We start from the raw sequence: 72,089 nt of genomic DNA, 5'->3' as shown, positions 1-72,089 counted from the left end.
AGTTTTGGTTTGATTCAATTTTTTTATAAAAACAATTTCTGATGAATCAGATGTTATTAATTTACGATGAGAAATATTATTATAAACAAATTTGGGTGAATTTATAAACTTTAAAATAGCACACAAGACACAATATTATGTAACGATATATAAAATACCCTAAAAATACCATAGAATGTACACTTATTGAATGCATTCTTCTTTTAATGTATTTTATCTAATCGGACGGACGTTAGCGTCTGCCGTCCATACTGTCGTTTAGCAAGAGAATAATATTATGTGCTGCCTGCTGAAATCCAAAACTTGTCTATCCCCACCAGTACACCGGGATATTATTATGTTAGACCACACTAGTCTATAATAGTTGAACGCACTTTTATACAGCTACACGTTTGTCAAAAATGCATTCAAAAATGTTATTTTATTTGAACGACGCAATTTAATATATGGCCAGAACGACTTTTGTCATCATAAAAAATTAACTAGATCCCATTTTTTTTTCGAATAACAAAAAATGTTTTCATACATGACTTAAAGTTAAGACCTCTTGCGAACGAAAAAAAAAGAAAAGTAAACCAGTAATACAAGTTTATCAGCCAACGATTTAACACGTGTTTATTCTCAAACCGTCTCCTATCATGTGTTTTCGACATGGCTTTTCGATAACGGAGCATCAGTAAAATGTTTCGTTTTAATATATTATCAATCGACCCACGACCACAATAATATAATAATATATTGTATTATACCTAAAAGTTATCATTACATCAGTGTACGAGATAAACCATCCGGTAATAAAATGTAATAATGTAACAATAAAAACAAAACGAAATAAAATATAAACCAAACATCAAACTAGAATGATCGTTATTAATATTATTCACAAGCCACCGCCTCACCTGAATCCGCAAAAAAATATCAATAAATTGGAAATAATCCAAAATGTTTTAAATATTTTAAAAAATCCAAAAAGCAACGAGTAACATTGAATTAAATTAACTACAACTAGCATTTTCCAAGATGTAAAATGTAATATGTAAGTACCTAACCTGCAAACGATATCAGACTGATTCTACAATGTTCAACTATTTATAGGTACCGTTATAGGTTGAGGCAGTTAAACATTTACTTCGAACACTAACTAATTGCGTATTTTCCTATGTATATTGTATTCTATATACACTTATCAGTTATTTGTTTGTACTTTGTACTGTACTTTTAGGGCGTTCTATATTTTCAAAGTTACGCGTCAACCAAGTTCCGAGTACGTACGTATTATTGCAACACATTTAATAATCGATATCAATAAAAATATTAATAACTAATAATCAGTTATCCCATAACATAAACATTTAATTTTATTGAAATACCGATATGACATCACAATTCACAATGTCACTATCGTTATTTATGATAGTTATCAATTGCACATTTTATGAGTAATTAGCTTTTTTATGCAAGCGTACCATAAAACGGATTTTTATTAAAATTACAACTTTGTAGCGTGTTTATTTTATAGAAAATAAGAACTGTCTTTTTTACATAAGTATGAATAATCTATATATTCTTGTCCGTCTACTAATTAATATCTCGATTATAACAAATTTGATTTAAATAGGGACTTATTAATATCGCAATTCGCGGTGCATTTTTAAATATTCAGCTACAGAATTATAGTTAACTAACATTAATCAATTTGGAAAGTTAAGAACTCTTTTACATGATTAGAGGACTATTTATACGAACATTTTTAACCAGCGAATCCATAAAATTCCAAAAATAAATTCGAATAGTCTCAAAATCAAAACTTCTAATACATGACATCAATCTAATTATAAAACAATTCACAAATACTATAATAACTTCTATGACATTTATTATAGCAAAATAAGATCAGCCAAAAACTAAAAATATGTAATACACTAAAATATACTCTTACAATGATTAAAAAATATCTTATGTAAGTTCAATGCTGTTACAACCTAAATAAATGTATAGGTCGAAATTTGCTAAGCACAATAGTAGAATAGTGGTAAATATAGAAGTTAAACATGGTACCTACAAATAAAGTTAACATAAAAAACTCGAGGAACAAGTTTAAGATTTCGAAGTAATACATGAACAAAAAAAAAATAGCAAAAACCATAATAAGTTGATGCATTCCTTTTCACTCCAGACAACAATCAACCTCCAATATATTTGCAATCGCCAAACAATTTATACAGGCATGATAATAATGTATTTCGTTATTAAAAAAACAAATCAAACACAATAGGTACAGTGAATTCCTAGACAACCAAAAAAAGTCCTCAACTAATACAATCAAACATAAAATATTGCACGAAATGAACATAAAAAAAGAATTTTTTTGAAACTCTATATAAGCATTAGGCACACAAGATAGAATACGACAGGTACATTATTTATATTATAGAATACGTACAACAATGGACATGATGGCCAACGACCTACGATGGCAGACGCTTTTAATAGAAAAATACTAGGAAAAATATAATAATAAAAAGAAATAAAACCAGTTTTCACATATTACACCACACGTGCACATACTGTAAAAACTACAGCTAACGGGCGGCGATGACCAGCTATCGAACCTATATAACCTCTACTACGCGCGTGAATACGTGTCCAATTTTTTAATCATTGGCATAGAACAACGGTTGTTCAACAACCATCGAAACGAGTTTGGTGGCTATTCGTTTTAGTTCTAAGCTCGTGTATTTCGTGTTTCTTCATCTATAGACTGGCTAAAATGCTAGACGTGCATCGCCTTAATGGTAAACTATTCAGACATGCAACGTCTATAATACACTATAGGTAATGCAGCAACGCACATCACACAAAGTGATCCATTTAACGTGTTCGGCAAATTTTATTTTCAGTCAATGGTCAATCCCGAAAAGTTTGTTTACAATATGCGCATAGTTCGAGGCGACCTCTTAGGTACATGTACAAAATTAAAAATAATTATACAATTTCGTTAACTATTGACTAATAGTTATAATTGACTACTTGAATTTATAATATATAGAAACACATTAAGAGCGAAATAAAAAATATAACTAATTTTAAATTCGTGTCAATTAGTTTTATTTGAAAGAGAACTCAAAATTATACATATTATAAACCACTTTCTCTTATACTATCTACATTTTCAAGTATAGGCTTGAAAACTGATTTAGAAAACTATCTTGTATAATCGGCTTATGATTTGCATACCTTGCGCAATGTTATCATCTAAAAATTAATATTTAAATTTATTTTATTTAATATATTACACTTTAATTTGAAATATATGACAGTACATTTTAAAAATCTGTATCATACAAATTAATTATGCATTTAAATAGAACTATTTACATTTAAGCAGATCATAATGTTTCACGAATGTATTATTTTAATACATTCACAATATTTACTATGTATTTTAACTTAAAATGATAAATGTTTAAACCTAAGTCTAATTGCAACATTTTAAATACCTATTAAAATTAATAAATAAAAGAATATCTTTATATTATTTTTTTTATACTCACACAGTAACATAAAGTTGCCCTTGTTTATGGCGGGGAGGTGATTTTAAGTATATTATACGTGTATTTATTTTCTAACAATACTGTTCTATCGACTTTATAATACACCTATTTTTTTTATTGTAAGAAAAAAAGACCCTCGGCTACATGGGCCATTGGGTTTACAGAAGATATAGTTATTTAATTGTCTATTCTAATTATACATTTTTATATCTTATACCTAATATTATTATGATGGACATATGTGAAATTTCTCACTCCACAAAATAATTAGTTTCAGAATGGCATAAGGTACATGATCATGCCTAAATAAACAGCATATCGGCAAAAGTTCGTGTTTTTCTATATCACTGCGCATGGTCCCCAGACTTGGAACAAACGCTAATTAATTGGAATGAATAGTATTTATAATATATAGTATTACATCTATATTAGTTTGTGATTGAATGGGGGAGTTTATAAAGAATTCATGATAATAATATCTAAGATGGCAACCTACAAAAATATCTCACTTTACATTCATGATTCGCACACAGAAGATAGGTATTATGAAATATAAAACACGCATATCAAAAACGAGGTTGACAGACTTAACGTCCGATTTAAAACTATAGCGAAGTTAAAATAAAAATTGCACTTCGGATTTTAATACATATTATTTGGACTCAAATTACTTAGACCACATTTATTGGACCTTCGTATGGACCATAAAAACAAATTCATACAAAAATATTCAAATAGAAAAGAATAGGTAACATTATAGTTTAATATAATTATAACTATTTTAATAATTTATTAAAAATATAATGAAAATAATTCATTAAAATTAATTTCCAATACAAAAATATAAGATATTAGGTATATGATTATATGATAAAAAATATAACAAACAACCATAAAGTACTATTCTAATATATATATTAGAGCTTCGAAATTTTTGGGAAATTTTAAACAAAACATTATTGTATACTATGATTACTAATTACTAATTACTAATTAGTAATCATACTATGTGGAATTGGATGTAAAACTTATACTATATTGTTAACTTGCAATCTTGATTCTTGGGCAAGACGTATCGATGTATTGTTAATTATTTTAGATGACGTTAGTTTTCACTGTCCCATATGATAAAAATGTACGGACGCACATAGTTATAACCCTGTTATAACTATCGGGCATTGGCTATTCACTATTTGAATGAAGTCCAGAGATTAGTCTAAAAATACCGACCACGATGACAACGACAACGTAACATTCCTATGTCCTTGTCAGGTAAATGAAGGAAGACAGCAGGGACTGATTTAACAATATTCAATAAACAAAATAATAAATATATTAGCAACTAGCTGACCTCGTGCACTCGTTCTCCGTTAAAAATGCCAACTCTGTGATTCAAACTTTGTTCAATTCGTGATTTAATATTCAGTGTAATGGCGAAATTGGAAAAAAATTGTGTAATTTTGGAAAATGCTTTTTTTAGTGCATTCACATGGTTTTGGTTTCAGATTGTAATACGAACGGGATGTTATATTGCCAGAAACCTTCAAAGGAGTGTACTCAACAACTCCCCAAAGTTTAAACGCGATCGGACATACATGCATTCATTTTTATAAATTATCTAGATTATTATAATTTATAACACTCGTTAGTCGATGAACAAAGTAGGTATGTATTTTGTCACGCCATCGATGTTTAATATAATGGCATAACACTGTACAATAATATGTGTAATGCATTAGGTCTAGTCAAGTGTTAGGTTTAAAATTACATCAACGTACAATTTACATAATAAATAAATTCAAGTCAATAATTGTATCAACTATTCGAATTTGGCCAAAAATCACAGTTATACGATTTAATAATATATCAAAACATTGTATTAAAACATTAAAACGATTAAATACTCACATAACTAAGCAATTGTTAGTATAAGTAGTTGATTGCCATAATGCTGTTAAGATAATTGCAGAAACTATTCGAAAAATAAATGCAACTAGTTCAAAATTTAAGAGTCGTAGTCAAACTCATAAAAGACTCATGTTTTCAAATATATCATTTTGATTAAATATGTGAGAATATTGTATTCAACTAAAATAGTACAAACTTTAATTCACAAAAAAAAAAATATTAGAAAACATCGTTTGTACACTATAATGATTGAATATAAGCATAATTTGTTGCATTGGAGGACTTGACATTATTTTAATTAATTGATAAAAGTCATCACGGTCAGGTCACAACTATAAAGCATAAAAAAAGAAGCTTTACGACAGGGCTAAACATTTTGTCTCCACCTTATACACGTGTAATGTATTTAAAACCTCTGACCGTATTTCACTTGCAATATTGTAATATTATAACATTATAACTAGTATATTATAATATTTGACAATTATAAAGAAAATATTGTGTTTTGTAAATGAAGCTTAATTTAAAAAAAAATGTAATCAAGTAATTCATAACTACCTACTTACTTATATAAGTTTGTACAATAAATAAATACTAATATAACTCTAAAAATCAAAATACTGAAAAACGTTTCTGTCAAACCGCTGTTATATTATTATGATAGCTTAAGATACTTAAATAAATTGAGTCTAATATGGAAAGGTTTTACTAAATTTTAAGGGGAAAAACTGAGAAAACATTTTTGCGAATATGCTCTTTTAATAGATTATAATTTATAATGTATTATTGCAAAGACTAAGGCCCACACAAAAAAAAATACATGACCATGGCATTGTGCCAAAGTAGAATAACTTAACAACGAAACAATCAAAGAATTAAATCGATACAAAATTATTTAGCTTAAAAAAATATATAATGCATAGAATATACAATTTGTTTAAAACAATAAAAAATATATACTTGAACAAATTAATACTACAAATTCAGAAATTTATATAAGTATGGTACCTGTATAATATGAAGTATGAGCAATCAAATTACTTTATTGTTCAAACAAACATATTTTTTCCATAGTTACTCGGTAGATACAAATTATAAACAAACTACAATAACTACGAACTTCACTTAAGTGTAGTCAGCCTATACTACACAAATTCATAAGACTGTATAATATTAAATTAAAATATTTTTATGATGAATTTGCAACCATTAAATAATCTACTTTGAAACCCGCCTTAGACCTTGGATGTTAATAAAACTCATATACGCTCTAAGTGAATACATACAAATGTCACAAACTTAACGAAGTCATAATTTTTTACTTACCCAAATTATTTACATATTAAGACATATTTCATATTTCATAATTCAAATTCATACTCAACTAGAATAGTTATTTAATATACTTAAAAATTTTGATAAACTTAAGAGTACAAAAACTAAGCATACAAAAAAAAATTATTTTTAGTTCAATATACCATTGTATAAATTATATTTTTGGACGCAATGGTGTATGAAGAGGTCACTTCTGGATCTACCTCCGCCATAACTAAAATCATCACAAAAGAATAGGCCTCTCCAATATTGCCCACTCCTACTTAATCACTAAGGAACCTACACCAATGTGCGACTCGTGCAACACCCCCCTTACAATCGAACACATAATCATCAACTATCCCAAATTCGCATCAGCACGTCACCTCCTCAAAAATGCTACATCACTCAAAGAAGCCTTCAATCAAACCAACATCGCCAATATTTTCAATTTTTTTAAACTAATTGGTTTAGATGATAAATTATAATACCCCTGTGGCCTGTAGGTATATATAACATTATTGCATATGCTTTATTTTTTATTTTTTTCTCTTTTCTGATATTGTATAAATATTAAATACTTTAGTTTGTAAATAACACTAGGCTAATAATCTTTGTGATTGAAGCCTCTAATCAAATAATAATAAAAAATAATAATTATATTTTTAACGTATGGATTTAGGGAATAATATCAAAGTTGGGAAGGTCGACCTTGGGTAGACATGACGACAAATTCAAAACTATTTCTCGAATTCTTATCCCTTCATTATATCAATCGGTATGCTGGAAATATAATTCTATACACGTCTATAATCTTGTTAGTGTGTTAAACAAAGACAGAAAATCGCCGCTTCCAATAATTTGAAGAGCATATTTTTGCATATCATTAATTGATTAGCATTTACCACACATTTAACAGTTTTAAATGATTTTTTTCAGACCCACGGTCTAGGTAATTCATATTTTATAATATTTAATTCCAAATAAATGTCATGTGGATAAAATTTGTCAGATGCAAGGATTTTTATTTTTTTTTACAAAAGTTGGGATTTTTGTTTTTATTAATTTTATTGCGGTCGTTAATCAAATACTTTGCATATTATGTGAGTACTATTATTTTACGTTTACGATATTAGTCCGATTACAACGAACTAATAATATAAAACAGCTTGTTGAAAATACCAAGAATGAATGAATATCATGTTCTACGTAGATTATCAACGTGATCTGGTAGAAATATGAATTTTTATTTTTAATCGTCAAGTACAAAAAAATTAATACGAACATTAAAGATCTCAACAAAACATTAATAGGTAATTAATTACTTTTATTTTATTGAATGATTATTATATTTTATTAAATTAAGGTACTAATATATCTTTAATTGGGCAATTAAGCATATTATGTGTATATTTCTGGGTGGTGATCAACATCCATTACTATGTATAGCAACATAAAATACAGTCACAGTTTGTTCATATCTATTAAGACGATTCATAATTAACAAACAATCTAACATACTTACGAAATAAGTTAAATTTAAACTCGTAATAGGAATTTTAAAAGATCAGCTGTGTTCTAAGTGCTAATTCCCGACATTCAAGATATTGATCATTTATCATTTTTTAGGTTTCGAAGCCTTTGTGTCACCGTAAATTCTAAATGTCAACTACAATTAATTATCATTAAACTGTCTCACGTCAAGTAGATTATTTAATAAATAAAAATTGACTTGCCCCAGAATGGTGCAAACTGGATTGAATTAAAGAAAACTACAGGGGAAATTATATTTTTCAGTTTGAAGAAGGCATTGATTAGTTATTGACTCACAAAACTAATAAAATTACCTTTATAATCAATAAACAAAATACAAATGTTATCAAATATATTATATCATTCAATTATCATATATGGATCTCGGGATGTGTTGCTAACTAATTTAAAAATGTGTTATAAAGAAATCTGCATTGTTAAACCATACTAAACAGGCTGATCTAAGTAATATAATATACCTAATGTAAAACATATAGTATCATTTATTTGCGGGGTAGAAACTCTAGATAAGGTATAGCAGGGGGAATTCACAAACAATTCAGGTGGAACGTCAGCGCCCATTTTTCTTGACAGTTCTTGATTATTGACCCTAACACATGCCGTGTTCAGCTACTAAAAATATCCAAGAATATTTAATACTTTATTAAATTAATCCATTCACATGAAATTATATAAAAAAAATGTATTGTTTACATTAATGTTTAAGAGAAACTTTAATATTAAACCATATAATATGTAACATGTCTAACTTTCATATTAATGACACAGTTAAAATCGTAAGAATAAAGAAAAGCATACATAATAAAAATAATGCTACCAAGATTACGAAGTTATACGGATTTAATCTAATTCTTTTAGTTACTAATAATGTTTAGCCATTTGAGAAACTTTTGATAAACTACATTTTTTAAATTATTAGTATTAAAAAATCAAAATATTTTTTTTAATTTATGAATTTTGAATACATGTACCTACATACTAATATGTCATAACTTATAAGTTATAACGTTTTAGGTAGGTATACAATTAGTTAAAAGATTGGAACTAATTTTTATTAAATAAATATGTCGTTAAAAGTGAACACCAAATCGGGCATGATTGAGCGAATTAATATTATACATTTATACGTCTATGGTTTAAGAGTCACTAAGTAAATAAATGATACGTTATGTTTTAAGTTTGAGTCAAAAATGTCTACATAAACTACATTTATAAGACTAATAATATGTAACAAATGCAATTTTTATGATGTATAACTTTGTTGTATATAAAACAATGAACAGCTCATAAGCAATTATAATTAACAACCTAACATTGCACACATAGGTAAAAACTATCATATATTACAACCTATACGTACTATTGACTATTTACACATTTAGGTACTGTCGTGCTGATTACTTTTTAGTAGGCATTATAAATCACTGCACTACATAAAAGTAAACATGCTTAAATAAGAACAATCAGTATGAAGTGCTGAACACTTTGTAAATACTTTAGCAACAACAATTTACAATACATACACATACACTAACAGTTATTAAAATATAAATAACAACATAAAAATATTTCAAAAACATACATAAAAATATAATGAAGGATTTGCAATATAGAATTCTTACTGGGGTAAATTTTAATGATAGGCAATTTAAAAATAATTGTCCACACATTTAATTAAAATTGAATATAAATTCAAAAATTACAACTATCAAAACCGTATTTACGTACATGTAAATAAATAGTTATATTCGTAAATATGACATATTATTAATTCATTAATTAATTTTCTTATGTAATACCATTATAGGTGAATAAGCAAAATTAGTTATTCATTATTTTGTAATTTATTATGAATATAAGAAATTAATTAAATAAACCGTATACACTGATAAAGAAGAACTATTTATTTTATTTCTAGTAATAATTTGATCTCTAATTCGCACAACATGCATCATAAGCCCAAGTTTTGTTACAACATTATGTAAAAATAAAACGTATGATAATAAATAGATTGCAAAAACTCAAATTAATTAATAAATCTGAAAAAATGTAGATAGTTATTTTTAGATACTGAGCAGAACAAGGAAGCTATTGATTGAATGAGGTCATAATTGTACCCGAGATCAACAACATTTAACAAAATCAGTTATTCGGACAAAAGAAAATCTTTGAAATCCATGTTTTCGAAAATGCAATCATGGTAATGTTAAATATTAAAATGATTCCTTATTCATTAAACCGTCCAAATTTGAAAGCTGAAAACTATCTAAGGTATATTTACGTATATTCCAAAGGGCTACAATTTTATCATAATATATTTTACTCTAAGCAATTTAAATTGTTATTATAATTTTTCAAAAACTTCTGAGAAATTCAAAAAATGAGGATGAACTATAAGAATAATATTTTAAGAATATATTTTAGACCACTAATTAATTATTCTAGGATGCATCTATGTACAGTACATTATAGTAAAATCATTGATTATAAACACAGAATTTATAATCAATAGTAAAGCTAATACCTATTTACATTTCACTAGAAGTCTACATTTTAATATTTTTTTATTAAAATTATAAATACAAACATATTGCGTGTAAAAAGCCATATATAACAAATTCAAGAGTTTGTGTAGGGTAAAGGCTGAGTAAAGACCATTAATTATTTAGCTAGTTATACATTTTTTAAAACAAAACTTAAAAAGGTTCAATCGATTTTTCTTCTATGCTACTAAATAAAATATGGAGTCAATACAATAGAATTCATTGAAATATTAATTCAATGTTGTTCGGTCACCCATTATCAAAATAATATTATGAGGATAAAAAATTATAACTAAAATAAAATATACAATAATTCATTATTGCCATGAAATTCTCATAAATCAAAAAGTTGCATCTTCATAATATACCTAACGATGTTTAATTTTATTTTGTCATGTACAAAAACTAATAATGCACTATTGCAGCTTATACCTAACAATATGAATATGAAATTACCAAATTAATTTACATTCACCTTATATAGTTGTTTTATTATAATACATTATTTATCACCAAGCAAAGAGTATATTGAATCCCACCGAGTGTGATCTATCCAGGAGGTGGATCAATTCAACATACAATTTTGAAATTGCATTATTTTTATAAGTGTGACACGTTTTAATTTCAGCAAACAATACATTTATAATTAATTAAAAAATTAAGAACATGAGCTACTTAAATACATCTATTGCCACTAAATTCTTTCAATGATTAATAGGTTACTGTAACTTAACTGCTTTCAGAAGAGATAATTGTACTTATAGTTTAGCACCGACATTTTTCGTTATTTTAGTGGGAAAGAAAATAAATCGTTTATAATTTTGTATTAGTATGGAACACATTTTTTTATATTATACCTACATGACTACAGTTCCAAATTTGAAATCTAGTAATTTATTTTCTGACTAAAATTTGATATTTATCATATTTTTAATATAGATAAAATATTATATAATATTCAATATTTCTCAAATCCGCTAACATTTAGTCATTTTAAAAAGCCAAACATGAAGCAATAAATATTTTTATCATTTATTATAGACCTATAAGTATTGTGAGTATATTATGTTAAGCAACATTTAATTTCAGTTATAGGTTTTGAAAAAAAGTTGGTAGTTTATTATTAGTTTGAAATTTGTAATTTTCATTCCCACTAAAGCAATGGAAAATATGTCTTGTTCTCTACCGAAATTACACTCATGTGACATCTTCCGATTATTAATACTGTCAATATTATGTTTCATAAATCTGCCAAAAGTATTATACTCAAACAAAATATTGGTTTTTGCAAATTGGTACAATTGGCCATAACAAAAAGTACGCCGCTCGCGTTTACAATGCTAATATTATGATTCACCGGTTTAACCGTTAGAAACATTGAAATCCTGTGAGAAAATTTTTTTATTTAGTAATCCATCAATGACCGGTGCACTTCATACTGAACCGTTGCACAAGTTTATCGTATCTAAATGTCGATAATTCAATGGTTATTTCGGACCAAATAATATGCAAAGCGTGGTTATGAATTATTGATAATACGAGCAAATCATTTCCGATCGGTCGGCAAAACTACCAGTGGGTGAGAACCCTCGACTTGTCTACAAACACTTGTAACCAACACGTAGGTCGTCGAGTTTTGACGGAAATGTACATACAACAGAGCTGTCGCAATTGCACAGGGCACCACCTGATATCCCCATCCGGCCGTGTACCAGATCGACACGGTTTCGCGGTGCAAAGGCCGCGCGCGTTGCGTATCGAGTTACATTTCGCATTATGCCAATTAACACGTTTCCGTGTCCGACGCAGCGTTTGACCGACCTAAAATACCTAACCTAAAGGTCACCCGCACGCACACGTGTAACGTTGGCGGTTGGTGTGGGGTGTGCGTGCGCGCGCGATTATACAATGCACCATGATCGCGGCGGCGGTGGTGGTGACGGGGGGGGGGGGGGGGAGTGGGAAAAATGCGATAAAAATAATATTACAATAAAAATATTCTTAAAAAAAAAAAATGAATTCAACGTGTAAGACAAGAGCCGCGCGATAAACCGTTGCGTTTATCGACGTCTGCGCCGATGTTTCGATTATATAACAACAATATAATTTATAAATGTATAACATTATAACCTATCAGCGCATCGTGATCGTCGCGTGTTGAATTTCCGCGCACAACGGTCACGTCTCCGCGCCGCGGCGTTTGAGGGGAGGGGGAAAATACGTTACGGCTACCGAAAAACCCGTTCCGATCGATTTAAACGTATAATATTAACACGGCAGAGTGTAGTAGATAGTATGGCCGTATAACAATAGCGGTACGAGACACGACGATGGGCACAGAATACCGGCGCGCAGAGGTCACTGGCTCGGGAGAGTTGGCCGACGACGCGGTACAACGACGTCGGCGGCTGTGCCGGCTCGGCGGTAGGGCGACGGGTGGTGACGACGGGCCCAGGAAACAAAGATTCAGACGAGTGCGGGGGACGGGGAACGGGGGAAATGAAATAACCGTACGGACGAGCGGGTCATCCCGTGTATCGTTACGCTCATATTATAGTTATATTGTATTTCGAGCGAATAAAATCGCGCCGTACCGTAGACCGGCCACGAGACGAAACGCGTGGTTGGACCGTGGGCGTGTAAAAAGCCAGACAAAAAGCGTTGACCGTTCTTCGCGGAAAGACTTTGGCGCGCGCTATCGGATCCTATCGACGACCCTTCACGTCTCCACCGCCGCCGCCACACGAACCCACCAGGCCGTCGGCCGCGTTAATCATAAATTTGATTAATACGTCGTTTACATTCCATTACAACTACAACTGGCGGCGTTGTCTCGGTTGGATATCGTTCACGAATACCAGAACTCTTCCCCACGCGGTTGTCGGACGAGCGTGCGCGACGTGGCAGGGGAGGGAAGGGCCCGTCCGCCGGTACGCGCCGCTATCGATTTACGAAATGACATTTTCGCGTGCACGAGGGGCAAGCGGTTTTCTCGACGACGACGGGACCCGAGCGGCGAGCAGCGGTGCCGAACCCGACTTCCGGCCGAAATGTGCTTTTAACGCGACGGAAACGGTACGGAAAAATATAATAAAAATGAAACCCACCGGAAAGGGATATCGTTGTATTCAATAGCAATATAGTTATTAAGACGTTGTACTCAAACGGCGGTCCGGGCCAACAAAAAAAAAAAACCGGCGTTAATAATGCTACAATACACAAACAGATCAGATCGCACAGGTAAATCGTAATAGGTAGACAGTATGATGGCCATAAATTGTAAGCAGTGTTATAATATCATTACAATTTATAGTACTCACTTGAAATGGAATTCTTCGACGTTGCGACAGGAAAATATAACCTTATTTTTGTAAATAAACTAACTTATCCGAGTACAATATGACGTTTTTCATACGCAATTGTACAGTTGCCTACCATAAAATATAATGCGATATTCACACGGATTGTGTACTGTGTACGCTCAAGTGCGGCACATACACGGCGATGGTGCGCGTTCGGCTGACTGGGCCTGGTGCCTGCCGGTTTTCGCTATTTAAGGCGGCGGCGGCTCTGGCGGCGCACTGTACAGTCTTTGCGGCGCGCGCATACAGAGTGATGCGAGTGGCTGGTGTTGACGTGCCGGTCGCGCTTTTCCGACAAAATTATTGTACCGCGAGCGCCGGCCGCTGTAAAACGGATACTAATAATAATTATTGTGGGTAGATATTTAAAAATGTAAATGTTACAATTCAATTTTTTTTGTTCTTGCGTAGTTGTCGCATGTTATGCATAGCGTTTTTATAATTTTATTAGCATTATTATTATTCATATCACGTACGGGATAGAGGGGGGGGGCTACGTTTCCCGTGACGACGAAATAGATTTGGGCAACCAACGAAATCGACTCGGAATAATGTTGTTTTTGGATGTTATAACATTATCTCATGAGTCAAGTCGAAATTTAAACTGTTCTTTGACTATTTCGTCATTAGATTTGTTCAACGCTCAGATACGAGTGCCTACCCAATATCTGGTATGGTATGGACCTACGTATCATATACCGCCCGATTAACGCATTAAATATTATGTATCGTGTACCCGTGACTTCATGTAGATATATTATAATGAAATGTTAACACCTCTTAAAGTCTTAACGGCTCTTATAATTACATAGGCATCTAAATAGAAAACAATTTAACGATTTCGTAGTGTAAAACATTAATATTACGACAGTATTGGTGTCTGTGCGCAAGTCGTTTTAAAATCCTTTTAATTTGCGTGTAATTTATTCGCCGGGGTCGTCGTTTACTAATCGATGATTTATACGCCGCCGATGACCAGTGAAAACTGTGAGGTAGCGACAAATTCGCTGAGAAAATCCTATGACGTGGAAAGCGGAAAAAACAAAACGCTTTTCAGATCTGTGAGCTTTTTACTGATGGGTGGGCCGCCGCGTTTGAAAAACTTAACCGGCGTTTGTCGCATGCTCGAGAATCACGAGAATCACCCTGTATACGTCAATATATTATCCGTTAACGCCGTTTGTACTTCTCACGCACAGTCGTCCCTTTTCGCCATACGATACACCGGCTGTGCGACCGGCGGGCGGCGAATAGCGACGGCGGCGCAATAACGTTCCGGGCTACTACGACGAACAGTCTGACCTCCTTGGACTCGTTGAGTTGCCCACACTGTTCGCCGGATGTCCACGGTGTACCAGTCTTCTCCACATCATCACGGCCGGCATCGGTGGTCGGGTCGATCGTCAGCCGCGGCGATGGGCGATGAGTGATGACGTCACAACTTTTAAAGTTTCGCTGCGGGCGAAAAACAGCTGCTGCCGCTGGCGAGCCTGCTAGGTTACTTACCATCTGACAAAATATCGAGTTATTGCCTTAGGCAATCGATAGTACTTTCTCGCCTTCTCGGCTGTACTACAATTTGATAATTGTGCTTACGTATGATATACGATGAAAAAAAAATGTGCAGGAACATAATATTATATAGGTACATTTACAGTCATAGACCACAGCAGGGCACAATATATACCTACATTTTATTAATATATACTAAGTAGGTGTTTGGGGGCAAAGTCAAAGAAAATCCATAACGTAATTTAAAGGGATTTAAAATTTTTTAAACACCTTGATCAATGACTACAATAATCAGTCGTTTGTATTATTTAAATCATATAAAGCGAGAAAATATTATATCCGAATGGACACAACTGAACAATGTTCAATGTTGATATATCTACCCGGTTTTAGTACTGGGACCCTGAAAATTGTTATTTTATTTATGACTTAAATACGTAATCGTAAGTGTCAATTAAGTGTGACCACTGGTGATTTTTACTGAACACTAAATTTTATAAATTTGGATTGAAATTAGTATATTACAGAGTAAAATATAATTGGCAATTGTATTGCCGCAGTATGGAGTGTATCGTTCTGTTATTATTGTGTATGTGTTTGATACTTTGAACTTTTATTAAAATGTATTTATTAATAATATCAATATTTCATATCATAATATTTTGTACCAGTGCAGGTGTTATTAGAAATATATTTCTCCTGGGGGAGGGGATAGAATTTTTTTTACACACACAAATACACAATACTACATTTTCAAGTACAATGGTAAGTGGTAGCCTATATATATAAAGGCTCTGGGGAAATCCATCCCCCTCATACCCCTTTAATTACGCCCCTCTTATAAGCATCTTGCTAAACTCTATAAGTAATAAGTATTAAGTAATAAGTCAGTGCCATTACTTATTTTTTACGTACCTTAGTACCTACATAATCTATATCGTGTATTATGTACATGTGCAGTATGATTGTGCCTGAGTTATAAGTATTATAACTTATAAGTATACCTATTACTTGATATTAAAAATGTCTAGAGTATAATACCTACTCCTACATACCTACAGTTAAAATAACTAAAGATTAACTGTGAATTAAATGTTCAATGATAAAGAGAAACATACAAAATGAATTTATTTTATGGCCCCGGTGAAAAAAATGTTGGGCCACTATAATACTATACTATGATATGAAAATAAAAAATGTGTTGAAATAGGGCGCCATAAATGTTTTAATTTAGATGAAATAATTAATAATACCCTAAAAACGTTTAAAAATTCCTAGTGTTTGATTGTGCCCATCACTAAAAAGTACCTATAAAAGATACTTATTTTGGTGAAAACTACTAACTCTATTTTTTGGCTACCTGCAGTGGTGCAAATTACAAGTTCTCAAATAAATGTTAATGAGTAATGAGTTATTAATTTAAAAAAAAAACCACTTGGTAATATAATAAATTAGTTATAACTTATAAGTTTAGGTACCTACCGATGTCGTATGCTATTTACACAATAAATGATCATGCTATATCTAATAATTACCTATGCAATCTAAAAATACTATTTATCGTACACCATTCGTGTATGTAAAGGGTGTTTGTCATTACTCATTTGTAGTTTGACATATTATTCATACTGACGAAACTTAATGTGTAATTAATCGCTATTAATAGACGAAATATTATTTAAACCAAAAAGGCGTTCAAACAATAATTTTGTGAAAAAATGAATAAAATAGTCGCTAACGAAATTCCGATGGACCACTTATAAAATCAAAGTAGGTACAAACATGTAGTTGTCAAATATATCAGTAGAAAAATCTAAAATTTATAATCTTTAAAAAAAACCACTTAGTAATATAAGAATATAGCACTTAAAGGATTTTATTAGTTGTACTTTTATTACCTACTATATATTATTAAAATTTGAATATAAATAAATTATATGATACCAATATGTTAGGAATTGGGGGAAGTGCAAATTTTTAGTCACTATGCGAACTATGTGCTGTATAATTATAAAATGTATACATATAGATATTATTATTTATTTATTCATTGTACCTCACAAGTCACAAATTAATTACATTTTTAACTGGAACTGAGAGGGACGGTCAGTCCTAACCCCTAGGTGATATATTGATATGTTAAAGATATGGATACTATTATATTTATATAAATATATAATAATATAAGTCACACTTTTATAAGCCATAATATAGTATATACCTTTAAATAATCAATAAGACATCAAGTTATAAAAAAAATCATCAAATTTTACCAAAGTTCAAAACAATTAACAGGTATATTGGTAAACCATAAATCAAAACAAAACTAATACCATGACTAAAAAATAATATTAAAATAATTCACTCAGTTAGATGATAAGTTGGTAGGTATATTAATTTTATTTAGGTACTAAAACAAATTAAAAGTTAAGTTGTAACTATTTATAATAAATTATTCAGTGCTGTGTAGGAATAACAAAGATCGTGATTTTGACTATTCAGAGGTTAGATACGATTAGTTTATTAGTACGCTTGCGAGTAAAATTGTATGCGACGTTGTCAATTTTTATTTTTTTATAACAAGTTTTAGTTATTTCATAATTATTTTTAAAATTTAATACAAATACATCTGAATAGATATTCAGAAGGTATTTAAAATTTAAATGCGTTTACTCAAATACTTTACAAGAATGTTGTATTACCTATACCAAAAATGTTATTTACCGCTAAATGCTAATGGATACATATGTAGTCACTAGTCAGTCTACGTCATAAGAGACAATAATTATGATTATTAGGTATACATATATCATTAATACTGTATAGAAGTACACTGTTTTTCGTTCGGAATTTACAACAAAGATAATAACTCTGATCCAATATAAGTATGATCTAAAACATAACCAATTTGTTCTTAGTGATGGAAGTTTGTCAGGTATCGGCAATAATAAGTAATAAATAATCCATTATAATAACGTAGCCACGTAGGTACATATCACCACAATCTGTATGGATATTTACCGTAATACCGTGGATATGTATCTAAAGGTAAGGTATATTTTGGCAATGTTGCTTAAAAATAAAAATATTATAACATGCGCAATCGTACGCCTAAAAAGATACCGCCGGTATCGCCACAATAATAAGAACCGTAATCGTATTGCGCCAATCTATAAGGAATATGTGCGACGACAGTGTCACAGGTGTTGATTTAATGGGTGGAGAGGGTATCCCACGTGGGCTGTACTTAACTTGGGAAAAATTCCAGTATAATTCAAAAAAACATGTCGAGTTTACAGACATACAGTGTAGTCTACGTAATATTATATGCATGCATGTGTGTAATAAATTATTACTAATATTCATAATAATAATATAGACTTATTCAAAATAATTTTTTTTTTGTTTGCCTCCCATCCACCATAATTGTTGTTCTTGATCAAATTTAATGTTTCCCCTAAGGAATTTTTTTTTCAAGTGTCATCAATAATTATAGATTTTCTACGAAATTGGAGCTCATTTCAAAAAGCTCACGGAAAGAGCTTAAAAAGAATCCTACACAGACTCTTGTTGTTTTCGCTTTACATGCACATAATATACCAAATTGACACTCAACAGATCATGTTTAGCTTCATTAGTTTAAAAGTTAGAATGAATTGATGACCTAGTGACATATTTGATATTATGAAACTTGATGGTTAATACGTTGTCTGTGTTTGTATGTGGGTTTTTTACGATGGTTCAATTTTTAGCAAATTGTTCGTATATACCTAATATAGTGTAAATTAAAAATGCTCATAACTTACTTAAAAACTGAATTATCGTCAAAAATCCACTTAGGCACAAACACAGATATTGTTCCTAGTCCGAAGTTCCTACCATCAAGACATCAAGTTTTATAATAGGTCGATTCACTCTAATGTTTAAATTAACGAAGATAAACATGATCTGCTGAGCGTAAATTTGGCGTACCTACCCATGTTATGCACTTGTAAGACGAAGACAACAAATGTCCGAACTAATTATTTATATTAACCTTTTAGGCCTTTGCTTCCGGCTCACATTCAAATATTTACTCAACTATTATAGTAGGTACATATTTTTTTAAAATCTATTTTCAATAATTTGGTAGGTACTTTGTAATCACTAATCACTAGCCACTAATCAATGAACGATTTACTGACAAACGCAGACAACAGAAATATTCAAATTGTTTAATAATTAATAACTAATTACTAATTAGTAATTTGTTATTTTTATACCATTTTTGAGATCTATCAGTAGGTATATAAATTACCTACCACACAAATCGCAAACAACAACCTGCATTCTATGAAAAGAAATCGAAATTATAATAATTATTTCTCGTCCAAATGTGCAAATTTGCATATTAATACCAAATTGCCAACCTATAACAAAAAAAACATTTTAATAATTGGATTTTATTATGTATAGAATAATAGAATAAATTAGGTAGGTATATAATATTTATTAAAACACTACCTATATAATATCAATATGCGTGTAATATTTCAAAAAAATCTGTTGTACATACCATACGTTATTATGTTTTATAAAATATAAAATAATTTATTACCTTCTTAGCTTCCATATTATTTACTCCCTAATTGATCGGCTTATAATTTAATTTGAATACCTTTAATTTATTATAATTTATGAAATTGTTATTATACATTTAAATTTATCATATTTTAAAAAAGGTATCTTCAAAATATTAGAATGTTGTATGTATAATATTTAAACCTACCTTATCTGTCTCTTTCGGCTCTGAGCCATTACCTGTTGTTCTGCTTAGTAATAAATTCAATTGCGAAAGATATACACGGTTAGACATTATAGTGCATTATTTTTGCACATGATCTGATGATGTTGTGTTAGTGAAAGCCTGGAAGAAGTAAACAATTGGAAGATTAGAGAACAGTGCTTATAAGTTACAGGGAATTATTGCCTAAGTAGAAGTAAAGTAGAGCCAATTGTGTATGGATTTGGAGGGAGTTATAGAGAAATGAATGAGACAAAGTTAGATAAGGCATCAGTGTTATTTCTCCTCAGCCCTCACCAGTGTATATTAGGATATTCCTGACTCCTGTTAAGTTTTATTTAATTTAATTTACACAAAAAACATATTCTTTATGTTACATTCATAGTTGACCTTGACTTAATATGTAATATGTTTTATTACTGTATTAACATAATGTAAAAAATTAAATGATGTATTTTTAACTACCTGAATCTGTAAAATAAATAAATTATATCAGTTAATAACAGAATAAACATTGAATCTCTAGTCTTTAAATTATAAATTAGGGTTAGCAGAAAATGTAATGACATCTATATTTAAAATTAAATTTTTAGTTAATCAGGATTTAAAAATTAAAAGTAAAGTCAAAAATTACTTTAGAGTTACAGTAGATTATCACAGATGTGAGGAACCATTACATCAACATAAATAGATAATGCTTACTAGAATTATTGGTCATCCACCTATATTTATACACATACATATATTTACACTACATAAGACACAACAAGTTCAATAGTTCTAGCCTAACAGCAACCCACATACAAACAACTTTTGATGACTATAATACACGTAACTCTTTCATAATACTGCATTTGATATTTAATTGAGCTTGTGTACTATTGTACTAATGAAATATATCAATTGTAACTAGGGCCCCACAAGGTGGGGCTGATGGACCTCGAGTACATGGCCCGTATAAATTTATTTGTAATTTTTGAAATTTTTGTAGAAATACTTATTTTATATTAAATAATATTGTAAAATAACATAATTATATATAAATGTAGTCATATTGATACTTCAAAATGAGGGTTAATCATTGATTACCTAGAAATTATCGTGGTTGCAGTTTGTCTTCCTTATCGCTTGTAAGCGAGATTAGATTATTATACTTGCCTTTTATTTTTTTAATAAAAAAGACATTAATAATGTTAAAATGCTTATAAATCTTGATTTCTTATAGTTTACTAGCTGACCCGACAGATGTTGTCCTGCCCTAACTATGAATATTGAATTTGAATTGGTATGATTAAAAAAAAATTATATATTATTCCAAAAATTGTTATATATTTAGATGGTAAATTATATTTTTGGAAGTTTTACAAAGGGCCCGGACAAACATTTAGTACAGGGGCCTTGATTCTAACTTATGGTTTAAACTTTGTTCACTGAAGCTCCCCATATGTATGTCTTAAAATTACTCAACCTTGTTACACCACTTTTAGATAAATTTCAATAAGTTACAGAAAATTAAACAAAACAATATAGTTCTTAAGTTCTACAAGAAGATATTAATAAAATAAAAAAGTCAATAACAAAATAGTTTGTAGATTTAGATGTGAATATTTATTAATTATTACTAGGTAGGTACCTATGCCATAAATTTTTAACTTAACTTATAGGTAATTTTGTTTAATCTCGTTTGAAACCAGGTTTTCTGATTTCTGGTGGTACATATGTTAAATCATCTTTATGGCTCTTGTCTTTAATCACTGTCTTTTTCATTCGTTTCAGTTTTTCTTCTTTAATTAGGTCATGTTTGTGTTCATTATCAAAGAAGAACAACAACTGTTCTTTTTCTTTAAGATCCTGTTTGGCCTGTTGAACCTTCTGTAAACGTTTCAACTTATTTAAATGGTCAAGGTACCTAGATAGCTCTTCTCGCCTGAAGGATTCCCATTCTTTGTAAATCTGAAATATAAATTAAATCATATAGATAATATTTTAAGTTTGATTTATTTTCACATACCGTTTTTTGGTTTTGTATTTCCTTTTCTTCATTTTTAGATACTGCCTCATTTACAAAATGTTTTGATTCTGTGGTCAAACTTTTGTTTTCAATTTGCATTTTGGCAAGTTCATCCTTCAGTTGCTCAGTATTTTCAGGTTTTCGTTTATCTATTGCAGTAACTGCCAACTCTATTGTTTCCAAATATACAGAACCATCAAGTTTTTTTAGATGATCACTTAAATCATTCCATCGGTTATAATAAGCTAAACCAAGAGTCTTAAAACTATTGCTCAATATAGTATTATCAATTTTTCTGCTGATTGCCAGCATAGTTTTTCCGACCAAGTAATCACCATCTGCCAAATCAAAGTGATCATCAAAATATGGATTTCTCAAAAAGTCGACACGTACTCTTCTATCTACTTCATCATCATCATCATTATTTGTTTCATCTGTTTCTATTTTTGCTTCTTCCCATTCAGTGGGGCTGGTGATATATTTCAAACAGGAATATAATCCCATGGCTTTGGTAATATCATTTTCTAGTTCTTCTTGTAACATTTGGTTGGAAGCAATCACTGCTGCACTTCGAACATCATTGTCTTTTATAAAACGATCCATTAATAAGTTACACAGATAGTAGTCGGGAAAAATTCCGTAATTAAGGCGATCCTTCAAAATCCTGATGAGGTCATTGATGCTATTTGACGCAACAAGCAACCGCACGACTGCATGATGCGTGGACGGCAGCAGCGTGCCAGTCTGTGCAGACAAACGAAACTTATGCACAAGTTCCTCCAATTCCTCCAAGTATGTATTGTCAGTCAAAGAGTTGGCAAATACATCCAGATCAACGGCACTAATCTGCTTTGATCCTTGTTCTAAAGTAGTGGACAACTTGTGGTAGAGCACTTCAGGTTCGACTTTCTTCAGTAACGAACAGTCCAGCCGTTCTTGCCATACGTCTTCGCACCTGTATGCCTCAGTTAGAAACAACCTATTCCCACGCAGTCGGCGGCCAGCTAATGTGGTCAGGGATTTTTTCAGAGCAAACATTATCAGTGACTGGCTTTTTATGATTTATTGCCACTAACACGAACGCATGGTTCTTATTTATTCGGAAAAAAAACGTTTGAGGTAATATATTAGTTTAAAAAAACAATAGTTATTAATATTATACTAATAATTATATTGTAAATTGTTAGTACTATGTTTAATATCTTCACTTATCCGTAAGAACTAAGATGGTCCACAAAGCCTGCTAAGCTAGTAAGCTGCCGGAATATCAATTCCTCACTCCACTTATCCACATGCGGTCTTTGTTATCATATTATTTTGATAAAATTATTCTGTGATAAAAGTTATCTTCCACAAGCATAGATAATAAATCATTATGTGATAAGAATTCTAAATATTCTTACATCAAAAAATTCAGAATTCTTATTTTTAATCTTTATTGACTTTTGACTATGCCTAAAAATATCTTAGTCCAAACCTCTGACTAACCACTAAGCGATAATGTACTATAACTGTGAATTCATGAATTTACGTATCATTAATCGATTGTATCCTGAATCAGAATAGTAGAATCATAGGCGGTCCCAGGATTTTACTTCAGGTGCAGCCGTGCAGCATAGATGGTTAATTTCTAAATGTTAGGGGTATCGGGAATGTGTACGAAATTAGATTTACTGAGTATCAATGAACCATAATTTACTTTAGACTATTATATATAATTTTTGAAACTAGTAAACTAGTAATTTCCTTTCCTCCGAACTTGGTTTTTCTTCATATGATAATATTATAGATGTGATCGCGCGTGACTATAAATACCGCTGTTAGCCTAGGGTCTTCCTCCCTTTAATTCTGGCTTGATCATCAGATCTACGAGCTAACAACTATCCAGTGTTGGGTAAATTACTTTCGATAAGAAACTAATTAGTAATTATGTTACCTACTTATTACATTAAATATTTTTATTTAAATTACATTCGGGTTACCCGACATTATTTTTATCACGTTATGTTACTTTTTCATTCAAAAAGTAATGCGTAATGAATTGTTACTTTTTCAAATATTTACGACAAATTCAGTCCATAACGAATATAATAAGAAGTAGGTATACTGTTAATAATTATATATAAATTGTATAGTAGTATGACTAGTATGTGTACCTAATACATTAATTATGTAGGTACACTATATTGATAATGGATGGATGTAATACTGATGAATAAAATGCGTAAAAGCCTGCATATTTTATAATATTCATCATTATTATCTAACATTTTCAGAATAGTAAATACATTTTACCGATTTTCAATTTTTCTCGAATATTTTAACACTCTTAACCTTTAGTTTATGTCATGGACTCTACATTCATAACTTATTTTAATAACGTGGAAAATAACACGTTGCTCCATAGAAATTACTTTTATAAGAAATTTCATTACAATTACGTTAATTTAAATAATATATAATCAAATTACTACAGCGTTACTGGCTACTACAATAGTAATTTGTATTCTTCAATACGTTACTACCCAACACTGAAACTAACAACTAAGTTCATGATCAAAACAATATATCATGAAATAACAAAGATATATAAACTATAAAATACCTTATGAGTTATGAATAGTTATACGATTTCAACCAATAAAATAAAGTGGTGGTTGTAATGTCAGGTGCAGCACAGGCTGCAGAGGCTGCACCCGTAGGACCGCCTATGAGTAGAATACAATTAATGTAATTCAAGAGTTGTGCTCAATTATAAACATGAAATTCTTTATAAAATGTACCTACTTGTTTGATGTATTGAATAGTAAAATAGCTCATTTTTAGAATAAAACAATATCTCAGTATCCAACATTTATTGCAATGAATGGTAATTATTATGATGTAATTTATTTGTATGAAAACATTTGAATTTTTTTAATGAAATAATGTATTACAACTTAGTATTTATCTTATTGAAAACACATATTTTATTAATTATATTTTGTCAATAAATTAAATAGGTAGATACATTAAGTATTAATGATTTGCAAGACAAACTAAACAATAATACATTTAAAATATAAACAATAGGATATATTCTTATATAATTATGATCTAAGATTACACAAACTCAAAAATAAAAATTTCATTTTAGTTTTATAATAATCATATAAAAATCTAACAAATTAAAAAAAATAATGTTAAGAAATTTCAAGAAATTGTTTGAGATCAAATGAAAAATAGCTAAATATCATTAGATATAAGTCTTTAACAGTTAAACATATTAAAAGTTATTTAAATATTAACTGATATTCACTATTCAGTTTACCTATTATAACAATCCAATTTATATGTATGTAGATTTCACCACTTTAAATTAGATTAATAGACCAGAACATTTTGTTATTTCATTTATTTCTTTTACCTAATATATACATTTTATCAGATTCAACAATTCTATCTAATTTATTATAAAACGATATCACATCAGGATTTGCCCAAACGTGTTTCTTGTCGAAATCTAAAATTCTTAAAGATGACAAACTTTTAGCTCTAGACAATGCAACATAAGCTTGCCCGGCTTCAAACACCCGCCCTAAAGATATTTCAACACAATCCAATGTTAAGCCCTAGAAAAAAATATCAATTATAATTAATAATATATATGTTATGACTAAATATATTATTATTATATTATAATAACCTGTGACTTATGAATAGAAAATGCCCAAGCTAATTTCAAAGGAACTTGTTGCCTTGAAATAAATTGTCCAGTAGGAGTTTTCACAATCCACTTTTCAGGTTTAATAGTAACTGTATTACCACATTTGAATTGGACACACGGAGAACCTAAAATGGTATAAAATAAACTAATATAATTATTAAGCTAATAACAAAATTTGAATGGGGGATAAACTTATAAAATCTTGTATTTAATACTTAATTTTAAATTCTTTATGATATACACATTGTATTCACATTGTCATTATTAAAAAACGGACCGTTAGGACTATTATAATTCTAATATTAAACTAAAAAAACCTTAAAATAATCTCTTAATAATTCTCTAACTGGTAACATATGCTGAAAAAATCTACGATTTTTTTTACTTCCAATAATTAAAAAAATTGTAAATCAGTTACAATAGAAACATATTATGTACAATAAATAATGTAAGTTAACATTGAACTCTGCAAAATTTATAACTAACATTTACCATCCATTTATTGCACACCCTGTATAATATGTATATTACTTCAACTTGAAAATAATTACTGCACACCTTTTCTTTGGTAAATAATTTAAGCTAAGTTACACTTAAGAGTTAAAACAACTAAACAAACTACAGAACAAATTCTATCATTTTTCATTTTTAAATTAAAGAAATTTTTTTAACGAAATATTTCAACTAGAGAAATGAACAAATAATACAATATATTCTTGAATATGAAATATAGGCTGAATAATTTTCAATCTTTAAAATATACTGTAATATACAGAATGCATTTTTTCCCCACAAATTCTGTACTGAATAATTTGACCAGATTATTTATGCCTGTGAGATGCATACAAACAAAAAAAAATTATGTAAAATTCTAATAATCCGCTTTCTAGTCATAAACAAAATAATATGGTAAGACTGGGTCAGTTGTACAACAACCAAGAAAATCCTAAATATCTGAGTTTAATTTTTAAGTACTTAATATGTTGCTCTAAACATAGAGAAATATAAAAGAAAAAACACCAGATATTGAGCTTGTAAATCGTAATACTCTAGATTATAACATCAAATTTAAATGATGTGCTTATAAAATAAAATTATGTATATTACTAAATCAACTAAGATCCTACACAAATATAGCAATAATCAATTAACTAATCAACTAACCATTTTTATCAAAATCTTTGACCACTCCTCTAGCACCATTTACTAGCCCGGATGATACACTTATGTTTTTTAATAACATTACTTGAGCACCAGTCTTAAGAACAAATGATTTTGCCACAGGAGTATGGTCATCTAATGTTTTTGTTGGACCACTATCAAAAGCTTCAAATTTATATACTTTTCCTGGTAAATCAAATATTTTTTTTTGATTTATCATTTGAGCATCAGCTGTCCGACAACAAAGACGTGTAGGTACAATTCCATTTTGTTCTAATAAATTAAACGATGTGGCTTTTAATTTTGTTGCTGTATCTGGATTTATACTGAAAATGTCCAGATATTAAATTTATCTACCAACCTGTTCATTTTAAAGTCCAAGACATTATTTTACTTACTTTCCTAGGCGTAGTTCATTTAACATTTTTACAAACTCATTATCTGACTGTCTATGAACAAACTTCAAGTTGAAGCAACGAAAACGACACTCTGTCCAAGTCTTGGTTTGGAAACAGAATCTAGATTTTCCTTGTTTCACAGGAGGTAATTGCAAAAAATCACCACACAACACTAATTTTATACCACCAAATGGTTCATCTCGTCTGCGTACAGCTTTTGCTATTTTGTCAAGTTTCTAAAAAACAAATAAAAAACCGTTTTTTATAATAACTGAAATGACAATTTAAAATGTAATAAAATATAATATAATAGTCACTTCAAAGTATTCCCCATCTACCATTGATATTTCATCAATAATAAGTATTTTACATTTACGCCAAACTTGTGCAGCTGACGATTTAGATGCCATTTCAATACCTCGTTCAATAGTGCATTCACCAATACCGATACCAGCAAAGGAGTGTAACGTAACTCCTCCAATAAGACAAGCTGATGCACCAGTACTAGCAGTCACCATTGTTACATCGGGTGGTAAGGTATTGACAATGTAACGTAATAAAAAAGATTTACCTGTTCCGGCACTACCTGAAAATGTGTAAGAAATTTGAATTTTAGTTTTTTTATTTTCATACAGAATCAAAGATATAAAAATAATTTATGATATCAATATACTAAAACATTTGATAAACTTTAAATAGGCATAAATAAAATCAATGACATTTTTCTAAATTATGAAAATATGTTAAGTTTTATAAATCTTAGATTTATTTATTTTTCATTACATGTTACCCATCATCTTTTTTTTTTAGTTTTTGAATTACCAAATTAATATTTTATTTTAAACGCAAAACATCGAAATACAATAAAAAAGATTTTCAGCACTAGAAATAATGGTACTTTTGTATGGTTATGTATGTACTAGGATGTGGTATGAACTGACTTTTTTATATTTAGATGGGCATTATTCGTTTTCAGTAACTAGTTTGACATTTGAATAATAGTTATATTTTAATGTATACAATCAAAATAAATTACTTACCAGTAAAAAAAATGTTATTATTGGTATTAATAGCTTCAACTACCTCACGTTGTTCATCAGTTAGTTTATCTTTTAAATTAACTAAATAACTTTTTTTGACACTTTGGTTTATCAATTCATCATTTAATTTCTTTTTTTTCATACTTGGGCCTTCTAATTTATGATCAACACGCCCAATATCTTTAATATTTATGGGACTGATTTCTTCAGTAGAGCTACTTTTAACAGCTAAAAGTCGATCCCGGATTTTTACCTACAATTTTACATAGCGGTAAATAAAATACACAATACTCTCATTTTGCTACAGTTACACTGTATATTATTTGGCATACCTGAGGTGAATCTTTTCGTCCTGTCACCTTGACAAAAAGGGTCTTTAGAAATTCGGCCAATTGTGCAACAGGAGCATTTGAAATCATCATCATGACTTTATCAGTTTTAAAATGGATTGTTGCTTTGCCATCACTAGCAAAACGTTTGTGTACTGCAATGTCTTTCAATGCTAAACGGTGAACTACACCTTTGTCGGCTGATACATCAATGAAAATATCTCGAAAGTCGTTGCGAGTCAATACTAGTTTGGTTGTCAATGACTTGAAACGTTTCAATACAACACCTTGAGCGTTTGACCATTCCACAGAACAGGAACATTGCAACATCATTACTTAACTGAATGTAATTTCGTATATAAAAGTAATTAGACTATAAACTATACAACAAAATGTTTTAATGAATTACTTAAAATTTAAAATTTGAACAAGCAACAATACAGGGGTATAATAAATTATATTATTATGTACAAATGTACAATAGTCAATGGCACAATGGTAGGTAAATAAAAAAAAAAAAACAAACTTATAACCGTTATTATAGATGGCGCTGCAGTTCCCCACCTGAAAGTAATGATAAGTGATAAAACATGATTGAAAATGTTGAGATAAAAAAAAAGTGACCGGTGCACACTGTCTGCACGAACATGTATATTAATAAAGACCGGTGTAAGTGTGTAACCACTAACCACGATTTAAGATAGTTCAACCAAAGAGTTGTTCCTAAGTAAATGGTATATTCACACCTCGTCGCGTGTCGTGTCGTGTAGTGTAAACCACAATATTTTTGCGTGCTCTAGTTATTCGGTATTCCCTTTCCTATTAAATTTTAACATTTTATAAGTTTAACTTGCCGTCCTCCCAAGGTCTGGTTAGAAAAAAAAGATCTAATTTGAATTTCGATATTTTTAAGTCAATATCGAGTCATCTAGATCAGCATTCGCTTGATAGGTATGCAATTTACAACGTCCTACAATTTGCAAAATACTTTTGCATCCTCGTTCTGTTTTATCTGCTATCATCACCTACCGGCTACCAATACCTAGTTATATTACATTAATTTATTATACAACCATAACATTTTTAAAAATCGTTCTAACATAATATAGCACATGGTGTAATACACACAAGTACACAACGACACAACGACACAACGACACAACGTCACAACATTATAGGCATGGAGACATTCGGTCAATACTTGATTACTATTTATGGTCCATAATACAAAAGGTTTTGTTGTAAAACAAATTGATCCATGGTTGTAATAACTTTTAATATTTATTTTTTTCAAATATTGTATGGAATTATTATTTTTAATTTTAATATGGACGAGATGTATTTTAAATTATATTTAATCCAATATCCCAATGCCTGTGTTTCGAAAAATATTTCTTCTAGTTAGGTATCTAACCACTATTTCCTCAAAATATTTTGCTCCAATGATAATTTATTCCAAACTGACTTGGAAAAAATGTTTTGGAACTACAGAATGAAGAATATATTGTCCAGGTATAATTATTATTGAAATCTAAAACAGAACCATGAACGTCAATAAATGCAATATACCAAGTAATTTAATTATTAACCAACGAAAACCAAAGTTTAAAATAAAAACACAATAAAAATCGTATTATACAGCGTCAGCTGGCCATGAATGTCAACAATCGTCACGGGCGAGCTTTCACGAGAGCATTTTGAATAGTTGAGTTCAGCAGTGGACAGGTGGCGCCGCTGTTTTTACCTAATCCCGTCCGCGAACAATAATATTTCGAACGGACCTATATCACGGCCGTAGAACTCGTATTCGGTGTACACCACGGTCTTAGATTGTGCGTCCTTTAGTCTTTAACATCAGTGATGACCGAAAGGGGCAGCTAATGCCCCATTACACCACGATTAGTTATTTTTTAATTATACCTTGTTTAATTATTGACATGTTTTTTGTTTGGCTTAGTTTGATTTAATTTATTGTAATTTCAAAGTAGTTACAAATTAAATGTAGGTACTACAAAAATAATAAGTATGCAAACAAATTTTTCTCCAAAGCCTGACAAGAGTTCAAAAAGTTCCTTAATTTTATATTTTACACTGGGTTATCAACGCTGTTTACAAATTAAAATACAAATGAAAAATAAAAAACAACATTGCGGAATATAATTACAATTTGTTTTGAAACGAAAACAAATTATTAAGATTATAGTACAGAAAAAAAAATAAAAGTAAATTTAGTAAGTTGCTATTCGATTTGTGACATTAAAGTTAAGTTTAAGTTTTAAGTTTTTTTTTTAAAGTTTTTATTAAGTTAAAGTTATCAAAACTGTTAGGTGGACATCGAGACAGGGTTTGAGTGCTTAGCCCCCCCCCCCCAAAAAAAAAATTAGAACTCTTTGGAGGATTATTGCATTATTCTGGTCCCCTAAAAAAATTAGACCAAATGTTCCATTATGATAAAGTGGTACACCTGAAAATCTATCGGATATTTTTTGTTACCTGATCTAGTTAATATTTGTCTCGATTAAGTACAAATACAGTCATACAGACACTTATAACAGTAAATTTACGCATCGTCATCCGAAATTCCCAAAAAACAATTTGGAGCCGTAGTGATTGGTTTAATGTTATGGTTAGTAAATGGTATAACACAATGGTATGTATTCCCACTTTATAATCCATAATATACTAGACAGTAAAATCCAATCTTACCCAAGGCATAGGTCCAGTTACCACTTACCATGAAGTCCACAAAAACAAATTACAAACATTTGAATCGCAAATTATCATATATTTTAAAATGATTTTTTTCTTGAAACCATGGTTCAAGGTGAAGTCACCCAGAATAATTATTCGGTGGTGAAGTCATCCAGTGGCGAAGCTAGGCAGGGTAAAGTGTTAGCTCCCCCTCCCCCCCCCTTAAAATATTTTCCCTAATAAGTAATAAATGTATTATGTATATTTTATATTATTTATACCCAAAAAACTGTACAAAACTTAATTTCATTTATACTTAAAATCTAATCCCCCAATTCATAATCCTGGCTATTCCACTTCGTCACCTATTGACTATAGTGTGTATCACGAAGAAATGAAATTGTAATGTAAAGTCACGTCTTTTTATTCAAATCTTCGTCTTACATATCCTATAGTGTGTTGTAAGCTTCAATGTATATGACCATGACGAATATATTATAAAAGGTATAAGAAATTACGTGGTCACTGATCAGGTTCGAGCAAATTATTTGTAGCGACCACAAAAACTTGTTATAAGTTTCTCAGATTTGATTTTTTGTTCGCACTACCTCTATAATTTCTAACAACAATATTATGTCGAATGTAAGTGTCACATAATATTTGCATGGTTTACTTTCAGTTTGATTCTTTCAGATTTTGAGCGGAGCGATGAATGTACGTAAATTGTATTTAAAATGATGTGTTTTTTTCTGTCTGTCATCAACATTTGGTATAAAAATAATGCTCCAATTTTCGACGTTAGTATCTTTTCTGATAGAAAAGTGACAATAATTGGCACTTTTAAGTTCTTAGAATTAAAAATGTCTCAGTAAGTTTAGAAAGCGTAGAAAAAAACAAATAAAGTAAAAAAAATGGTAATTTTTACACAAAACTAATTTTCGAAAAAAATTGACTATATTTTTCTAGTGTAACTAAAAAAAAACTAATAACCATAGATACTCAACATTACCGCCAACTGTTAAAATTACCATTTTTCAAACATTGTAAAATTTTCAAACTATTTTTACCCATTTTGAGCTATCTATAGCCATGATAATTTTTCTAAATGTTGTGAATTTTTTTTCATAGATAACATTTTAATAGAATATTTCCCACACATTGTTCTATATTAAAAAAAAACAAGTCGACCATAAAATTACGCTTTTTATAGCCATGAGATACTTTCGATTTTTCGAAAAAAAAAACTAAAAAATATCAAAAATATTAAACGTCTATTGAAGTTAGCACACAAAGAAAAGCCAATATATTTTGAAAATTAAATTTTATCTAGAAAATGATAATCCATGTAAACCTAATTATTAAACCATACAATTACCAAAGGTATATGTATTTGTATATAAAATAATTGTATAAAATATTTATACAGATTAAATAAGCAATAGGTACAATTATTATTAAAACATTAGCTGTCACGCCATGCTATAGCAGTCTTGATTTTTAATTCATAGGACACCATGAATGCCATAGCATGAGCTATAGCATTTGCCATAGAATTAGCCAGTTCAAAGTTACCCTAAAAATTGATAAAATTTGTTGTAACGCTATAGAACAGCGGTTCTCAAACTTTTTTTTCGCGTACACTCATGTGTATTATTAATCTGTCGAGTACTACTGATGTCTATTTCCATGTGATCATGTTCAAACAAAATTTAAAATATTCATTTATTTACTCTCAGTTCTATCACTTTGTGGCTTTTTGCTTACCGACATGTAGTCTTCCGCGTACGACTAGTGGTACGCGTGCCATAGTTTGAGAACCTCTGCTATAGAAGGTAGTTAATGCCGTCAATGTGTTAATTAATGAGGTTACAGTCTACAGTTTAGACTTTAGTATTTAGACATGGAGGTACACGATTTTAACTTAACGTGTTTTCTCAGATTAACTAGAAAAACTTAGTTTTTATAATGGACTCTTTAATTAGGGATATAAGTAAGTTAAATAGCTGAATACAAAAAGATGTTATGTTACCAGTTCTAATCTAATCGCTCTGCTTAGCCTATAGGTACATAATATAGTGATCCCAAAAATTTAAGAATGTAGGAATAAACGTATTACCAATATCGGCTATATCTGATATCATAATAAATTTAAAAGTGAAAAGTACTAAAAGTTAACAGTAACACGCATACAAAAAGTATTTTGTCAAACTAGACACTTTGTAATTGGGTAAGTTGGTAAGTTACTGTAAATTGTAGATACTTAATAGATACCTTAAATATGAATTCAATGATAAATTAATCATCGCATACGAAAAAATGATTCTGACTCTGACAGTCTATTATATTAATATGTTTATATTTTATGGTATATTTATAATTTATATGGCTATTATAAATTATAATACTTACTTATACTTTTTTATTTTTATTAACACGCGGTATTATTTAATAAATTATTTATGAAATTATAATTTATTAAAATAATTTATATTTAATATTTATTATATTAGTATATATTCAATATTTATTGTTGTTATTAACTTTTGAGTTACCAACTTACTACAGTATAGAATAGTGTGTAGTAGAAATAGGCAATAATAGCATAACATTAATGTAAATCTTTTGAAAATGTCATTGTATACCTGCATCAAATATAAATAATATAATACTAATAATAGGTATACGTAAATGATTCAAAACTTATGAAAAATATTTTTGAATTACAACAATGTAACTAAAATCATTTTTCTTTGTAGGTACCTATATATAATTTTGTCCTAATTTGAATTTAATATATGTCTTGAGGAATCTCTCATTAAATGTTTAAGCTTTTTGACTGATCGAATCATTTTTTATGTTACAGTAACAAAACAATTTAAAATGTCTATAAATAGCTCAAAATATTTAAAAAATTATACCATGTATAGAATCTGCTAATATAAACATTTGGTAAAATACATGTTTTTCCCTTTTTTAGATTCTGAAAAAAGCGATGGTGACTTATTGATGTTACGATAAATTATGTGTGTTTTGTTGTTGTGTCTATGTCCATTCTACACGATAAGTAATCGAAACTTTTCCCTAGATTTCCAACTTCAGCAGTTCAGCATATTGTCTAGTGAATTAAAATTTAAAATACCCTTAATTTTTAAAACCATCAATAAAAACAAAAACAAAAAAGTGGGCATTCTGCTGCACATTCGGTGTCTAAGTAGGTTGTGCTAGGTGGATGTGTTAAATTAGAATTCATCAGAATTATATAAGATCATTGTATACAAAAAACGATTCTGTGCGAAGATAATTTGCCAGCCTATGACATTACTATAAGTAGGTATATTTTATGATATTATTATGATTAAAGTAATTTATTTTATTTTATAATAGGCATAATAGTATACCTACTTATAAGTTATACTACTATAGTAGCCAGTAGGTTAAATTTATTTTTGTCAAAAAAATTGCATTTGAAAATGTCATTGTGTGTACAAAGTATAATAATAAATTACATATGTATTCTAAAAGTTTAAAGTACCCCTGAATAAAATTTTTAAATTATAATAAAATAACTGAAATCGTGGTTCTTTTCTTTGTTTTAATATTATGTTTAATTTCGTCCAAATTCGAACTTAAATTAACTATAAAAAAATTGTGTGGATGTGTTTTTTTAAATTTTTGGGTTGCAGAATTAACTACTTAAGTGCAATCTTGTTTTTAATTTTTAGCTATAAGAGTTGACCATTTTATACATAATACATACTAATTAACATTACTAACTACAAACTAATTTGTAATTTTTGAATTTCATAAATTTTGTTAAAGTTTGAACTTTAAATAAATGATTATAAAAAAAATCATGGCCATGTATTTTAAATATTTTTCAACTGCTATTGTGAAAATATATCAAAGACCTCGAATTTAATTTTTAAGCATTTCGACCCAACGGAAAAAATTTTACTGGCATTTATATAGAAAAAAAACTAAAAAAAATTAAAATAGAAAATGTCCGCTAACAGCTCAAAACGAGCAAAATATATTGAAACATTTATCAAGCATAGAAAATGATAATATAAATATATGATGAACATGTCAATTGTTTACGGTAATTCGTTTGGTAAGAACAAAATAAGAAAATCGTTCCATAAGAAATCAAGTGAATCCAATGTTGTAAACATTTGAACTTCTGAAGCTCATATAAATTGAATTTGACTTTCCAGTAAACTTTTTTTTAGAGTCATATCAAAAACCAAATCGATTTTGTCGAAAACTGATTTTACGGAAAAATTACCGTTTTTCCTTAACTTTTTTTTGTTTTTCAGGTGCGTTTGAAAATTACTAGGAATTTTAAATGTTGACCTCCCAAATGTATCAACTAAATTCCACCTGAAAAAATACTGAAGTTATAAATCGAAGCATTATTTTGACTACTTTATCGTGTACGAAGACACACAAAAAAAAAAAAGTACCACATATTATTGTAAAATGAATACATTCATCGTTTCGCTCAGAATCTAAAAATGAAGAAAAACACAAACATTCATGAATTTCAGTTTTTGACAAAATCGATTTTGTTTTTTAGTGTGGCTAGGTTAGGCTAGGTCAAATAAAATAAATAACTGTATGTACTTGAAATTTTCACAGAATGTTTATATTAACGTTTTCTATATACACCATACAATTTTCCATTTTGACTCTTTTTGAGCTATTTTTAAGAATTATAAAATGTCGATTGATATTGATGTTGAAAATCTTATTGATAAGCATTTTATCTACTTGAGAAGGGTCTTCAGACATAAAAGAATATACATCATTATTGTGAAATCAATGCATTTATCATTTCTCTCCGAATCTAAGACACACATCATTGTAAAGTCTGGTCCATTTATCGCTACGTCCAGAATATACATTTTATAAGGTCTTATATATAATTTAAATAGAATATCACACTACAACTCCACTTTATATTCAAAATATAGGCATATAAAATAACAATAGTATAAAACATATAATAAGGTATGGCAATCACAATTTCCACTCGTTTATGTATACCCATAAATATTAATTATTTTAACAACAAAATAAATACGATTATACACAATTCAAGGTATACCAATTTGGCAATTTGCAGACTTATATTACCCAATAGTGCATGATAATTATTACCCAATGAATACATAGTTTGCAATGTTTGCATAAAGATATGATCATTTTTTATTTTTCATCTTATTATCTTTGTATACATAGTTTTATACAAAATGAAATTATTTTTACCTTTATACAAAATAATTATTGAATTTAAGTTGATGTCTAGCTGTTATGCAAATATTAGGTATAAGATAAATTCCGATATGAGAATATACCTAATTAAAAATTATTATAAACAAAAGTGTGTAACAGAATGTCTTAATGTATACCTACTTTAAACTTGTTCATATTTATTCATTCAAATTATTCCACGGGTATTGCATAAGTATAGCACTATTGCCCTAAACAGAGTTTGATTTCAAGTGCAACATGCCAACATCAACATGAGATCGATCTGTGATCCATCCCATTTGGTAATTACTAATTAACTATGCACCTGTTTTAATAAATGATAGCCTTAAATCATGTAACCAAGTGAACTTCTAAATTCTAAATAAAATATCAATCACATAAAAAAATAATGTCCTTATAATATTATACTAGGTACTGATGTTTTAAGTAAAATAAAGTATCTATAAATATAAACAATTTAAAAAGTTTGTAATTAGTACAAATTTGCTGCTGTTAATGCTCACGAAGTTCGCGCCAATGATTTGAACTTTTACTCATTCAGTATCCATAAGAATTTACTCCAAGGTTTGCCAAAATATGAACATATTTGTAGTAGTATATGACTAATAAATTGTAATTTTTAATGTATCAGAAATTATTGTTTTCTGAATACTTGATAGGTACTTATATTCCTATAAAGTGCTTGGTAGCTTATTATTATTTTGTATACGAACAATCTATCATCAAGTAGGTAACATGATTAAAATTTAAAAGTAATGACTAATGAGTATAGAGAACTAGGAAGTTGGTATTCTCAGATACCCATGTATAGACCCCAGACGTATTATAGTATAAGGTTAGATAGACAGCCAACAGCTTATATATTATTAGTATATAATTATACCATTTATGATTATTATTTATTATTATTGTTGTTGTTATTGTTCCTCGTTCTAGTTGTCTAGGATAAGGCCATTGAGGTTATAAGGTTAAGGTCTAAACCATCTAAACTAGTACCTAAAATAGTAAAGTAAAAATCTTAAATCTTTATAGGTCTAGGTTTTCTTTCTTTTCTTATTATTTTATTTCCGTCATACTCGACAGACGACGGAAAAAACAGCTCGGGTATTACAAAAAAAAAAAAATGCTGACTACTTATAATATATACGAGACAAGACGTGAATATTTTAGATTATGTTATAGACTATAGTAATATTTTAATGTAGTATTATAATGTTATTTATATACAAAGACATTAGACAATTATACAGACTATGATGAGACTACGACTGTCAGGGAGAGGAGGCCGTGTCCGAGCTCGCTTGCAGCAGCTACTGACCTACATCGGTTGAGCGGACGTCGGTTTTCCGTCGCTGCACGTGGCATCACTGTGCAACTGTTGCTCCCGCTCAGCGGTCGTTTTATTTCGCGTGTTGGTAATCGCCTCGCACACACATGCGTTGCGTGTTAACTTCTCTCAGCTTTTCGTTCCCCGGTTACCGTGTGGCGTGTCCGGCGCTACGACAGTCGTCAGTCGTCACTCGTCGGTCTTCTGTGCTGTAAAGTCACTGCTTCCCTCGTCGTCCGCGAACAGTTTTTATTATTATTTTGACATTTTTCGTCGTATCAAATTCCGGCGTGTTATCAATTTTCCGCTCATTCTCTCGCCGTTGATACGCGACAATATTCTGAATCGGAGGTGCAGGTGCGACTGACAAGACAAGTACGGTCTACGACGATATCGGCAATATACTTCAGCTATACATTACGCATTTACGCCCAAATATTGATTTCCAGTTGGCTGGGAAACCGACATAAAATTTAAGCTACTTTTCTGAAACAGGTCAGTACTCAGTGCCCTTTGTCTTAATTCGTCATCATTAGATCAAACGATTATTATTATTACCTAGTACCTACATCCGAGATCATTTAGCCGTTTAGGGTGTATCTCTATCGATGAAATAAAAAGTAAATACGTTTAGGTAGTGGTGGGTGGGTTGGTTGGTTATGTGTTCACAATTTATTATTGTGTTAATATTCTGTAATTTGTGTAAATTTATTTGAACATTATCACAAAATTATATTATAAGTAGGTAGACTCGCCCACGTCACTACATATAGGTTACTACGTTAGAGGAAAGAATAAAGATGACCTTTTCTCTTACTCATAACAATGTTTGTCCAACGGATTGTTTTTTTTTAAATACTGTTATTTACTAAAAATCAATGAGTATTTTGTGTTTTCAAACATATCGCGTATTGTTCTATGTATACATGTAATTTGTGTATTTTAAGCAATGTATATAGGTACATAGGTACTTGAATATTGGTAAATATGACTAATATTTAAAAAAGTATAGAGATTATTGTTTCCGTTGAAGATACAATTGTTTGCACTTATAAAATAAAGTTACAATAATTTAAAGTTGTTTAGTTAATTGGTTTTTGTTATTAGTTTCTTATAGTTGTTACTTGTTAGTGTTGTTACTTAGTTTGAAATAAAAACGCCTCTTAATTGTCTTGCATTAGGTATTCTTAGTTAGTTTGAAACGAAAAATAGTTATACAACAATATTTTGACTTGACTAATTAATAAATTATTTGATTTCGTGTATTATAATGAAATACTCGAATCAAATCGTTAATCTCGAAAAAATATTTACTTATTAACTTATTGTTACCCTAGGAAAAATCAAATAGTTAACAAATTCTTCCCACAGGTAAACATAAATAATGTAGATAATAGATAAGTAGATAACCCGGTTAATGCATTGTACCCGCTGTAGAAATCGACCTATATTAAGTGTGTGTATTTACTATTTTCTAATAAAATGTATGCATCATAGTAATATGTAGGTAGGTATTAAAGTAAATATCATTTTTTTCCAAATTAGGTGTTATGCAATTTGACATTTGTCTTACAAAACAGAATTAATTTTTAACGTAGAACTTGTGTGGATGTTAAAGTAAGTTGATTACGTAATATTTTTGTTACTAGGTATCTTTGTATATTTCGTACACACTGAACTAAAACTGCCATCGCATTTTGTTATCTATGTATATTAGTTTTACAATAATGTGTTTTCACATTACTTTTTTTTCGGTGTTTTTGTGGCAATATTAGCAATATTTTTCGTGTAGCCCGATCAACATAAATTGTATTATAAATAGGTCAGTTTTTTTATTTTTCATGTACCTAAAAAAATAACATTATAGATATGCGTAGAGAATATGGAATGTGTTTCACATCTGCATTCAACAAAATCTTCACAATTTTTTGTTATATTGAATTCTGCACATAAAATAGTTTTACGAATGTCATGATTTACAGTGTACTTTATCTATGCGCTTTCAAAACATGTTAAATAATAAATAATTCATACGATCCTGGCTTGCGCTGACGTGAGTAAAATGAGACGATTTCCCAACACCAGAGTTCAAACTTAACAAAAATAGTTTGAATTAGGACTTAGGAGACACTATTATGGATTTTGGTGTTTACGGCTTCGGGGTCCCCCGGCATAATGCACGAGATCCTTATTGCACCTGCGGTTAAATAATTGCGACTGCAATATATACATGGTATCTAAATTATGTTTATATTGCATACATTATGCACATTACACATAGCCATATAAACAGTGCGTAAGTAATAAAAAAAAAATGTAATAAAAAGAGAAGTAAAGACGGACGTTCTTGGAGACTTAAGGAGTTTTATGCTGTTTGTAAAAAGGAAGATATACCTTCTCCTCACAGTCCCACCACAATTAAACATTATACACACAATTTTATGTCTGTTATACCTATTACCTATAGGTACCTATATAATAGTTACTGCAGTGGTCTGTGAGTATAATATACAATTTTTATATTCTTATTTTATGCGTTTGTCCCCGTACTTGTAATAGGTAGATATATAGCCGTATAGCCGTATAGGTTTGTATTTATTTATACTTGCGACACCGTCTAAAATTCACGACAGGTGCCTAATCATGTATTTAGGTACATTGATTTTATTGTATTGATTAATATATTAATAATGTGTTGTTTATTACAATTGTTTTAAAACATTTTGAAGTGTACCCGCGTCAAACAATTTTGAAGAATAAATATGTTGGTCTATTTTCTCTTTAGGTATAATAATTTTGTTTGGAATTTATCTGATATTATATTAAATTAAAATATAAGTTCTTTGAAGGGTTGCCATATAACTGATTTTACCACTTAATAATGGTGTATAGTTCGAGTCCCGTGTATTTTCAGATTAAAGAGGGTTAGAGTATAGACATCTGCAGGTATAGTTAAGGAATATCGCTTAAGGTTATTGTCAGATAAAAATCAAACCAAACGACTCCTGTGATGGTTCACCTTTTGAATACGTGTTTGTTAGGGCCTATGGTCTGTGAAACGTGAAAAAAATAAAAATAATGTTGGGTAGGTGGGTACGTCCTATACATGCATTATGACACATTGTATAATATATTATATATATTATATATATACAATCATCCATATATTATTTGACCAGATCTTATCCCTCTCAGTCTTGGTTTTCTTCCCCATTTTTCTCCCTCATAGAATTCCACTTGCGCCATAAATACTAAGAAACAATAGGTAATATTTTTAAACTTGTTTCGTGACGTTTATTGCCCTCTTTAAACGCTTACCTACACACCATTGTCTGATATTTTCTTAATTAGAGACCGCAGAGTGTCTGCGTTATTCTTAGAACAAGGGGAAGATATATGTAACGAGAGGGACGTTTCGGCACTCGATCATTAATGCATCCCTATAAGCTATAATATTATTATTTAAAAACAAAACTACCTTCCTTGTGTTGTGTTCAATTAACAAAACAATATAATACGTATTACCTAATTCTGTATGCAAAGTAAAGTTTTGTTACTCATTATGACCTGTTGAGTTTACCCGCCCATTTGTTTGAAATAACAATACACATATTTAATATATTTTTTCATATTATGATGTTATTTAATTATTTTACTATAATTTTTTGTTTTGAATTTTTACTATATCTATATGTAATACCTACCTAGTCTGGATTTTACTTGTAAAACATGTTTTGAAGCGACATCTGTTACAAATGTTCATGTTGTTGAATAGTCCCTACAGAAACTAGTCGCATAATATACATACTATGATAGGTCAGTTTTTATCTGAGTTTTTAAATTTCACTGCAATTTTTGAGAATATTACAAAAATGATGAAAAACCTTTAGGGAAAGAAGAAGTACCTACTTAATACTATTAAAGTGTATTGTTTTTATACGGTTTTATTCATTATCATCATTTTCATGTATAAGTTACGGTAATAAAAAAGTAACGCATGCATCTGTTTCTTTTCTTCAGTAGTGAATATTATACTGAATAGTTAGGTTTTGTTAAAATATGACAGAATCCCCGAGCTTATAAATAACATTGTTAAAGGTAAAAAACACTTTGTTGTGAGCTCAAATATTTAGGATTGTTGATTTAATATAAACAATTTTAAGTAAATATATTTTCTGTAAATTGAGTTTTATTGCTAAAAATCTTATTTAACTACATTAATTAAGTATAGTAGGTTTTTAGTTAGTTTTTAATATTGATGAGCAGGACCACAACTATGAAAAAAATATTATATTGAGTATTTTAATGTTAAGTATAGCTGATAAGAGGTTATGCAGTTGTTGTAATCTGTATTTCATCGTTTTTGTTAGTAAATTAAAATAGGATTATTAGGTCACGATTCTCACTTCTGAGTGGCGGCAACCAGTTCGTTTGATCAACAAAACAACATTAACGTTGAACTGGTAAATAACCACTAGGTACTAGCTCGAATAATAAAATAAAAGCCATTGTCCCCGGAGGCCAGATTAAATCATAACAGGTTTTTTTTGGTGCCTCGAGTTTAAAAGAAGTAAGCCTTTTAATTTGTATTGTACATTTGTGTAGCGGTGCCTGTTCTTAAAAATACCATTTTTTTTTGAATTTATTCTTCTTTTTCAAAGCCGACCGAATTAATAATAGGCGTCTACTGGAGACCCCTGTGGTTGCCAGATAAATCAAACACAGTTTGTAAACGACGAAAACACAAGAAATATTGTGAATAAGATACCGATTTTTGGTCCAATCACTCCTATCTTATAAATCATCTATTGAGTTGAAAGAAACATGTTTTTAAATCTCTTACTTGTATAACGTTATTAATTAATATTAGTTTGACTTTTTAGTTTTGTTTATAAAACCTAATAAATAAGTGTAAATTAATAATTTCCAATGATTTTAAGTTGATAACTTACTAGCCAATTTTAATCTAAATAGTAATTCCCAAATCAAACTCTAAATAAATTCTAATAAATTCTAATAAATAAATAAAACTCTAATAAATTAATATAAATATATACGTGGGAAAATGTATACTCTCTAGGACTTCCTCGGTAAAATTTACTTTTTATCAACAGTTGTTTTTATTGTTTATAGTTATTTATAGTATAATATCACAAAACAATAAAAAGGCATATATTGAAACCGACTGAAACTTACTAGATACAATTAAAAATTTGTTCACAAAGTTGTGTAATTTATATATCATAATTCAAATTTATTTTTAAGTTGAATTAAATTAAATGTTATGTACTTTTATGTATAGTTGTAGAATGTATAGTAGTCTCAAACATAAAAAAAATGTGATTATAGCGCTTTTCTAAGTGTAAGATACAAAAATATAATACTATTAAAAATTTGGAAACAATACCATTTTTAAGATAAAATTGTTTTTCGGATTTACATGTTTTAAATATTGACCAACTCTGATTATACTGAGTCCTGAAGTTTATTTTTATTTGGGAACGTTTATATGGAAATAATGTTGTTCGTATATTAAGATAGATATGAAACGATGTCATAATACGATAAGGATAAAGTATAAACTAGTTTCCAGTCCAAGATAATACGAGCGAGTGTGAAACCAGTATATAATATTATTTTTCCTGGTATTAATATTATATACAATATACTTAGTTGTCAGTTAACCGCAAGTCTACAATAAAATAAGTTAGCTTTATACGTTTAGCTGTTCAGTTTAACTTAATTTTTGAATGTTGATGCAGGCAATGCAATTTTAGATTTGGACCGAAATATTGTTAATAAGTTTCTTGCAGATACTCTGGTATTTTATTTTTATTATTTATGTAATACCTAATTATATATTTATATGACGTATACGATTATAGTTGATCTATAATATAATATATATTTATTTTTTGTTGTGACTTACGTGTGGTGTACCTACTACTATATTAGCCGTGGTTAAACATCGATATTCTCATTCTATACATTACTACTCGTGTTTTAAAAAATTCATATGTGTTGAGTTATTTTTAATATAAAATGTATCCTTATTTGTTAACAATGCCTTATAGATTAGGATAAAGAAAGTAATCACTCCATTTGGTTTCCTTTCGTGTGACTAACCTATGCCAGAATGCCAGTTCATATTGAATAAAAAAAGAATTGGTCCACTATTTTTTTCGGTGGCTATGCAGACTACTAAATTTGTACCAAGCCGCACTTCTACATTACAATGTATTAATTTTATATTGCTGGTCAGATAAATAATAGATGCATAGAAATTCGATTGTCGTGTATAATATGCCCGGCACTAACATGTGATTGAATTTCTTAACCGAACGTAACAAGAGAGTATATCAAGAATATTCCCCGTCTACTATAATCATTTTCTTGTTATATATGATTTTTATATAAATGTATATAAAATTACACAAGTTAAATTTCAGATTAACAAGAATCAAATGATAATTTAAGTTTTAATGGTAGATGATAGGTATATTAATTAATGAAACTTTCTTTCTACCAATGTCATTTATGTTAAGTATACTTTCTTTTAGACCTTGGTTTGCAAAATCCTGTTCGTTAAATGGAGCGTGTCATTTGACAAATAGATATATATATTATATAGACATATACATTGTTCAAATTAGTTGAAATTTCTTTCGACGTTACATCGACGACAAATCGTTCGTCTAAAATTGGAAATGACATTGTACCTATTTTGTTTTTAATTCATGCATACATTAGTGTGTATAATGTATATGGTATTGTAAAAATGATTTTACTAAAAATATCTTATAACTTAAACATAAAATGTATTTATTTATCCAGAAAAATACAATTTTGTCTTTAACTTTATAAGTACAAATTAAATCTGTTGTAAGAATGAGTTATGAGGAACTTATTGCTATAATAGCCTATAACTTAAGATTAACATAAGGTATTCCAATGTTTCTTTAATACAATATTATGTGACTGATGTGTTTTTATGGTCTCGCGGGTGAATTAATTATGTAGGGGACATGTATTATGAAACATCTTCTATACTGTGTTATACCGATATTTAGCTTCATATTTTTTTAAAAACTAGTAACAAAATATTGTAATTTGAGTATTGTCCTTTTTGAGTGTAAGTTGACCATTATTATTGTATGGATAAACTGGTTTCCTCGTATACTCGAACGTCAACAGGATGGATATGTGCATCTGTCTGATGTGTTCGTCGGTCCGGAAACACAAATGAACTTGTTCAGTGTGGGAAAAAGTCTGTAGGTAATGGGATATGAGTGTGACTTGTATTATACAGGTAGTGGAGGAGTGGCGCAGTGGAACTTACTTCCGCACAGGAAGTTAACGTATAAATTATGTGTTATTAGTTTATTACTTGTTATTGTATTGACATAATAGTCCACACATACAAGTAATAGTTATTTTATTTATTGTATAGTATGATATATACTTCTATTATAGTTCTATATCTGTACAATATCAGACCCCAATTACTACATTTTTAAACGATTTGATTATAATTATAATTACTTATGATTTGTATTCATTATTAGGTATTATTATTAGTTTGGTATCTATTTATAATAAATACATAGTTAAATAGATAAAATGTATTTTGAACTATCAGTTGATGACATATATACTCAATTCAATATTTTATTTTGTTATTATTATTATTTTTGTTGTTTATTTTTTTGGTTAACAATAATATGTTAATTCTATAAAAATATTTTAGATACCTACCTACCTAAGTAGTAAGTATGAAATAAGTTTAATTTCTCATATTATATTATTTATCAGTATTAAATAAAGTCTTCACTTTATTTTAGTTGACAGGTTAAAAATTATTATTGAAATACTGTTTTAAAGAATCATAAAAATGTGTTCAGTAACGAATAACGATTTTCATTTCTAATTATATGTTTTGAAATTGACTAAAATTTCAATGTACCTACGTATTATAATATCATCCCCTCGATAAATAATTTGTACCTTAAGTTGTTCGATTTAGTAAAACTCTAACCACATTATCATTAATAGTTCATTGTTGTATATTATAATATAATCATACCCATGCCATAAATACATTATTATGCACACAATGTTCTGTTGTTAGTATTCTAGAAACAAAATGTATAACGTGCGTAGGGTTTTGAAAATACATTTTTACAATGTTCATAAGAAAAATGTACATATGCTAAGATAACAATTGAAAAATATCGTGCGTAGGGTTTGGAAAATAGCCATTTTATTTTTTGTCTTACAATGTACACACAAAAAAAATGAATACGTTTGGTTAGGTTAGGTATTAGTCAGGCATAAATATGTGGTTCAATTGTTGATACAGTTATGATTCTAAATTTAATATTTAAGATTGCCTTATTATAAATTCATCTTTTTATGTAAATGTTTTGATTATAGATAAAGTATATTTGTGAATTATATAAGTAGGTATTTACATTCATTTATAAATCCAACTTTTAACGAAATTTGAAAAAATTTCTTAATATAACAATAGTTTTAGAATAAAAAACGTTTAACTGACAATTGTTTTATTTTATGTTAACGTACAGTATAAGTTTGTTTTTTTTTCATTCTTGAAAATTGAAATTCGATATCTAGGCTTTATTTGGACTATATTTTCTGAAAATATTAGTGATATTAAGACGTTGTGATAAAATAATGAAGAACTTCGAGATTATAGAAATGCTATTGAACTATAAATATATAATTTTATCATTTCAACTATAAGTAAATTGTTTTTTCGTTCCACATATAATTTTATTGATGTGTTGAGGTAAATTAGAAAAAGATTTTTATACATTAAATTAATTTTAAATCCATTTTTAATATTCACACAATCATAATAATATATTGTATGGATGTACTGTTAATTTGTATTAGGTATTTATTGTATACTGTTACCGTTGTATATATCATATGGAATGGCAGATATTTTATACATTTTATGATATTGTTTATAATATTCAGAGAGTTGAGATTTATATAGCAAAAACTAGATGTGCTTATATGTTATACACAGTAGTAAGTATAAAATACTATATATATAGTATATAGTATATATTATCCTATATACACTAATACGCTATGCAAAACAAAGTAATTGGCCATCATCTGGAAAGTCGCATTACTTTAAACCGTTAACTAGTCGTCTATTATAATATATGCATTCGAAATCGGTCGTTTATGTGATCTTGATACATACATGTTTTCTCTATAGTCACACTATCAATTTCTTGCACATGACTTGTACCTATATAGCAGGGATGGGTAACTCAAAGTTACTTGGGGGCCAATTTTTAGAAAATTAAAATCTAGCGGGCCAGAGCATAGAAAGCCAAAAAAAGATCATTCAAAATACACAGTTTATTTAGCATTTATTTTGTTTATAATATAATAGGTAATATAAAAAGGGTTATTAAAAATAATTTAATTAAATATAAATAGTTATTTGTTTAGTGTGAGTTATGTTTAACGATGCTCAATACCAGATAACAATTATTACATAAATAAGATAGAGTATAGAGATAGACTATTATATTATAGATTATAGAGTACCTATAGACGATAAACTTTAAAATTGTATGATGCAATTTGAAAATGTAGCGCGGGCCACATAAAAAAGGCTCGCGGGCCGGATTGCCAGTTGCCAACTCCTGCTATATAGTATACTAATTAACCAACAGTGGTATATGTGAAGATTATGAAATAAAATATTTTTTTCTTAAATTATATATCCTAAAATATACGATACCAAAATATTTACACAAGTTTACATTAAATATTCTTATATAAATATGTTGGTACTTTGGTAAACACCAATTTGAAAATGTTAGTTGATGAAAATTGTATAACGAGCGAATAATTATAAACGTATATTATGTTTATTAATTTAACTGAGTTTCAAAAGTAATTGTACAGTTATTTAAAAGTATATATAATTGTATTCTAATTATAACTCACATTATAATTTTGCATGTTATATTACAAAAAGTTTTGTGTTTATGTACTAGCTTTATATATAATGTGTTAAATATTAAACTACGTTATGTGTAGTATAATTTACCATTATATACAGTTAGAATAATTGTTTGTTACAATAGTTTTGTCTTATTTTCTACCGGTTACCATCGTATTATGTTAATATTCAATATTATGTAGTACGTAGTTGACGGAAACCTAGATATATCAAAAATCAGTATAAAAAATATAACTAAGATGAGTTGCTTTACTTTATTTTCATTTATATTTGTCCATATCTAGAAGACCCAAGGACTCACCCTGATATCCGCTAAATCCGTATAAGGTAACTTGTAGAATTATTGCCTTGTAATAAATTTGCGTTTGATTTCAATTTTCGGAAACGTCCAAGTACAATCAGATCTATCTTCTGATAGTTAATTTTAAAAGAAATATACTACAACTATATATATTATTTCCCTTGTATGCAACATAAATTAAAAAGTAGTCAGGATTCAGAGATCGTGTGTACTTTTACTTGGTAAATGTATACAACATCAATGTTGTTTCTTAAGTATGAATGCCATATGTAGTTTTTGAGCATAAAAAGTTCCTATAACATTTTCCATGTACGTAATACATGAATATAAAATGAAACATGACCAATACCTAATGTACTAATCCTGTACAGCTTTATCAAATATTGTTCTGTGTTACTATATTAATAAAACAGAAAATAAATCAACAGCTTATTTTACTCTTCAGACATAAGATTTTAAATACCCAGTAAATAAATTCAAATTAAAAATAAAAACGATACTTATAACACGTTTCGGATGTTTTTCTATTCAAACATAATGTAGTATGTACTTTATAGGGTCAATAAAATATTCCTCATTTATTGACAACTATACTTAAATAATAAAATGAACAACGACTCAAAATACTATAATTTATGAGCCCTTAATCATTAGAGTTACACCTGAGTTACAATTTAACTACTAAAATAGATTGTACTGGTTTTCTGTACGTTCCGCCGTTCTTTGATAGGTTACTTGATACCGTTTCTTTGGTAGTTGTTTGCAGGTCAATTTTTGTAATTTTTCAAAAACTATTCTAAAAAAATTACATGTTTATAAGTTTTTGGTATCATCTATATATATAACTCCTTAAAAAGTTAATGCACAAGTAATAATTTTGTCTTTATACAGGGTGTTTCTGAAGTGTTTGAGGTAAATAGTATACGCATACTCACTGTGATGCCACAATGAAGAGTTTTTTGGAATTTTTTTTCTAACTTCAAAATCTGGATTTTTGTAAGTTATTTTTAGAATATTATCTCGAATGTAAAAATAAACACTCTAGTCGTATTTTTTGCAAAATTCTCATACGAATCGAGATATCGCATCATTTTTGCGCTTGTCGCGCGTTTTTCGCGCTCGAATCGCCAACTAAAAAAAAAGTCGTGCGACACATCGATTTGTATGAGAATACTGCAAGATAACCAGTGGTGATAATTATTTGTTGTCATTGATAATACACGATTAATTAACACATTGTTTTACATTGTCGACTAATAAAAAATATGAAATAATAACAAAATTAGGGTTAACAGAGTTCTAAACGATAAAATTTACTAGCATGCATTTGTGTCATACCTTTATTAAATAACTTTTAACTTTATAAAGTTATAATAATTAGAGATAAAAGGAACTACCTATTTGTGTGTTTATACAGAAATTCCAGTTTTTGGATATCATAGTACCTAACATAATTATTTTGACTCGATAAGATAAACATTTTATTTTATACTATTATTATTATTTACGTTCTGCCCATAACCTAGCTGCAAGATTTCCATTTCCATCAGCCAAACCTAGTCACAATTAATAAACAAATAAATAGTTTGTTTCGTATAACATGTCGGTTACGACAACTTAAAATAGTTACATGGGTATGTTTTGTGATAAAGTAAAATAGGTGATATTAGTTAAATACTTAAACTATAATTAATTAAATTAACTAATACTTACCCAACATAAAAACCATGTCTGCATATTCAATGTTTGTGTACGCTATTGCACAAAAATCAAAATTTAAATTAAAAACTTTAAATCTTAAAAATAAATATTAATATTTTAAATGTCGTTCAATGACAAGTATTGGACTGAGCTCTAATCAGACCAACTAATGTTCATCATGTGCTCTGTAAGGAGTACGGTCAATTCAATATTAACGATAAAAGTATAATATTAGGTTCAATAATAAATAATAATAATAGTATAAAATAAAATGTTTATCTCATCGAGTCAAAATAATTATGTTAGGTACTATGATATCCAAAAACTGGAATTTCAGTATAAACACACAAATAGGTAGTTCCTTTTACCTCTAACTATTATCTAATATATAAATGTGAAAATGAAAACCTTTGAGTGATATGTTCTCGGAAACTACTGAACCGATCCTTATGATTTTTTTTTTAAATTGAAGAGCTCATTGTGGAGAAGGTTTATGGATTTTGATAGATTCTCTAACTTTAAAAACAAAGGAGTTATCAATTATCATAAATAATGACCAGTTACGGGTGGGTGAGGTTCGCGGTACGGCAACGGACGGCGGCTAGACGTGGCCGCCCAAACTTCCCCTTCCATATCACCGTTGCGCGACATGATAGTTCATATCGTTATTCGTTGCTAACTTAAATCAATACCATAGATTAAATATATAAAATAACACGTTTATAATGTGTATAAAATAATAAAAAAAAAAAACACAATTTCTCGCATATTCTATAGAAATTCACCGCATTATGGTGAACGAAGGACGGACCGACCGACATTTTAAGAGAAGCTTCGTATAAGTCGGAACGCTGCTTAATGTTTGTGTATCGACTATCGATGAATTGTCGAATATTCAAGATGCCACAAGACACGTTTTATTGTTTTGGATGAATCAACAATGGCGAATAAAGGTGGTCCTGAGGAACTTGATAGAACGTTGAGGGATTTTAAAAATAATGATCGCCCAATGGGCGGAGTTGTTATTCTTTTTGCCGGTTAGGTTAGGTTAGGTTTTTGCTTCACTCACGAACAATTTTATGTTGCCTGCTTCCGTGTAAGCTCAGAAAAAAACTTTTACATATATGCCCCAGGTGAAAAAACTAATACCTAATATAGTTTATAAAAAAATATTGGTTGATCGGTAGTTATGTAGCATTTTTCCAAAATAATAAAAATTACTCTTCAAAAAACGTAGTTTTATATTTTAAGCTTAGTATCCTCACCTTATGTCTTATCGATAATTATGAATTTAAGATTGTAAATGGTAATACATGTCGTTATCTTATTTGTCACGAATTTGTTTCCGGGCAACGCCGGGTAATTCAGCTAGTAATTTTATAAAGTTAAAAGTTATTTAATAAAGGTATGACACAAATACATGCTTATACATTCGTTTAAAACTCTGTTAACCCTAATTTTGTTATTATTTCATATTTTTTATTAGTCGACAATGTAAAACAATGTGTTAATTAATCGTGTATTATCAATGACAACAAATAATTATCACCACTGGTTATCTTGCAGTATTCTCATACAAATCGATGTGTCGCACGACTTTTTTTTTAGTGGGCGATTCGAGCGCGAAAAACGCGCGACAAGCGCAAAAATGATGCGATATCTCGATTCGTATGAGAATTTTGCAAAAAATACGACTAGAGTGTTTATTTTTACATTCGAGATAATATTCTAAAAATAACTTACAAAAATCCAGATTTTGAAGTTAGAAAAAAAATTCCAAAAAACTCTTCTTTGTGGCATCACAGTGAGTATGCGTATACTATTTACCTCACACACTTCAGAAACACCCTGTATACGTACTCCTTATACGAATTTAAAAAAATGATTTTTTATTTTTATCAAATTATTGATGAGATGTTTTATGTATCTTCAAAAATTAATTTCTAACTTCATTTTTATATGAATTAAAAGTTTTTTTTATAGTTAATATACCTATTAAAATATAGGTTATAATATCTATAGTAATTATACTTGGCGATAAACCCTTGTTAAATGTTATTGACCTCTACATTTTTATCTGCCGTCTATTAACGTGAAAAAATTCTATAATATCAATGTTTTCAGATACATGCACACTTTTTTAAACTATAAAAATAATAATCCGTTATGTAACGAGCGGGTATAGTTGTATTGTGTCGTCAAACGGGTTCGACGAAAAAAATATAATAAGTCCAGCAAGATTCACAACAATATAATCTAGTCGTTATACACTTCACATGTGTGTATTGACCGCAAGAGAACAAACGCTTTATATATATCTATTATATTCACAATATAATAATCAGGTACCGTTGGAAAAAAAACGGAAAATTGTTAATGATCTATCCATATACCGTACATGTAGTCTATTTTTAAGGCCGGACATTGTGTTTACAATGTATACATAGATACTTAATATATAATGTAGTATATAAGCTAAGTTCTGATTAAAGTATAATGCAAATATTAAAAAAAATACTTTTTTAGTGGTAATTTGTAAGGTGTGTGGCACCTTATATAGGTTGATCAAAATCAATTATTTTTAACTTTACATTACAATAGGTTAGGTTGTATAATTTTGTGCTGCTGCATAAGCTTAATTATTTAGCTTTAGTATATATATTTTTGACGAATAATATCTTAATATTATTATTACATTTTAAACATATTACTTTAACTCACTATCTTAAATTTTAATAGAAATATTCGATGTGGATTTTATATATTTATGAGATTACTGTAGAAATATATTAGATAGTTATTATACCAACTTATACATTTATTGTATGCTAATTATTCGTGTATTTTATTTTAGCTTTTTAAACAAGTACAATGGGAGAAAGACGTGGCACTAAAGCATTAGAACTATGGTGTAAGCGAGTGACTCAAGGATACGATGGAGTGTCTATTGAAAATATGTCTACTTCGTGGAAAGATGGACTCGCATTTTGTGCTCTTATTCATCATTTTAGACCTGATTTGATGTAAGTATTTTGTTACTTTAGTGTTAAACATTATTATTTTATTTTTTCATCATTTTTTTAGTTTTCATGTTACACACTTATGTAGACATTACAGTGTAATAAAAACATCTATATGGAATTATACACAGAACTTCTATTATACAACTCAGAAATTTTGATATTACATAGTATAATAGTTATACTTGTCTCTAATTTAGTGAAAAACGCTAGTTACAATTCTTTAAATATAAGTATAAATACATTTGATCTTCTTAATTACCTAAATAGTAATGCTTTGTTACATTATTATATCGTATACAGTATATCCACAAAGAAACCTCTATTTATAAATACTATCTAAGAATTTGCTTAAAATATCGGATGTTTAAATTGTATTTATGGCATAAACATAATAAGTTATGAAGTAATTTTTTCGTTCAATAAAAGATATTTTTTAGGTTTTGTTGATGTCTAATATTCATTCTAATTACATAGTACCATTTATTTTATTAATTAAAAGTAATGATGGTATTGCAGTTACATTACGCATATGTCCATGTAAAATAAAAGTTCCCATATAGAAACTAATGCAACAACTTGCCATATGTCTTTTTTACAAATTTAACAACAGACTTGTTAATGCATTTAAAATTGGAATTGGAAAGTGTAATAGAAAGATCATCGTATTTTTTTATGTTTAGAGATTAATAACCTTATCCAAGTCTAGTATTGCTGCCAATATTTTTACTATCTTAATGTGTTAAGATGAAGTCAAGGTCGCCTAACTATCACGTATAATATGTATACAATATATAGGTTTCAAATCTTTAATTCGCTTCGGTTATTGTAGCATATTTTCGATGCCCATGAAATGAGTATTTTTCTCATCTCCTATTTAATAATAACTAAAAAAGGTAATAATAATAAAACACGCATGTAACGTAACAAAAACATCAGAGAGGTTTATGCTTGAAATAGATAGAAGAGAAAATTGCCCGAGGAAAAATAATTTTTCAATAGGTATATAGAAAATGAAGTGCACATGTCACAAAAAATCATGACCGTGGAAAAATACTATTCTGTTTAATACTTGCAATTTTCGTGTTCTTAAAAAGGAAAAAAATAGGATTTTATAATATGTCTACTAATAATATTTGTTTTTTAGTGATTATAATAGTTTGGACAAAAATGATATTTACGGTAACAATGAGTTGGCTTTTCGAGTTGCTGAAAATCATCTGGGCATTCCTGCACTTTTAGATCCTGAAGACATGGTTTGCGTCGAAATACCAGACAGACTATCGATATTAACTTACCTATCACAGTTCTACCAAACTTTCTCATCACAAGGTAATTATTAGACTGCATTTTTTTATTTTTTTTATTCGGCGTTCAAGTAGAATTGATTAATAGCATGAAATATGTAATAAATAATAATTAATAATAATAGGTAAATATATAAGACTTATTTTGATTCCATTTTTTGGTATTGATGTTCGTGCATACTTTTCGTAGTATTGTATAACATGTTGTTGTTAGGTTTTAAATTTTATTTTAATTAAACTAGTCACATAAAGAGTTTCACAGTAATAATGATAAAAAATAAGGTTGTTGACACAACCGTTGTTTTTAACCATTTTAATAATTGTTTGAGTTTTAAATTTTTTTTCGACTACTACGAGAGTCGAATACTGCCTAAATAATGATTTGTAATTATGTAAAAAGTATTTACATAATCTTTTCGGAAATTGCCAATAGTTTTTCTACTACTGGACATGTGCAAAGAATATATAGGAAAAAAAAATCAAGTCGTGACTATGTGATTTTTTCCTGATAATTTTCTTAAGTAGACTCTCCACACAGGATGGTAATTTGAAGGCGGTGCATGCGTGCACGTATGTTTAGCTTGCCGGAAATGGTGGCAGGAAACCTGTTTCTATCGGGTGCGTGTGATCGACTTGGTTGAATGGAAAGGCCTAAAAGACCACCAATGAGGTATAAAAACCTATTTGTAGTTATAATAAACTGGTAAAATATACCTATTAAAGATTGAGAACAATTTTAAATATGTATGTAATAATCTTATATTTAAGTATTTAACTATGCACTTATTCCATTCTATACGATATAATAATTAAAAGTAAAAATAATTTAAATTTCTTAAGTATATTTTTATTTATTTTCTTGCAATGAAATGTTGAATATTTTTAGCTAAATTTTAATTTTCAACATAGTGGAGTGCATAATTTTGTACAAATATAAAATTTGAATAGTCCGTTTCACCCAAAGATTGCTCACAAACTAGTTTCTTTAGTGCAGTTTTAATCATGACAAAATAGCATATTAAGTATTAAGCATATTAAGTATGGTATATAATCTTAATGTGTACCTATTTAATTTACATAAGAATATTTTCAATTGTATTATAATATTTTTCAAATTTTCTTTGAGGTAAATTTACATTTATTTACTGTTAACAATTGAAATTATATTGCTTAATGATTTTCTGTTAAATGCCATAAACAAATCCGAAAATATTAATTATATTACCTAGACTTTGATCAGATCTACGAATATGTTGTAATTGATCGTGATCTTCACTGGGTAGTGGGTCAGTAGCCGTGACCTTTGAAAAATCATTAAACCCAGTGGATTGGTGGAGTTAAAAACGTTTCTACAAATAGGCCAGTACGTATATACAGTGCTGATTAACTTAGCAGCGCTGTTTGGCAACTCGACATTTAACAAGAGAAAGACATCGAGTGTGATAGAGACATGAAAACCGGTTCTCGCAACACTGTTTATAATTTATTAAGGTCACATGTGCGCGTTGATCCCAATGAGAAACTTTCACTGATAGTGATTTTAGTTTTGCTCTTTCCAGACATTTTCACTATTGCAACAACATTGGCATAATATTCTAAAATTAATGTACTATAGACGAAATACAATCAACATATTATGATGTTGCATGGTTTTGAAGATTACACAAGATAAACATCCGTTGTTTTGAATACACTATTCTGCACAACATTGCCTGATACGGCCCTAACGTAGATCACCTGACCAATGTCCTTCCGTAGAAAAACCGGTTTTGGTAAAACGTCTATTCGCGACTTCAAAATTTGAATTTTGGCTTCATTCCAATTCATTATACTAGCTGATTAGAAAAAATAGACGAAAAACATTCTCTCAATTCTTCGTTCAGTAAGTAGTTTTGATAATTTGACGCTCCTACGAGGTTATACATTTTCAATGTTTGACCTCTTGACCACCAGTCTATAGATTTAATTCGTACAAGTGTTCGTTACATGCGGAGTTAAAAACAGTCGAACAGTTTATAATGCACATTGCAAATATTACTACCACTGTTTTTTCTCATTCTACTACCTACTACCGATTCAAATTACTAACTTTTAAATGACCTAAAAAAAATTCCTTGTTGTGGGATCAAATGATTGCACATTTATGATGTACAATAAAATTATCATCACCACGCATTTCGTAATGAGAACAGTATTTATTGTTATCTCATTCATTATATAAAGCAAAATGAAGATCACATTTAATAATATTAACATAATTATTATTGTTACCTTTCAGCTTTCACTCTATTTTTCGTTTTATATAAATAATTTTATTTTTGTTACAATTTATGAAACGATGACATATTATAGTATGTAAAAGGTATCAATTTTTAATATTGTTGTATTTACTTGTAATCATTGAAAATATTATCTTGAAAATTGTTCGGCAGGTATATTATTTAATTATTATATTAAGTTCTATGGTAGTTTGCTTCTTACAAGAAAAAAAACATTTTTTTATTTTTACAATTATTTTATTACTTAATAGTGTTTGTGATAAAATCTATGTATTATAATATTTATGTATTCTGTTGTATAAATATTTTTTTTCATATTGATCTTAAGCATCGGTAGCTATATTTCCATTAGTATTTTATAGGAGGGTTGAGGAACACTTGTATGTGGGGTGAGGATTCGTCACTTAAAACCCAGGTGATCACCCATCCGGGAACTAGCGACGTCGGCCGATGTTTGATCACAGAATGCATTTTAACCAGCTATTTGAGAAACGGCGTAAGTCACAAAATATCACAAATTGAGATATTTAGTGGAATGTGTGTTATCAAATGATAGACAGATCATGTGTGAACATTTGCATAAAACATATTTAATTTTACCACTGTAAATAATCAGTATGAAAGAAAAATAACCATGTACCACTGCGGGTGGCGTAAAAACAGTTTTTTCTTGTTTTCTCAGATTACCTTTTATAGACTTACGTCGTTTCTCAAATAGGTGGTTCATTTGTAACTAAGGCCAACCACCGAGCCAAATTGTAGGCTCCTACACGGCTACACATAAAAAATAACAAACATTTGGTGTTGTGAATAATAGTTAAAATAATATTACATTTAATGTAGACACCTTATAATTACAATTTAATCCTAGTATGCAGTGAACAAGTGGTAATACATTTTAACGTTATTATTTATACATTATACTTACGTCATTGTTCTTACTAAAAATGTTATCTTTATATTTACACCTGATTACTTATTTTGAATAATGAATTAATATAGGTACACTAAAAATTTAAAGGACTGATACAAACTAATATTTAAGTTTTTTGACCCCAAAATGCTGATACCAATTAATTAGATTCTAAAATATTTCTAATTATGTTTATTTGTGGTCCATATACTGTTTTAATCCTATACTCCCCCAAGCCAGAGGGTATCCACACTGGTGGGCCTCCCTCCTCACGCCATTCATGTTGTTTCTTATATTATCAAATTTACTTATTGTATGTATATAAATATTACAGATTGCAAATATTCTATTTTATCTAATAAAAAAAAAAAATCTTATACTATTATAAAAGTAAGTAATTGAGTTAATACCTAACTACTTTCTTCTTTTTTTACACCTGTGTTCTCCTTGTCTAGTTTTTTGACTTGTTGGGATCTGGATTCTTATAAACTGTTAAGAAAGTTAGAATTAAATTGATTTATAGTCAATGTTTATGCGTCAAATATAACATTGCTAATCTTTCATTTGCAAATCCAGGATGTAGCCAATTATAATATGTTGTGTTCACAGAATAATAAAATATACTTTTCTGACTTAGTGTGACTTCCAGTCGCGTCTTAATTTAATTCATTATTATGCCCACCCCGCACACTATACTCGCTATTGCCTGCTATAGTAGCTACTATACTGCTTACTGCAGTTAGTTTCGTTGACATCGTCTTTCAGTTTTGATTATGATTTCGTTTGTGTCCCTTCTCTTTAGTAATGTATTTTATTCTATTTACAGCTACGACGCCTGTGAAAACATCACCTGAATCTCCGACCACAGTTGAACGGCCCAGAACTAATACAGGATCCGGTCAAAATGCTCCAACAAAGGTGAACTTATTTATTTTATTTCGTTATGTTATTAATAGGATTTTTTATCTGTGTTCAATATTTAATAAATATTTTAATCAATCATTAATCATCAGCTTTTGTCGTTATTAGAGTAATTTTTTTATATTTTGATCCTGCGGAATGTTTTTCCGAATGCGGTATAATTTAATTCGGCTAAGAATACCATCCTGTGTTTTGTGCGTTTTCAAATTTTGTTACATTCTATAACATAGAACTTTTATAATTTGTAATTTTTTATTATTTTATGATTTATAAATTTTTCTATGTTTTTAATTATATTTTTAAGTATAATAACTAAAATACCATGCATACAATCTTATGAATGAATATTTCTTAAGTACTTTCATAAATAATTTTGATATGTTTGCAGGTTTGTCTAAAAAAATTGCCTAAAACAATTATCAAAAAAATCTGAATTTAATTTTTAAAATCTTTGTATGGAATACATTTTTAATTAAGAGCAAATCCATTATTTTGATCCTAACATAATTTTAAGAAAGTTAAAGTTTTTCATTCATTGGGTAGTCCGTGGTTAGGCTACTTTTCTTTACGACCACCTGAGTAGGTGAATTAAATATAGTAGCATAATATTTTTTATAATATTTAGTAGAAGGCATATTAAAGTTTTAAGCCAAACCCGCCTTAGTTATGCTTAGATATTAAAATACGACGCAATTTTACAAACAAAAATTATTTATTCAAATATGAAATCGTTATACCTAATAATAAATTACATCTTGAAGTAAAGATTATTTTAACAAAAAGTTATTGATATAGACCTATATGGTTTATTTAATTTTTATTTAACTTCCAAAATATAAAAAGTTATAGGTTATGAGTTTCAAGAGTAATATTGGCCACTTAATCTAAAGTGAATACATTTCATTAATTATTTTTGTCATTTTTTTGACGTAATAAATTATAGTTGTGATTGTTCTTCAAATTATATTTTAAGCATTTCGTTTTATATGTAAATTAATTTTAATTTGTTACTTAATTTATCTGACGTAATCATGGTTATTTGTGTATGTATATTATATTTTAATCTTTGATTTATTAATTATTTTTAACATTCGTGAGAATAATAAGCTTTAAATTTATTATTTTTGTGATTTGTTATTATTTATATTTTTATAATTTGAATGCATAGCGTTAATAATAATTTATTACGTCAAAATGTACTATATTTTAATTTTATTATTTATACATAACCCAAACAGATCGTTATTCTTATGTTTATTTATTTGTATTGTCCAGGAGGACAGCTTGGATCTTATGGGGTCTTATAAGCCTGAGATCTACTGCTAGAAGGTAAAATATATACATGTATATATATTATTTTATATGTATGCATGTATGTATAATATATATAATTTTTAAATTAAATTATGCTTTGGGTTGTGTGGTGAAAGTTTTTGTAGATTTTAAACTGCATGTGTATATCTGCTTTAGTAAATTTTGATGACAGCTTCAATAGTTAAATTAATATTTATTTAAAAATGTATTTTTGAAATAAAATGAGTATTTATTAAGTCTAATCTCAGCTCGGAATCATTTTTTCAATGTGATTATTTTATTATGCTCAAATGTATAATTAATATTAATTTAATAATGCTGGCTTGATCCAATGAGAACGAAACGAGACTAACGCCTCCTACTCCCTAGAGCGAGCGATCCTGTTGCGCCACTGTCTGTATTCTGTTCACAATGGCTTGAACAAAATTGTTTTATATTAATTTATTAATATTTAGATTATTTTGAATATTATAATTATTAATTACTGAGAATTATACTTGATAAGTTAGGTAATCATTAGAAACGTTTAAAATGTATAATCTGTTTTGTTATCTCAAATTAATACATTATTTGGTAGAAAAAAATTGCGCATACAGTTCTTATAACTCATTTATGTATTTCTAAGTATTGATTTGATGGTAATGTAGTAGAATATATAATTTATAAAACTTGTTACTAAATGCATATTTATTTATGATTATTGATTTCACTTAAAAGTATTTGTAGGTACTTTTATATAATTATACCTATTTTTTATTTTATTTTATTTATTTGAATAAACGCCAAACGGATTTTTGAACATTTAAAAGAAAGTAATAAAAATTAACAATCTTATGATAAACAAAAGTAAGATGTAACAAAACAAATTGTAATAACATATAAAACTAATTTTACTATTAGCTTACAGAGAATTACTTATTATAATTTAAAATATAATTTGATGTATTGAAGCTAGCCAGCACACAAGAAAAATTACCTATTGCCATTGACTGTCGACATTATTTTAATCAGGGGAGAATTGTTAGCAAAATTAATATGATTAACTGATTATAAAATAATCCTTTAAACCTGATGCTACTAGGAACATGAATATTGAGTCGTTCTAGCAAACTATGTGCATAAATATTTCCTTCAATAAGCCCATTAATAAAATGGCAACTGGAAATATTACGATGTTAGATAACGATTTAAAACCAAAAACATTGCTGATAAGACTATAGTCGTGTTAAGTTTGGGATATATTGAGGCAGTAACTGACAAAACTCAGAAAACGGTTTTGAACTTAATATTATTCGACAATAAATAATAACTAATTCTTGTGAACTTCGTGCAATTTAGTGGCTGGAGTTGGTGATCTGAGAAAAGTTATCCAGTTTTTAAAAGTCCATCTTTGATCGAATGAATTTTGATGGTCTCTTAGCAGTCACGTTTATTATTATGAACATTCCAGCAATGTGAATTATTAATCCACCCATTAATGACTAATAATTATTAATAATTATGAATTAAAAATCAATCGAAACTTGCAAAAAGTATTCTACTGAAGTATTATATTCAAATTGTATGTTCTACAATTTTTATATTACTATTATATTGGTCAATATAATTTAAATACATAATACATGTTATAGGTATGTGTTACGTATAATTATTGTAATTTTACTTATGTTAAGATGTTATTATATAAATAAATAATTGATTTATTTAAAAGTTAAAATTGCATTGACAAAAATTATTAATTTAATAAGAGTAGCACATCAACAGATGAAAAAAAGAAGAAAAATAAAATAATAAAAAGGTACTATCAAAATACAATACAATATGATATGTCTAATGACAAAATTTTTAACAGTATTAAACAGTTCTTAAATATTGTTTACATGATTATAGGGTTTCTGTGAAATAAATCTAAGCAGACAGAACACCAATAGACATTAAAAGGTTTACGAGTGAAAATGACGAGCAATTTTTGTTAGTGTTTTAAATAATATAAATTAATCATTGTTTCTAATGTTTCAAAATTAATTTTAATGTTTAGTTCGTGTGCCAGAAATTCAAGGACAGTCTTATTATTGTTTATCAATTTATATACAAATATTATATTACGATAATTTCGACGATTTTTAAAGTGAGGATTTCGATGAAATTTAGGACCACATTGTAGCAATACCTATCAACTCTACATTTAAAGGATAAGACAATTGAGTTCTGAATGAATTCTAGTGAATCTTAATGAATATAATATAATATTGAACTTAATATTCGATGTGTGATTAATCAAAAATTCTAAAACTTCTGACACATTTGATAAATAATTGTATTATGGAATTGTAATATCATTATTACGGATTATATATTCAAATGCAGTGTTAATCGTTTAGCATATGCCAATTTGAAATAGTCGAAAAACTTCGTGTATAGAGAAAGACAATACGATAGCAAACAAGGCGTGGTGATTTCACACACCTAGCTCTCATAGTAAAATGACTCATACATGTAAAAGTCAACGTGTTTTTATAACAAGTCATACCATTCATAAACAAATATTGAACAAAAGTCAACAGGTTAGATGTGAGTTTGTAAATTAAAAATATTATTTTATTGTATAATGTTTTATTCGTTGGCTGCCATTGTTTGAAAATCAAATTTAATGTCTACGTTGTCTATGTTTAGAAGATACACATAGACAACAATATCTTAGACATTTTTATTTATAGTCGGTTACTTAATTATAACTGTAATTAAATGACATTAGTCATTACATTAATTTTATTGCGGTTTATCGTTTATTGTGGTTGAATTTTGACCTTGCCGATCCTACCTAATATTCTCACCTACATTGGTTACATTCATTACCACAGCGAGCTGTTGTTTGAAGTAAATAATTTTCAATATTTAAATTAACTATAGATTAATTAGAGAAAATAATAGATATAACGAAATATTTAGAATTAGTGTTATTAGTTTAGTGTTTCATGTCACACTGATTATTCGTTAGCGTTTAATAGTTATTTTTAACAAAGTATAAGTTCTAAATTCTTTGCCAATGGTTATACTTAATGTAAAATACTCACATTTTATGCTACTTAATTTTATTTTGTTGTACTTAAAAATACAAAATCACATTGAGAAGTAAATCGATAATAGGACGAAAAGTAAGTTCTCCTTATGATTCTCAGTATAAAATAAAAACATTTGGTTCATTGTAGAATATTATTATACCTATCTTATTTCCTTATTTATTAGTAATATACAATATACCTAGTACTTACACATTTAAAGTTATAATGCTATTATTATGAACATGGAATACATACTACTAAGGCATCTATTTTTAATTATTTTTAAATATACATGTATACCTTGATTAATTAGCTATAATACTATTAATTTATTTTTTATTAGTTTCAAAAGTTAAACTTAAAGTCGAATTTCTTATTAAAAAATAGGTAATCGTTATTTTTGATTATTTTTTGTCAAGATTCATAATATAATTTTATATTATATAACTTGTAGAGGTTTCGGAAGACAGGATCATTTTGAAATAACTAGAATATTTTATAATAACTAATATTCCTAGCACATATTTAATTTTTGCTTATGCAATGCATGTCTTATGAATATTTATATTTCACTAAAAAAAGTACATAATTAGTATTAATTCATATACTTAGCCTAATTTGTCTGTAGAACTCAAAAATAGCAGCAGCCGTGTAGTCCTGCCATAACCCATACGTTATTGTTATCCTGGTCAGCGCGCTAAATCTGTTTCGCGTTTGTTTCAGTTGGGCGCAGGCGTTGGCGGTTGTAGAGTGTGCAACCAGTCCGTGTTCCTAGCCCAACGTCTGCTCATATCTGGCCACCTGTTCCACCGGACCTGTTTTAAGTGCGCCCGGTGCGCCGCCCTGCTGAGCGTGGCCAATTACTACGAGACGCAGGACGGCAAGTACTGCTGCGAAACTTGCCCGGACGAGGAGCGGACGGTGTCGCCGACCGTGTCGTTGACGACGGCGACGACGACGCCCCAACCGCAGCCACCGTCGTCGTCGTCGGCTTCCTCGTTGGTCGGTGACCGCCGGGCGCTGTTCGAAACACTGGCCGCCGCCGATTGTACAGATGACGTGAAAGCGTCGAAAAAGGCGCAGCGGCCGGTCACACTCAGAATGGCCGATCCGTTGACGGCCGCCACCGTCACCGAGAAGGCCGCCATCACATGCAGCGACGACAACGACAGCGGTGTAGTAGTGGACAGTGACAAGAAAGAGTCGAGCGACGCGAAAACCTCAGCCAGCGTCACCGGCAGCCGCGAAACATTGTCGGACGTGGGAGCGGTGGTCGCCGACGAGGATGGCAGATCGGTGCCGTCGGACGAGGACCGAGCGACGGACTCTGCCACGGCCGCCGTCGTATCCGACCAACTACCCGATACCGTCGCACCCGTCATGTCGTCGCCCACTCCTCCACCTTTACCGGTCGATTCGAATCCACCCGACGACGATATCGCGGTGGAAACACCGAAACTCGTTCAGATACCGCCGCTATCGGATGATCTGAAACAAGTCCTCGAACTTCCTCCTGCTAGTAAAGCCCCCATTGAAGAGCAGCTAGACTCTCCGGAGGATTACGAAATAAAAACTTTATCCAACAAGCTGCTTAAAATGGACTATTACGAGAGTAATAAAGAGGTACCGGTTCCTAGTCCTAGAAAAAGAATTAAATCTCCAATAAAAATCAATTACCCTGAAAATTTAAATCCGTTCGACGATGAAGAGGACGATGGTAACAAAAACAAGAAAGATAGCACTAATCCGTTCGGATCCGATTTAGAAGACGATGATGAACTCGCAGCCAAGAAGAATGTTAGTTTGAATCCGTTTTCGAGTGATGAAGATGAAAACGAACCTTTTTCTCAGCCCCCATTGCCCAAACCTAGGTAAGAATTCATGTGCTTGATTTTAACCGTTTTCGTGCAAATTTATCTCTGCATTAAATTTTAATTTAATCGACTAGATATTTCTTTAAGGGATTTCTATAGCTTTTCATTTGGCTAAAATTATATTTATAATAATTCGTATTAAAGCTTTTATTTTATCTTCAGTTTTCACCGTATTACCGTATAGGTACCTATAAGTTAATGACTTCAATCAAATTATTATTTTAAACTTTTTAAGACCAATATCTTTACGGGACAATTTACACAATTGTGTTATATTGGATTAACTTAATTATTCAGTATGATTAATTTGTATTGCGATAAAATATTATTTATTGATAATAGAATGCCATAGTTGAGTACGTCACAATCAGTGGCGCTATGGCGGTCAAATGTTGTCTTGGGATGTTGAGGATGTGGCTAATTTGAAATTTTGAGTGGAACAATGAATGTTTGATTTTACAATTATATGTGTTTACTGTTCATAAAAAAAAAAGATTGTGTCTGTACCTACATACGATAAGTCGCAGAAAAAATTCTTTAATTTTAAACTACAGCATTTTATTTCTGATGGAAAATTTGTACTTTTGAAAGTGATAAATCATAGTAATTTTTAAAACAATCGGGTAAAAAAAAATAAGTAAAACGACAATTTTTACTCAAAACCAGTTTTTGATAAAATCATTTTTGATATTTTTTTGTAATTCAAAAACGAATAAATGTATCTACATTAAATTATCACCAAATGTTTATTCTATCATTTTCAATACATAATACAGTTTCAAAATATTTTGACTTTTGAACTATGTACAGACACTTTTAATTTTTTTTTCTATGAATGTCGATTAAATTGTTTTTACTTGGTCAAACAATTTTAAAATTGAATATAAAAGATTCCTCATATTATGTTGTTTGTTCATAATATAATTTATAATAATAATTATTATTATTTAAAATTATTGAAAACAAGGTCATGGGGGATCTATCCACTTCATTCCCCCTGTTTGACTGCCACGGGTCACAATTTATTAAAATTCCTGATAATATTAATAAAAATATGTTGTTATTTTAGAACGGTGTTGTCTCCTATATTGAAACCTCGCTACCAAACCCATCGCAAGCAAAGTAGTGCTTCCAGTATATCTTCCTATTCAAACACTCCTCGAAAAAAAAAACCAGCCCCACTACCCCCAGTATCGAGACTATCTCTTGGAAACATTGAATACTCAAATAGTATGCAAATGTCGTCTCCTAATAGTTTAGAAGACTCCAGTTGTAGTGGCAGTGAACCGTCTTCAACCAGTAATCAGGAACGATATAGATTACACAAGAGTACACATGGGAAATGGAAACGAAAAAAAGGGCCGGCCCCTCAGTGTCCAATACCACAGAGGAGACGAATCAAACCTATGCCTATGGAAGATATCAAGCAAGAGTTGTTAGATATTGAAATAAAACAGCAAGAGCTTGAGAGACAAGGAGTGAAATTGGAAAAAGATATACGATTAAAGTGTAACGAAGGTATGTGTATAGAATTATACAGAATGTATCAGGCAGATCTGATAAAAAAAAACTGTTTGTTAAATGTATGATAATTGGATAAAAAATAATTTAAAAAATAAATGCTTGTCAAAAATAATATTTTGGAAAAAGTTATTAAGTACAGTTTAAATTAGTTTACTCCAAAAATTATTGATAATTAAAAAAATTCGAAAAAAAAAACTACTTTACTTAAATAAATGTTTTTAACATCAATATAGCTCATATAATCTGATTTACAAGTTGGCTATTTTGAAATGTTCCAAAAAAAATCAAACCAAGTTTTTAAGTTTTTTATTTTCAGTTTCAAGGAGTAAAAAAAAAATGTACACTATAAATACAGCGCAAGTGTTTTAAATTAATAATTTATTTTTATTATTGATTATAACAAAAGTTATTGCATTAGTCAGTTCTTTCTGTTATACCTTGTATTATGTATGTATATTGTATATGTGTATTATTTTGATATCATTTATTTTAGATTTGAACAATGTTGACGTAGAAGAAATGGTGTTACAATTGTTTGAACTAGTTAATGAAAAAAATGAATTGTTCAGAAAACATGCCGAACTTATGTACCTGTACGTATTTGATAAAAACAATTACAGTGTAATTTTCTTACAAAACCATTATTTTTAGGCGAAAACAACATAATTTTGAAGAGGAACACGCTGAATTAGAATACCAAATACGTGTATTAATGTCTAAGCCTGACCACACTAAGACAGATACAGAAAAAGCCCGAGAAGAAGAACTTATCCGAAGGTTTGTGTTAAGAATGAATATAATATTATGTAAAAATACCAAAACCGTTTTTAAAATACATTATTTGTTTCAATAGATTGGTTGAAGTTGTCGAAAGGCGTAATGAAATTGTTGAAAATCTAGAAAAAGATAGGTTGCGTGAAGCCGAAGAAGATCGTAGTGTGTTCAATCAAATTGGAACTTTTGCTCAAGGTTCAAAAAATATCCATCGTATAGTTTACTAGTATAAGAATATGTATGACATCATTAGTGGTTTGCGGAATGACGTTTTGTTCGTTTTTTAAGGTGATTGCATGTGTAATGTGTATGACATCAATTTGCTCTTAAAATCCTGTGATGCCTGCTTTAATTAAAAAATTCAAATATCACTATATTAAAATTAACCGTCTCTATCTCCCCAGTAAAATGGTATTCATTATACAAATTAATAAAGGGTATAATAGAACATTAAATATGGAAAAAAACTAACATACGATCATAAATTATGATATTTTTCAATTTGACAATAAGTTATTTAAGATTTAACTCTAAAGACTCATTGCAATGGAAATATGAAGGGATCCAAGGGTTTTTATTATTCTCTTCTGGATAGATTTAAATAGTTAATGCTTGTATTATTTCATGCTCATTTACCATCAAAGGTATATGTTTAATGTTTATGTATGGCATTTTCTCATTGCTGGTGTAATATTTTTTTATTTTTTTTTTGTTACCTAGTATAACACTTTAACTTAAAATCAATAATTTTAATATTTTAACTATTACATCTGATTTTTACTAACTTTTAAAAATGTTTATTCTGTAATTTATAATTACTGTATTATTCTCCAAAATCACTGTTGCTAATTACTTATTTTTTGTTGTTTTCATTGTATTCTAATTTGCAAACTGAAATATAGTGTCATCGTCAAGGTTATCATAATTCAAGTAAAATTACTAAATTTATAATATAACATATCTTATCATTTTAAGACTTAATTCAATGATGCTTGAATGGAGTGGAGAATTGCCAATGTATAATTCAACTTGACAAAAATATTTTATTGAAATGAAGGATGATTTACAAATCTAAAATTGTTTAAAGACTAATAATTATTTTATAAAATAGCATAATATAATGAGCAAACTGATAACCTGATAGTCAATAGCAAAATACTATAATATTAAGGATGAAGCACTTTGTTTTTCAATGTTTATTTTAATTTTATGATGTAAATAAAACAAAACAATTTAGAGATCATGAAAAAATGTTGAAGTTCTTCATTTTCTTTTATATTTCAACCGAAAGACACTTATGAATTATGACTAATTAGTTTATAATCACAAATTTATAATTGATAATTCAATGAAAATTCTACCATAATCCCATATTTAATATTATGTATTTTGTGACTACTGTATTTAATATAATTTAAAAATTGTTTTTCTCTTTCTAGGTTCATATAAACTTAATTCATATTAGATGTTAATTTTTTTACTGTTGTGCAATTTAAAAAGCTGATAATATTTTGGCACATTGACTGATATGATTTATTTAGTATAAAATTTCCATTTAAATTTTGTTTCGTGTGAAATTGTTGACTGTCACGAAACGCATATCTTGCCTTGCTAATTATTTATTTGTAGAAGTAGAAATCATATTAATTGCATTTATTTTATGCTTCCTTATTAAACATTTTTGATAAATTGCTTGATAATCTGAATGGCTTTAGTGTTTGTATCTGTTTTTTTCTACTTTATAGAAAATAATAGGTAAAGATATTTTGTATAAAAAATAATGATTACCTACCCATAAAGTTTGTAGAATAATATTTTGATTGAAAAAATGTGTATAGATGAAACGTTGCCATGTATCAAACCAGTAAATACCACAGTTATGGACGGGAAAAAGAACTTTTCCAAAAGACTTTTGAAGAATATCAAAAAGGTAAAATCAAAAAAAGACAAACAAGATGTTGCGTCGCCGTCCCAATCACCATCAAATTCTTCACATAGCAAAGGCACTCTAAAAAAATTTATGACTCTTGGCCACTCATCTAAGAAATTTTTAAGGCCAAAATCCAGTTAGAACTAAAATTATAGTACTATTTTACTATAAGAAGTACAATTGATGTAATTATAATATCTCTTTCAAGATTGTGCATATTACTGGACTATCAAGATTTGTATGGATTAAATGTTATGTTATGTAAACTAGCAACAATTTTTTAATTTTATATTATTATATATTTTTGTTGCAATTTGAGCCATGTAGCTGTTATCAATTGTACCTATTATTTGTGGCATAGCTTAAATAATTTAACATATCACATACACAAATACGCAATCATATGGATTGGTAGATTTACATGTGTATAATATTAATGTAATTATCAGTTTTGTACTTAAGTATTACTTAACATTGAACAAGTTAAATTATTATACCAATTATATTTAATAACCCATTTACATGACATATAAACCTAGAATATGAGCCTATTTATTTGTAGGTATTGTTTAATCATGTTTAATTATATTTATATTTATGTTTGTAATTAAATAAAAGTGGAAAAAATAAAACTACTATAAAAATCTACAGTTTTGTTCATAAAATATAGTTTATTTTACATTAAGAGGACAATGAATCCACATGTGTGGCTCTCTCTTACGAGCGTAGGTACAACATGACAAAGGTGCTTTTAACAGAATTAAATTTGTGTTGTTAGCTTTCAATTAACATCAAGTTTATATATAATCAAACTTAAAAGTAAGAATATTATTTGCATATTTGGGAAACTTATAGACTTTTGTTGATATTTAAATGTATAACTTAAACAGTTATATAATTTATAAGCCGTGCTTTAGACTTTTAGTTTATAGCATTCGCATATTTTTTTATAGAACATGAAATTATAGCAAAACATAATTTTTTAATTTCATATTAAAAAGTAGAAATACTAAAATAACAAACAATTTCATTGCCTTTTTGCGTATTTCAAGGTCTTATGAATGTGTTGGGCAATGGACATTGTCCATTGACGCCATCGTTTTTTTATGCTTCAAAAATTGTATTGTGGACTATTGTGCATTTGTGCGACAGCCTTGTCGTATAAATGTTTACATGCCACAGTGCTAAATTATTTCTGTTTATTTTTATTTGAATAATGTCAGATCTCAGATAAAATTTAATTGATGTTTTTTCCAAATTGCCAATATGTACCACCAGATGAAAGTGTGTTACTTCTCAACTGTTGCAGCTGCACCTCTCACGGTAAAATCGATTTCTCCGCTTAAGCCTTATACACAAAAATGCTCTATGTTACGTGTACATGGCACATGGTCTTCATAAGGTGACATGAGAGGTTAGAGAGCAATATGAATTCGTCGATAAACTTACCTATCCCTATGATAAAAAGCTCCAAATGGTATTGATATTTTCAAAGCTCCACATGTATATGTTGGCCTTCAGAACCATGCCTTTACCGCTGGGGTACATGAATTTAGGAGCAGCAAATTATATTTATTTTCACACTAACTCTTTATGGCATATTAAACGGTTTTTTCAAATCATAATATTACTTAATGATGTGCTTAAAAATATAATATTTATATTAATATTACTTTTCTCGTGTTTTCATATTTGAGACAGTCTGATGCTTGATTCTAATTTTGGTCTGGCACGTAAAGCGAGACAATACAAGTGTGCGACGTACTGTTTAGATGTTGTACCATTTCGGATAATTTGATGTTCCGATCTTTAACCGGAATATTATGTAAAAATTCTATGAAAATTAATTATTGCATTTCCAATAATGATCTGGTTTATTGAGCGATTTGAGAGTAAAAACAATTAAAATATTAAGTTAATCTGTTCTTGTTTCGAAGGTTACTCAATAATTAAAATTCAAAAAGTAAAAACACCACAAGTTTTATAGGTAAATATTGGACATTGAAAATAAAATATTGAAAATTGACTCATGTACCTACAGGCATAGATAAATTTCTTCTCTTCAATTTTGTATTATAAGTGTTCATAATATTATAATGTCATTCAGTATAAAATATTGAAAATACGAAAATAAATTTCAGTGTTTCACTAAAATTCACATTTTTAATTAGTATTTGAGTGCCGTGTTAAGCTGTTATAGACATAAATTTACAAGTGTGGGAGCGTTACACAATATTTTGTTACTCCACACAATAAAACTACGGAATTTAAAATTATTAAAATGTTCAACCTTAAACCTTAGCGTAAAACAACTAAGTATTTATTTTTAAATAATAAATCTAAATAATATAAATTCAAATAAAAAATTTTATTTTGTATTTATTAAAATCTATAAGATCGCTATTCGGATATTAGTATAATAATATGCATGTCATACGAAATAATTATATGTATGTGTTAGTGGTAAAAGTCGAAATCGGAAAAACCTCAGAAATGCCCGGGCAAAACGCGAACTGCCCACAATCCTTGGACAAAATGTCATATTTCGGCTTTTGACCAGGCAAACTTAGTTATGACCAACCTCATTTGGCAAAACCGTATACTGACTTATATCGTAAGGGGTAAAACCGCAGTATCAAATACGTTCGCTAATATTATTATATATTTAATAGTGATTTTTATCGAACGAT

General features: G+C 29.1%; 4 protein-coding genes across 5 annotated transcripts in view; 1 reads left to right on the top strand and 3 right to left on the bottom strand.

Annotated features, from left to right (window-relative positions):
• The window catches only part of LOC111032573 (acyl-CoA Delta(11) desaturase-like), an 18,549-nt gene extending 4,123 nt beyond the window's left edge, over window positions 1-14,426 (bottom strand). Inside the window, exon 1 of the mRNA XM_022312950.1 lies at window positions 14,194-14,426. The gene's annotated coding sequence lies outside the window, so the exon portion shown is untranslated. The remainder of the gene's footprint in view (window positions 1-14,193) is intronic.
• A 7,411-nt stretch (window positions 14,427-21,837) lies between these two features.
• LOC111032585 (28S ribosomal protein S27, mitochondrial) lies at window positions 21,838-23,816 on the bottom strand. The gene is made up of 2 exons (XM_022312965.1): window positions 22,542-23,816; window positions 21,838-22,483 (listed from the first exon to the last, which is right to left on the bottom strand). The coding sequence occupies exons 1-2, from the start codon at window positions 23,577-23,579 to the stop codon at window positions 22,205-22,207; spliced, it is 1,317 nt and encodes a 438-aa protein (XP_022168657.1). The 5' UTR covers window positions 23,580-23,816; the 3' UTR covers window positions 21,838-22,204.
• Window positions 23,817-25,484: 1,668 nt separating this feature from the next.
• On the bottom strand, window positions 25,485-29,625 carry LOC111032590 (ATP-dependent DNA helicase PIF1). The gene is made up of 7 exons (XM_022312972.1): window positions 29,179-29,625; window positions 28,847-29,099; window positions 28,124-28,392; window positions 27,807-28,042; window positions 27,412-27,734; window positions 26,227-26,372; window positions 25,485-26,152 (listed from the first exon to the last, which is right to left on the bottom strand). Exons 1-7 carry the CDS (start codon window positions 29,506-29,508, stop codon window positions 25,931-25,933), a joined length of 1,779 nt encoding a protein of 592 aa, XP_022168664.1. The 5' UTR covers window positions 29,509-29,625; the 3' UTR covers window positions 25,485-25,930.
• An 8,921-nt stretch (window positions 29,626-38,546) lies between these two features.
• LOC111032572 (MICAL-like protein 2) lies at window positions 38,547-69,577 on the top strand. 2 transcript variants are annotated; one of them, XR_002604317.1, is made up of 10 exons: window positions 38,547-38,962; window positions 53,336-53,504; window positions 54,649-54,833; window positions 58,827-58,918; window positions 64,021-65,168; window positions 66,241-66,689; window positions 67,189-67,288; window positions 67,347-67,472; window positions 67,549-67,757; window positions 69,308-69,405. XR_002604317.1 is itself a non-coding variant. In XM_022312948.1 (10 exons), exons 2-10 carry the CDS (start codon window positions 53,353-53,355, stop codon window positions 69,538-69,540), a joined length of 2,601 nt encoding a protein of 866 aa, XP_022168640.1. In that variant the 5' UTR covers window positions 38,549-38,962; window positions 53,336-53,352; the 3' UTR covers window positions 69,541-69,577. The 2 variants fall into 2 exon arrangements, 1 of the variants encoding a protein (XP_022168640.1); XM_022312948.1 differs by having other exon boundaries at window positions 38,549-38,962; window positions 67,549-67,664; window positions 69,308-69,577.
• The last annotated feature ends 2,512 nt before the right edge of the window (window positions 69,578-72,089 follow it).

Source organism: Myzus persicae, unplaced genomic scaffold (genome assembly GCF_001856785.1).
Source record: "Myzus persicae strain clone G006 unplaced genomic scaffold, MPER_G0061.0, whole genome shotgun sequence".
Classification (NCBI taxonomy): Eukaryota; Metazoa; Arthropoda; class Insecta; order Hemiptera; family Aphididae; genus Myzus; species Myzus persicae.
Note: the sequence above shows the minus strand (reverse complement) of the source record. Positions and strands in the feature narration are given on the sequence as shown.

Bases quoted from the DNA above. Each gene is read 5' to 3' on its own strand.
- LOC111032585 (XM_022312965.1), bottom strand. From the start codon at position 23,579: ATGTTTGCTCTGAAAAAATCCCTGACCACATTAGCTGGCCGCCGACTG. The intron at 22,484-22,541 runs GTATGTGAAAAT...TTTATATTTCAG, and splicing joins AAATACAAAACCAAAAAACG to ATTTACAAAGAATGGGAATC.
- LOC111032572 (XM_022312948.1), top strand. From the start codon at position 53,353: ATGGGAGAAAGACGTGGCACTAAAGCATTAGAACTATGGTGTAAGCGA. The intron at 54,834-58,826 runs GTAATTATTAGA...TTCTATTTACAG, and splicing joins CCAAACTTTCTCATCACAAG to CTACGACGCCTGTGAAAACA. The intron at 67,665-69,307 runs GTTCAAAAAATA...AAATGTGTATAG, and splicing joins AATTGGAACTTTTGCTCAAG to ATGAAACGTTGCCATGTATC.
- LOC111032590 (XM_022312972.1), bottom strand. From the start codon at position 29,508: ATGATGTTGCAATGTTCCTGTTCTGTGGAATGGTCAAACGCTCAAGGT. The intron at 29,100-29,178 runs GTATGCCAAATA...GTAAAATTGTAG, and splicing joins GACGAAAAGATTCACCTCAG to GTAAAAATCCGGGATCGACT. The intron at 28,043-28,123 runs GTGACTATTATA...TTTGTTTTTTAG, and splicing joins TAGATGGGGAATACTTTGAA to AAACTTGACAAAATAGCAAA.